At 38.6% G+C, this 50,821-nt stretch overlaps 1 protein-coding gene across 5 annotated transcripts; it reads left to right on the forward strand.

Moving 5' to 3' along the window:
- Positions 1-4,746: 4,746 nt before the first annotated feature.
- HERC4 (HECT and RLD domain containing E3 ubiquitin protein ligase 4) lies at positions 4,747-50,015 on the forward strand. 5 transcript variants are annotated; one of them, XR_011600539.1, is made up of 26 exons: positions 4,747-4,844; positions 8,112-8,203; positions 10,792-11,077; positions 14,674-14,833; positions 18,362-18,438; positions 19,018-19,239; positions 19,646-19,737; positions 22,077-22,207; positions 23,721-23,881; positions 24,464-24,540; positions 26,735-26,868; positions 27,514-27,573; positions 27,676-27,787; positions 28,734-28,923; positions 30,162-30,334; positions 31,741-31,860; positions 35,302-35,400; positions 40,669-40,836; positions 41,159-41,302; positions 43,077-43,243; positions 44,339-44,405; positions 45,224-45,306; positions 45,799-45,982; positions 46,870-46,972; positions 47,197-47,295; positions 48,722-48,802. XR_011600539.1 is itself a non-coding variant. In XM_070946522.1 (25 exons), exons 3-25 carry the CDS (start codon positions 10,852-10,854, stop codon positions 48,928-48,930), a joined length of 3,159 nt encoding a protein of 1,052 aa, XP_070802623.1. In that variant the 5' UTR covers positions 4,747-4,844; positions 8,112-8,203; positions 10,792-10,851; the 3' UTR covers positions 48,931-50,015. The 5 variants fall into 5 exon arrangements, 4 of the variants coding, with proteins under 4 accessions (XP_070802623.1, XP_070802625.1, XP_070802624.1 ...); XM_070946522.1 differs by lacking the exon at positions 47,197-47,295 and having other exon boundaries at positions 48,722-50,015; XM_070946524.1 differs by lacking the exon at positions 47,197-47,295 and having other exon boundaries at positions 8,112-8,200; positions 48,722-50,015.
- Positions 50,016-50,821: the final 806 nt, after the last annotated feature.

The following is a 50,821-nucleotide window of genomic DNA, read 5'->3' on the forward strand; positions in this document are numbered from 1 at the left end:
GCTGACAAACAAATGCTCTAATATTAAAGAAACTAATTACTCTAAACTATTGGCTGATACAGTAGAGGACCTAGATAGATGGAAGAATATACAGCTTTCACTTTTGGGCAGGGTTGCCGCAATTAAAGCCCATATACTCCCACGGTGGATTTTTCTATTCCAAACAGCTCCTGTAAATTTGGATAAATTTTTTTTTAGGAAATTGGATCAGATAATAAGCAAATTTATTTGGCAAGGGAAAAAAACACGAATTAAAAGAAAAATGCTACAGGAGCACAAAACGAGGGGGGGCTTGGGGCTCCCAAATTGGGAGTTATATTACAAGCCTCGTCCCTTCTTTGGATAAGAGACTGGGTATCCCTTTTGAGAAAATGCATATTAACGGTTGAAGGATTTGATCTTCACCAAGGCTGGCACTTAGCTTTGTGGGCACAAGGGAAACAATCTAAATATTTTAATAACCATTAGAAGAATTTTAATAAAAGTATGGGAAAAGGTGAAGAAACAAACTTATACCCAAGTTCCTAAATGGATTGTCCCATTGGAGATGGCAACCTACCCGACTCTTTATAATATAAAAAGAAATTGGACCTACAATATCCTGATGGATGGAGGAGGGAATTTAATATCAAGAACTTCAATTAAAAGGAATAGACATAGACTGGTGGTCATACGCTCAAATTCAAGCTAGATTCTGTAAAGACAAACAAGAATATGGTATTTACCAAACGACACAACTGTTGGATAGACTTCTTCTGGGTGTTGAAACAAAATTCATATCTAAGACCTATAATCTTTTACTATCAAGGTATTTAGCCGAGGAGATAGTGAAAGATACGATGATTGCCTGGGGGAAAAACTTAGGAAGACTGATGCAACTTGAGGAATGGCAGGGAATATGGAATAGATCAATGAAATTGACATTATCAGCGGCATTTAAAGAGAACTTTTACAAAATGATTTATAGGTGGTACCTCCCACCAGCTAGGATAGCTAAAATGTTCCCTGGATCATCGAACAAATGTTGGAAGTGTAATTTGGCCAGGGGTACTTTTTTCCACCAGTGGTGGACCTGCCCTCAGATTAGGAAGTTTTGGGAAAAGATTCAAAATGGTTGAACGAGATAACAGGTGCAAGCTTCCCTCTAATTCCAGATTCTTACTTACTTGGAATTAAACTAAAAGACGTGGGCAAACAAGATTGGCACTTATTCATCCATATTACAACAGCAGCAAGGATGGCACTTGCCCAGCAATGGAAAAATGCAAATACACAATCAGATCAATTTATAATAAATAAGATATTGAATTGTGCCGAATTGGACAAACTAACATATATTCTAAGAGAGAAAAAAGAATCCATATACTACAGTAACTGGGAACCCTGGTATATATGGCTAAAGAAAAGGACAAATATAAAGTAAACAATACAGTATTAAATATATATTTGTTTATAATTAGATAGCGTTTGGTATTTAAAACAGTCAATATTATCTGAACAAAAAGATTTACTGGGATGTAACTATGAATAGATATCTGGGGGATCGTTATGATTCACTGTTAGTCCTTCCTTGTAGTTGTCTTTATGTGTTGTGTTGTCTATACATATATAACTTATATTGATTTGATAATTATAGTATATGTTTTTTAATTTTTAAATAACTAATAAAGATTAAAAAAAAAATTTTTTTTTGCCATTTGTTGCAAGTCTTACTTCATTTTGAGCCTGACTTCATCTTTGCAGATTTGGGCTGTATGCTGGCTATATTTGGGCTTCAACAAAACTTATTTAAAAATAAGAATATATAACATTTTACTACATGTAATCCTTGATTTACAACAGTTCATTTAGTGATGGTTCAAAGTTACAATGACACTGAAAAAAGTGCCATGATCATTTTTCACTTAAAATCATTGTAGCATCCCTATGGTCACATGAACAAAATTCAGACGCTTGGCAACTGATTCATATTTATGACAGTTGCAGTGTCTTGGAGCCATGTGATCATTTTTCTTCTGATGAGAAAAGTCAATGGGGAAGTCAGATTCACTTAACAACCATGTTACTAACTTAAGAACTGCAGTGATTCGCTTAACAACTGTGGAGAGAAAAGTTATAAAATGGGGCACAATTCACTTAAAAAATGTCTTGCTTAGCAACAGAAATTTTGGGCTCAATTGTAGTTGTTAAGTCGAGGTCTACCTCTACAACTATCTATCAACACATTATCGTGCCAAGGGTGTAAGCAGATTTCTCTTAGCCTATATTAAGTCAGGGAAAGAACTCAATTGGCAAATGTATAAAGTGCACTGACTGTTACCCGAATATGTTTCCCTGATGCACACTTAAGAGAGAGAAGCCTTTAGGGTGCTTTATGCTAGTCCAAATGATTCCCACTCAGTTTAAGACATCTGAAGATTAGTTATACTTCAGTGAGAAGCAGTTGTTCTTATTATTATGATGCCCTGTGGTGAGCTCCCATATCCAATACACAGGAGTAGGATTACCAATAGATAGGTTGATTATTGGAAGGGAACATCTCTTCAAAATCATGTTTCTAGCTTACAACTTATGTTTGTGTAGCGCTCCCCCAAAAAGGCCACTGGAGTCCGGGTTCTCCTAGCCCTTTTTGGTATGGCCACCAGTCCACACTGGTCCCTCGCTCAGGCACCTCTACCGGCCTGGGTCATGTAGGGTCATGGTGGTCAGTCTCCTCTCAGCAGGCAGGTGGTGGGATGATGGTCAGTCTTTTCCCAGCCAGCGGGTCACGTGATGAGAGGGTATTCATGTGGCTGGTCAGTCCTTCTTCCTTTGTCTCTGTCCTCTCTCCCTCTCCTGAATTGCCTGCTGAGCTCTCCTTCCACCACTTCTGCTTCTTTGTGGATTCCTCTGCTTGCCCCAGAGGCCTCTCCTATCCTGTCCCCTTTTCTCCCTCAGGCTTGCCATACAGAAGCCTCTCCTATCCTATCCCCCTTTCTCCCTCAGGCTTGCCCCACAGAAGCCTCTCCTCTCTTATCCCCCTTTCTCCCTCAGGCTTGTCCCATAGAAGCCTCTCCTCTCCTATCCCCCTTTCTCCCTCAGGCTTGCCCCCCAGAAGCCTCTCCTATCCCCCTTTCTCCCTCAGGCTTGCCCCCCAGAAGCCTCTCCTCTCCCCCTTTCCCCCTCAGGCTTGCCCCACAGAAGCCTCTCCTCTCCTGTCCCCTTTTCTCCCTCAGGCTTGTCCCACAGAAGCCTCTCCTCTCCTATCCCCCTTTCTCCCTCAGGCTTGCCCCACAGAAGCCTCTCCTATCCCCCTTTCTCCCTCAGGCTTGCCCCACAGAAGCCTCTCCTCTCCTGTCCCCTTCTCCCTCAGGCTTGCCACACAGAAGCCTCTCCTCTCCTGTTCCCCTTTCTCCCTTAGGCTTGCCCCACAGAAGCCTCCCTTATCCTATCCCCCTCTTTTCTCCCTCAGGCTTGCCCCACAGAAGCCTCTCCTCTCCTCTCCCCCTTTCTCCCTCAGGCGTGCCCCCCAGAAGCCTCCCTTATCCTCTCCCCCTTTTCTCCCTCAGGCTTGCCCCCCAGAAGCCTCTCCTATCCCCCTTTCTCCCTCAGGCTTGCCCCACAGAAGCCTCTCCTCTCCTCTCCCCCTCAGGCTTGCCCCACAGAAGCCTCTCCTCTCCTGTCCCCTTTTCTCCCTCAGGTTTGCCCCACAGATGCCTCCCTTATTCTATCTCCCTATCTCCCTCAGGCTTGCCACAAAGAAGCCTCCCCTATCCCTCACCTTCCTTTTTCCCCTTTTTTCTAGGCAAGCCCCTGCCAATCCTTCCTTGCACCCCCTCTATCTCCTTCCCTTCCTCCCAAACTTTCCTTTAATTCCCCACCCCCCACCCTTGCAAGATACCGTTTCCATCTAATGCAAACCTTTCTGAAACTTGGCCACCTTATTAAGTTGGCTGTCTGGAGAATTCCGGGAGTTGAAATTCACACAGCTTAGATGGCCAAGTTTGAGAAACAACTTTTAACACCTTGTTATGTAGAGATGTTTATTGCTTGCTTGCAGTAACCCTGGAATCAACCATATCTCCTTCAAAATGGTAAGATTGAGGTTGACTTCCAAATGAACTTTTAATCCTAAATGAGACACCACCATCACCGGTTGACTTTCGTGTGGCAAAATATCTCCTGGGGGAATTCCCTCACGTTCAACTCCAGTGGGAAACTCGGGAGTGGCAGACCAACTTTGCTCAGCCGTCCAAGGCCACATAATCTCTTGGAGGCCCCCACAGGCTTCCCTCCACAAGTCACCTCCGGAGTGAGCGGGCCGAGACCAGCGGACCGCATTACAGTTCGTTACCCACTGGGATAATCCGGTAAAATCCGGCGCATGGCCACGAACCGGATAAACACTAGGGGGCAGCGAAGAGCCACCTGCCTGCTTCTCTGGCCTGGCATCGGGGGATTCGCAGGGCAACCCGGTTGGGCAAAAACTGGGTTCCCGCAGCCCTCGCCTGCCCCGCAACAGAGCCAGGCTGGCTTGGGGTTGCCCCGGCCCTCAGCAGAACCCGAGATCCGTGCCGAGCGAACCCCGCCGAGGATTGCCCCAGCAGAAGCGGGAAGAGACGGTGCCCCGTACCGTTCTCCGCCGCCTCTCCCTCGGGCGAGCTAGGAAGGGCGGCCTGCCCCGTGCAGCGCCTCCCGTCCTATCGGGGCCCTCTGCGAACGGGAAGGGCGCTTGCGCGTTACACGCGCCGAGCCGGCGCTTCTGGGCCTATTTGCCACCCGCCCTGCCGCATTGGTAAGCCCGGCCGGAAAGGAAGCCTCGCCTCGGTCACTCCCGAGAAAGGGAGGGACGCGTAGCGGCCACGGTGAGTCCAACCCGGGCTGCGGATGCTTCCCGGCGCGGAGAGGAGAGGAGGCCGCGTGGTGGCGAGGGAAGGCGCGGGTGGAGCCGTGGCTGGCCTGAGAGACGGTTTGGGTAGGACGGCTCGGCGGGGCGTTTCTCCTTCTAAGGGGCTCGGCGGGGCAGTCCGGGGAAAGAGCTCAACGCCGGCTGCTCCCCTGCTTTCCACCCCGGCGGGGAAGCCTTCTGGGCAGAAGGCAGGCCGAGCCAGGACTTGAGGCAGCTCGGCTCCTTTCTCCCCCCACCCCTTTTATTTCAGAGGGGAAGGAAAAATTCCTAAAATTTTGCAGGCCCCGCTGGACCCGCAGACCGCGGAGATGGCAAGGCTGTGGGCGAAGAAGGGAGCCAGAAAAGGTTAAAACTTGGCTCTCCCCCCTCCCTCCAGTTAAAATTGGGCTGTGGGGAGCTCCTAGCCATGTTGTAAGGTCACCCCAAATTCAAAACCAGCAGCCTCCAGTGGCTGGAGGAAGGCGAGGGGCGCGTATGCTCATCGCGTTTACCTTCGACATGTTTTCCTCCCCACAGGCTTCTGTTTGGCTATTGGGAGAAACGAAGGTTTTGGGGTGGACGGGGGCCCTTCCCTTTCATTGAAAACTGTCCTCCTCGTGAGGGTTTCTCCTCCCCAATGGGCCAAAAATCCAGGCTGCCTTGTTTATGGGCAAATGATCCTTGCATGCTTTTTGTGTTCCTTCCACACGTAAAATGGCTGCAAGAGGGTTGTTTTGGGGAGTGAAAAGTGAAAGCTGAAGAAAAAAGTGTAAAATATCATTGAGGGGGCGGTATCCCATAATGATGTGAAAACCTGCTGTTTGATAAATTGTGTAGACCAACTTTTTTAAATTTAGAAGTAGGTCACATTGCTTTTAGCAAAGCTTGCTTTTAAGTAAGGGAACATTGGATTGCAGTTCAATCTTCGCTTCTCTTGTATTTCATCAGTCTCTGCTAACATTACCTGAAACTTTTGCTTGGGACCTGGGTTGTTGTGAAAGATATGAAAGCTGCTGTCTAATATTTCTTCTTGCACTGGCATTCTTCCAAATTATAAAAAACTGTTTTGTATATCATATTACTAATTCCCATTCCCAAATCCCATTATGCTTGAAAACATACCTCCACAAAAGTGTGTAGTTGTATAATCTCAGACCTCACTAATCTAATGCTCTTTTTATGATAGAGCTTTCCATTGATATATAATAATTGAAATCATAGAAATATCCCATCAAAGTATTTCTCCTTTTTCTTTCTATGCAGGTGTTTAATATACTAAATATTAATATATTGTTCAGAGTGGCTTTGTAATTCTCAGCTACCAACATTAAGTTAAAACAGAAATAAGTTTGGTATAGGGTTAGGGCCTGTAAATTGAGATAGGAAAATCAAATGTGCTCTAGGTCTTAACTGTTCTTGGTATTACTATTCACTGTTTGATTACAGAGTGTAGATAATTCAAAAGAAACTGCAGAAATGATATAGTCCTTGCAAAAGTAATGGCGAGAACATATCTTTTATGTATGTGCCTATGTTAGGAACATGAAAACATATATTCATGTTGGCTCCATAGTCATGTCAGAAAATGCTGACTAAAATATTTTTCTGATTCTGTGGAAATGAAACCCAAAGCTGCTACCATTAAATCTATGTCTGCAGTTGCACCTAATAGTCACATCAACACTCCCAGAGATCTGTTTTCTTCAGAAGATACTCCTATTTTTCTGTGACAAGAACACTAATATATGATATCACCCATATTTATATGGATGATGAGTTATATAGCACAATGACACATTTACACAAGTAATGAGAACTATTCATATAAGGGCAGTGTTAATTGATGAAATATGCAGAGCTAAGACTTGGAATGTTGAACTGAAGCTGAGGGATATTTGAGGCAAATGAGAGAAAGATTTTGGAACAAAGAGCAGTAATTTTAAAATAAACGACATTGTGACTTAAAGTAGACATTTCAGAATCTGTCTCTTTGCTGGTTTTATCCCAAAGCTGGCAGTTAATTATTTGTTGACTCTTTTACCAACACTTTTGCTCCCCAAATTGCCTCTAAATTACCAAGATTATATTAATGCTTTAAAAAAGAAAGAAAATGTGTAAATTTTTAAAGTAATAATAAACTTAAAATATCAATACATATCTTTTTAAAAGGTGATAGAATAAAGGCGATTTCATTTTAATTTTGATCTTGCATAATGAATGGGGATTATAGTATTCATCTTGAATAAAGTGATGTTGCAATAATGATTCATCATAAACAGGTATACTTCTGGAAAGCTCTGGGTTTATGCAGAAGAGATTTTCAGAATTCTTAGGTGCATGAATAAAATAAATCTGTAATCCCAGGAAATGGAATAGAACTGTTATCAGATTTATTCTACCTATTATTCTTTTTGTTAAGAGATTTTTGTAAATGTTTCGCAAAGGCAAACAAATATTTACAGTGCATTTATAGAGGTTAATTCAGTGAGGGCCCTTGTTTTCAGCATTTTATGCTGCATATCCTAAGGGAGTTTAACTGTTCAAATCTTCTTAAGAAGGCATATTCTCTCTGGCACACAGATATGTATTCTACACTACGCTATATTATAACCCTTTCTTAATCTGTAAGGGACCAGTGATATTGATATAAATTTTTAGAAAATTTTTGTAAGATATTTAAAAGTATAGGAATAAATTTTTATAGACATTATGACATGTAGAATTTTAAATAATTTTATGTAAACCCAAGTTACCTAAAACTTCTCTTTTTCAAGAATCCATATAATATTTTTTAACAGGACTATCTATATCTTGTCACTTTTCTTGTTTTTACATTCGTTTGCTATTGCTTCTTAAATGAACTTTGCACTGTATCTAGTCACCGTATTGCAAAATTACTCCTTACTAAGTAGTTTGAGAGTGATGAGTTTTTAAAAATAATACACATGCTACAAGTTGCAAACTAGATTTTTTACTATATTGGATTTTTATTTTCCTGGAGCTGTGGCATAGAAGTATTACAGGGAGGGAGAAACTTTGTCCACTGCTTGTTTTTTTAAATTAGTATTTTATCTTCTAATAAATTTCTTGCTAATTAAATGGATGTCTTAAATTTAACATTTCTTTTCATTGAGAAAATATTTTTAAAAATTCTCTGTTAATCAAAAAGTTAATTTGTAGATTATTTACTTAGGGTTCAACAAATTTGGATTCCATTAATGTGTATTTGTTTGTTTTCTTGCAGCAGATTAAAATTGCACGTGAAGTTGACATGAATGCATAAATACTGCTATGCACTCCTCAAGGCAACATCATTTTAAATGTCTCCTAAATGTGGTAGGATTGAATTAAATACTTCCTGTGTTTTAGTCTGAAGCAATATTTGAATCATGTTTAGCTAGGAATAAATATATAAGATTCTATGTTTGAGCAGAAAGTCATATTTGGAATTGGCTCAAATAGGAAAAATACATATGAGTTGTAGGATAGGATAATATTTCCATGGCTCCAAAATATTTTGTTATTTCTGGCATGTTCGTATACCCATTTCTGATTCTAAACTGCTAACTCTAGTCCTTTTTCTATTAGCCTGTGCAATATGCAGCATTTCAGATTTAAAATGTAAAAAACAAAATCGATGAAGTTTTTTGAATTATAATCTGTTTGAGAGATGAGAAACTCTTGGAAGATTTTTAGGTGAGAATATCCCATGAACTACAGTTAGACCATAGTTGCTACAATCTCTTCTGATTCAGGCTTTATTTTTAATTTTGAAAGTGCCTAAACAATCACTGCAGCAGAATTTCTTCCAATTTCTTCCGTTTTAAATTTAGGGAAACTAGTCCATAGCACCAGTGTGCCCAGGGTATGTCCAGGAACACTTCAAAAGTTGTACTGTCTTTCCCAAATACTGCTTAGCAGTTAGGTGGACTCCTTTGTGAATGTCCAGTTGTGTATATAATTAATAAGTTAAGGGGAAAAAGCTTTTATGAAAGTTTAATATTATAAATGTATTTGATTTGTATTTTTCCTTTCTGTCTGAAAGAACATTAAAGGCAACTTGTAGTTAAAACAACGCAAACGAATACATCCATGTGTATGTGAGGTGTGTGTTATCACATATACATGCATAAACATTAAATCATAAAACAATTGCCATTTAAAGACCAGCTGTTCCTAAAGAAGATTGAATGTCAAACATAGCTTCTGAGAAAAGTACATTTCCCAGATTGGGATCAGTGCAGAAAGGGTTTTCTTGACCATGCTAGATAAGCTTTGGAATAGAGGAACTTTAGAAGGCTTCACATGGAGATTAGTGCCCAAGCGGTTTCATTATGGCAGAGGTGATCCCTCTTATAATCAACCCTAAGCTGTTTATGGCTTTAAAAGTTAATAATGGAAAACATTTGGCTATTCGGAACAATCTTCCAGTATAGGCATTTTCCTATGCAATTATTTTCAGAGCTTTAACACCAGTCCCCCCAAATTGGATTACATAATTTGAAAATCATTGAACAGCATTATTCAAGATCTGCTTTAAGCTTGAATTGTGATGACTGCCCTATATTTTTATGTTACATTCTTTTTGGGTTCCAAGAGGTTGCCTAGATATTTTAATAGTTAATATATGTATATGGGGACGCGGTTGCTCAGTGGCTAAAACGCTGAGCTTGTCGATCAAAAGGTCCGCAGTTCAGCGGTTCGAATCCCTAGTGCCACATAACGGAGTGAGCTCCCATTACTTGTCCCAGCTTCTGCCAACCTAGCAGTTTGAAAGCACGTAAAAACGCAAGTAGAAAAATAGGGACCACCTTTGGTGAGAAGGTAACAGCGTTCCATGTGCCTTTGGCGTTTAGTCATGCCAGCCACATGACCATGGAGATGTCTTTGGACAGCGCTGGCTGTTCGGCTTTGAAACGGAGATGAGCACCGCCCCCTAGAGTCAGGAACAACTATCACACATGTGCGAGGGGAATCTTTACCTTTACTATATGTATATAATTAGAAGTTGTAGAATCTAACTTCATGAGTTATTAAACTGGTTTAGGCTCAGTATCAAATATCTTAATTGATATTTTGTTTGTGGTTTCCTATAATACTTTTGAATTCTCTGGGTCTTTTTTTTTTAAGCAGAACAATTGATGCTCTAGAATGTTCTAGAATGATATTTAGTACATGCATAACATTTTTGGAAACTGCTTTGAAAAAGGCCTTTAGAAAAGTATTGCATCACTTCCAAATAGCAATTATTTGAAAGCAGAAATAACCCTTTACCACAAAGATGCAACTCGGGTGGCTACTTCATCTCTCTGAAAGGACAAGTTGTGGTCTTTGGAACGTCTAAAAGTTATTTTTACTTTTTAATGCGATACAATGAGAAATCATTATATATGTGAGGAGCAGTCATATTAAATGTATTCAGTTTGTGAAAGGTAAAATGCAGTTAAACAAATTACCTTGATCATGATCATGCCTAAGTTTTCTGACATATCCTCTAAAAAACTAGCAATAAAATAGCAACCACACAGGTAGGATAGTTGTAAGAACAAAAAAATTCAAATCACATAATTATTTGAGATAGTTAAATAACTTTTTTTTTTTGGCTCCTTCAAGTCATTGTTGACTCTTGGCCGCTGTCCTTGTAGTGATTGGCCCAAGGCACCCAGCTGGCTTTGTATTTAAGGCGGGACTAGAACTCTCATTCTACCTTCTAGCCAGATGCCTTAACCACAACACTAAACTGCTCTCTATTAGATACATACACCAGTCATATTTAAAGTTACATGTTTTTCTATCACTCTGAAGATATAAATTCAAAAATTCTCACAGTTTTTATTTGGGTCAGTCGTAAAAATTGCGGTGTGAAAATAGTGTACCTTGATATAAATGCTAACCTTGTTGGCTAACCTTTTCTTTTGTGACAGTAATGCTGGTGGAACGCTTTTGCAGATTGAAATTGGCAGACCATTGAAAGGACTTGCAACATGTTATGTTGGGGAAATGCATCTTTTGGACAACTTGGATTGGGCGGTATTGATGACGAGATTGTCCTGGAACCCAGAAGATGCAGCTTCTTTGTAAACAAAAAAGTTCAAGATGTCGGCTGTGGACTGAGGCATACTGTGTTTGTATTGGATGATGGGACTGTGTATACCTGTGGATGTAATGATTTAGGACAGTTAGGCCATGAAAAATCTAGAAAACGACCAGGTAAGATAAAAATAATGTTAGTTGGATCCTGCACGGTTTTGATTCTAAATTTTGGTACAGATTTGCACACATGAAGGCATCTAATTAATTTATAACATCAAACATTCATATTTAAAGAGCTTTACCACAATTTTTGAATGAATGGGATATTAAGATTTTGAAAATACTATATTTGAGGAACCTTATCTACAGCTAATCTTATGTTTAAATTTTTCATGGTGGTATTTTTTATCCTGGACATCATTTTGAAAATTGATTATTTGTACCAGGAAAGGTATATAATAATCTTAAAGTGAATGGGGCTGATACAGTTTCCTTTTATGAAATGCTTGATGTAAAAGATTCCTTTCTATGTGACTTTCTATTTATATATGTCCTTCCCAGTTCAGTATCCAGATGTGTTTTAAAAGAAAAAAAAAAACCCTATTTTTTGTTTATACTTGAATTAGATTCAGCAAATTTAAGTTTAGAGGCTGAAAATTTGATAAAACAGCAAGCACTTATGATTTGGAAGATCCAACATATCATTGGCAGTGATAAAATAAATTTTGCATGGTTTTACCCTATAAAAGTAATCCATCTGTTTCTATAGAATTATTTTCTTGGGAAGTATGGCACTTTAGTATGTCTAGAAAGGTTTTGGCTAATCTGCATAACTAATGAATCCTTAAGAAGGCAGGCAACTGAAGATTTTTTTAATCAATATATCACAGTCTCTTGAGTGAAATCTTTAGTATAATATTTGAGGAAAATGATAGAAATGACAAAATGCTTTATTATAGCTTGAAAAATTTTGGAAAGATGAATCTTCTATTCAGTTTTGCTTTATAGGGAGGGTAAGCAGGTATAGTTTTCATTCTTAAATCCTTATATGTATTTCAGGTAGTCTTTGACTTACAGTTGGTCATTTAACCAGTTACAAAGGCCTCAGAAAGGATGCTTTACAGCTGGTTACCAAGCACCCTGCAGTCATAATCACCATTTGCAATCTCCTTGCCAGTTTCCCAAGAAAGTCAGTGGGGAAGTGGCAAAGAAGTTTGCATGCTGCCGCCACTTCCTGAAAGGACTCTCTCTTGTCTTTGTGGCACTGGCTGAAAGGGCTGCCTGCTGGGATTTTCTGAATATTTTATTTCCAGTGTGAGGACCCGGAGCTGGGCATGAAAGCAACACAGCTAAAGTGAAGGCTTAACTCCCTTTTATTGCTCCAACTTCCCCCCCAAAGTTCCCACAGTTCACTAAGTCAAAAAGCAAAACTCCAAACACACACACACACACACACACACACACACCTCCCTCCACTAGTTCCTGGCTGCAGTGAGTCCACAGGAGCATCCAGTTCTGAGAGCATCCAGAGTTCAGGAAACTTGGTTCTAGGGAGACTTCATCACACGAAGGGGATGCTGGGGCTGCAGCACAACCTGAAGAAGAGCTGTGTCTCTGAGTACTTGCCCACGACCAGGCCAGGCAAAGCAAGGCAAGTCGAACCCTGGCAAAGCAAGGCTAAGCACAATAAGACAAGGTGGCAAGATGTCGACAACTGCAAGCGTGGCTGGAAAAAGCAGCAACGCTTGTTCCTGACAAGCGCTCCTCCCCACTGCATCTCTTTAAATCTTATTCTCCAGGTGAGTGGGGTGTCCCCCCTCCCCCCCTCCGAGCTGTCAGTTCACCCTGCGCTGATCCCGCCTCCTCTCCACCCTCCGCGCTCAAGAATCAGGCAGGGAGTCAATCACTCCTCTCCAGAGCTTCATTGCTTCACTACCTATTCTTTCTCTCTCCTCCTTCCTAGCTCAGTTGTCCTGTGCCCTCTCTCCATCACTGACCATCCCTCCAAGGCCCGAGGGACCCAGGACTGCCTCGTCCTGCTCCCCCGGTTGCTTCTCCAGGGTCAGAGAGGCTGTGCCATCCTCCGTCAGCCCTGGCTCCATCTTGTCCTCCTCCTTGGACCATGCTTCGATGGGGCCATGACATCCAGTCTTGGATGAAGGACACCCCCCCCCCCCCCGTGGATAGAAGGGAGGGGAAATCCTTTGTTGGGCTGCAGGACCAGAACTAAAATCTCCAGGATTTTAACACTGCTCCTGTAGATTAGGATTTCTTCCGTGTGGATGGGGAATGGGAGAAGAAGTCTTTTGTTGGGCTACAAGAATAGAACTAAAACCTTCAGGATTTGAACTGTGTTCCTACAGCCCAGTGAAGGATTCCACACATACCCCATGGACCCTCCTATGGCCTCCCCCTCCCCTCGGCATCTTGGGCTTCTTACCTGGAATACCATCTGCTTAACATGCAAGGAGATTGCTTAATGACCGCAACTAGGAGTGCTGGGATTGCACTCATTGGACAAAGCAGTTACATTAGTGTCTTGTTTAATTACCATTTCACGCAACAACTGAAATGCCAGTCCCAATTGTGATCGTTAAGTTGAATATGTCGGCAACAGTAGTGTGATATTTAGTGTTATGTTTTGTGATTTTATTAGCTATTTATGTCCAAGGTTTTAGTGCAGAAATTCAGAAATTATAGTCTCTAGAAACAACTCACACCTTGGCTTTTGACTGTATGAAAATCAGTTCCAGATATAGTTAGATGTGATGGCTTCCCCAGCTCAGACGATGAGGAAGAGCTGGCTTTAGGGACTCCGGAGGGGGATATGGATGAGTTCTGGGGACTGCGGAGGAGGGTGTGGAGGAGTGTTGGGAAGTTGCTGAGGTTGCTAGAGGGACAACCGGACGAATGGCCAGGCTGAAGAAGGAAAAGGAGAGGCGCAGCTGCAGTTGGCCAGTGAGGATGAGGAGGAATTGCCTCCACCACCTGATTCACAGATGCATAGGGCTGAGAGAAGGAGGCACAATGGAGGTTGGCAAGGCTACTTGAGAGGCCACAACCTCATCTCTCCTGATGAGCTACATAGGCAAGCACCTATTTAATTGGATGAATGGAGGTGGGGGTTGTTGGAAACAGCTGGCCATCTCTTGCTGTGTGCATGCTTCACACTCATGCTCTTGGTTTTCTCACCTCTGGATTGTGTTATGATTGACCATGTGTTTGGATCTTGGATTTGTTTGTGTATTTTGCATCTTTGCCTTGAATATCAGACTGGACTTGGACTGTGGACTGTGGACTTTGAATTTGCCTTTGCCCTTGGATTTGGTACCTTGATAAAGCAATGTTGGACTTCCTAGAACTTTATAGTGGATCCAAATGGGTTTTGGGGATTCACATTAGGAGCTTGGACTTTCAGTAAAGCTCTTAACACCTTTGTGCGTGTCATGCTTGTGGACTGAAACAGGACACTAGATAAATTCAAGAAGATCTGTGTTTAGGGTGTCTGTTTTTTTATTAGTAATAGCTTCAATGCTCTCCTAATTAATCCAAATTGCTGTTTCTAGCATGAATGAAAATATTTAGGGTTCTGAAACTTTTCCCTTGGGGATAAAAATTCCGACCTTGCTGGGTGCAATTATCAATAAGTAGGGTTCTCAGTCTGTGACATATCTTAGGCCAGAAATAGTATAGAATTGACTTGATTTGTTTGTGAAGATACATTTTTTTGCTATTTCCGCTGCTTAATAAAAGCCACTTTTTTATAATTACAGAGCAAGTTGGTGCCTTGGATGCTCAAAACATTGTCACTGTTTCTTGTGGAGAAGCCCACACGTTAGCATTAAATGACAAGGGTCAAGTCTATGCCTGGGGTTTTGCTGCGGATGGGCAGCTGGGCTTACCTGGCGCTGAGGAATATACCAGAGTCCCCAGGTAAAACAAAATAATCAAATAATGTTTCAAAAATTCCTTAGGAAAATGCTTACTTTGGGATTATTTTAATTGCTTCATCTATGTACGTTTGGGGCACAATGGCTCAGCAGTTAAAGACACTGAGCTTTAAGACCAGAGTGCCCTGCGACGGGATGAGCTCTTGTTACTTGCCCCAGCTCCTGCGCACCTAGCAGTTCAAAAGCCTGTTATACGTGAGTAGATAAATAGGCACTCCTTTGGTGGGAAGGGAACAGGGTTGGCATATAGTCATGCTGGCCACATGACCATGGAAGTGTCTTCAGACTATGCTGACTCCCTCTGCTAAGAAACAGCGTTAGCACTGCCCCCTGGAGTTGAAATGACTGAACAAGAGAATTTAACTTTATATACATTTAACTTTATATACATTTAGAATTTTTCAGATTCAGTTTTCTATAAAATAATTTGTATCAATATACTCTTGAAAGCTGCTGTACTGTACTGAAGCAACCACTAGAATTTCGTGAACATTTTCTTTTCAGTATTTCCTTAGCTATATACTCGGGGGTAGATGGCATACAATTTTTTGTAATACGTAAATACAATATTTATACTATTGATATTCTTTATGAATATGTATGTATGTATTTCTAATTGGGAATTTAATGTAAGCTAAGTAGCATGATAATTTATTAGTGTATGTGGACAGGACCAAAATGCAATGCATATTTGATTTGATTTAAAAGTAAATGAAATGCTGATAATATTTTGTTTATTTAAAGATTTCCCTCCTTGGTCACATTCAGAGTTAGCCATGGCTTTTGGGAGGTTTCTATAAATCACATCCAAGACATATTGTACTTTTGCTAAAACTGGCTTGTTTTCATTATTGGTTGATGCACTTTTTTGAGTTAAGTATGAGAATGAGAATACTATAAAGTCAGTTTCGTTTTAGCAGTTGCAAAAAAAGCAAGTGGGTATTTCTGAGGTTTTAATGATTTTTTAGAACATTTGGAAATTCATCTTGATTTATTAAGGTGCCATCCTTAAATTGTATAAGCAGCATATTTTTCAACACATAGCCTTAACACTCATGCAGTATTTTAATTCTGAATATTGTAGATTTGCTATGGAACTTAACATTTCATTTATTTAAAAATATTTATATGCCCTTATATCAAAAATTATTTTTAATTGAATAATTTGAACCCCAATGTAAGAGCTGCATGCTTAGAACAATTGTAGTGTATTTGCATTAATGGTTAGGTTTGGTTTAGGTTTATTTGATTTGTATACCGCCCTACTCCCGAAGGACTCAGGGCGGTGAACAGCCAACAATAAAATACATAAATACAAAAAATTTAAAAACCAGATAAAATCAAATTAAATCATTTTGGCCCAGACAGATTAAAACACCCCAATAATTTAAAAACAGATTAAAATTTACGTATTTAAAAAGGGAAGAAATTAGGCCAAGCCCGCCTGATGGAATAAAAAGGTCTTCACAGCACGGCGGAAGGAGCGCAGATCCGGGATCCTCCGTATCTCCGGGGGGAGCTCATTCCAGATGGTAGGTGCCCCCACAGAGAAGGCTCTCCCCCTAGAGGCCGCCAGTCGACACTGTTTGGCTGACGGCACCCGGAGGAGTCCCTCTCTATGAGAGCGTACTGGCCGGTGGGAGGCTATTGGTGGTAGTAGGCGGTCCCGTAAATAACCAGGTCCTAAGCCATGGAGCGCTTTAAAGGTGGTAACCAAAACCTTGAAGCGCACCCGGAAGACCACCGGGAGCCAGTGCAGCTCGCGCAGGAGAGGTGTTACATGGGAGCGCCATGTCGCTCCCATTACCACCCGCGCGGCCGCACTCTGCGCCAGTTGGAGCCTCCGGGTGCTCCTCAAGGGGAGCCCCATGTAGAGAGCATTACAATAGTCCAGGCGGGAGGTGAGGGCATGAGTGACCGTGCGTAACGAGTCCCGATCCAGAAAGGGACGCAACTGGCGAATCAGGCGAACCTGATAAAAAATCCTCCCGGTCACGGCCGTCAAGTGCTCTTGTAAAGACAGCCGTGAGTCCAGGAGGACGACCAAGTTGCGAGCCCTCTCCGTGGGGGCCAATGATTCGCCCCCAATAGTCAGTGATGGCGTCAACTGACTATATTGGGACGTCGGAAACCACAGCCACTCGGTCTTGGATGGGTTGAGCCTGAGCCTGTTCCTCCCCATCCAGATCCGTACGGCCTCCAGGCACCGGGACATCACTTCAAGGGCATCGTTGGGGTGATCCAGGGTGGAGATGTACAGCTGGGTGTCATCAGCGTACTGATGGTACTCCACCCCGAAACCACGGATGATCTCGCCCAGCGGCTTCACATAAATGTTGAACAGGAGAGGTGAGAGGACCGACCCTTGTGGCACCCCACATATGAGGGGCCTCGGGGTCGACCTCTGTCCCCCTGTCAACACAGACTGTGACTAGTCAGAGAGAAAGGAGGAGAACCACCGCAACACAGTGCCTCCCACCCCTAACTCTTCCAACCGGTGCAGCATGATACCATGGTCGATGGTATCAAAAGCCGCTGAGAGATCTAACAGGACCAGGACAGAGGAGCACCCCCTGTCCCGAGCCCTCCAGAGATCATCAACCAATGCGACCAATGCCGTTTCCATGCTGTACCCGGGCCTGAAGCCCGACTGGAACGGATCCAGATACGTCGTTTCATCCAGGTGCTGGGGGAGCTGTTGCGCAACCACACTCTCAACAACCTTCGCCACAAAACGAAGGTTGGAGACCGGACGATAATTTACCAACATTGCCGGGTCCAGGGAAGGCTTCTTGAGGAGAGGCCTCACCACCGCCTCTTTCAAGGCGGCAGGAAAGACACCCTCACCCAACGAAGCATTTATAATCTCCTGGAACCAGCCTCGTGTCACCTCCCGAGAAGCCAGCACTAACCAGGAGGGACACGGGTCCAATAAACAAGTGGTCGTGTTCAGTCTACCCAGAATCCTGTCCACGTCCTCAGGGGTCACAGGATCAAACTCATCCCAGATAACATTCTCAAGACCTGCCCCAGTCCCTCCCCCTGAGACTACCCAGTCGGAGTCCAGATCTTCCCGAATCTGAGTGATTTTGTCTGGAATAGCTGTTTTGAATGCAAAGGGGAAAAAATGCATCTTGAGCCTGTATCAAACACCCACCATGGCCACGCCCACTCCTCCAGCCACGCCCCCACCCCAGGCCTTCGGAGGTCCAACAGAACCCTGATGCGGCCTTCAATGAAATCTAGTTTGACACCCCTGTTCTATTTTCTTCTCTAACCTGAACAAACTTTGGCTGTTCAAATTGGGGTATTGTAGGAATAGGAAATGTTAATTTACAGTAGCTTCAGAACTGGAAATTTGTCATACCTCTTATTTATATATCGAGAAATCATGTTCTGTGGTTGCTCTTTTTGAGCATTTAATTATACTTTTACAATTTTCTTAAAGTATTTTTAATTTTTCTGTGTTTTTTAAATGCTATTCATTTAATATTTTCTTATTTTCTTGAAGGAACATTAAAAGCTTATCAGATATTCAAATTGTACAAGTGGCCTGTGGCTACTGCCATTCCCTTGCACTTTCTAAAGGTAAACCATGCTCTTAGCTGCATTTATATCTGTCTGTTTAATTTCAAAATACTTTTCACTGCCACTAAGATCATAGAAAAGTTTTTTGTATAATAAGATCTGATCATTTGCTAGGGAAGGGTTTCTCGACCTCAGCAACTTTAACTTTAATGGGAATTCTGGGAGTTGGAGTCCATACAGCTTAAGGTTGCTGGGGTTGAGAAATACTGTGTTAGGGAAAAGAAATATATTAACGGGCATTTATTTACTATGCTCAAGTGGACTTACTGTCTTTCATGCCTCTTTTACCCCCTAAAGTATCACTTCCAGTCTATATATTATTGGCCAGTTTAATATTCCATACTTCAGATTTAAAAATAAGTTCTTTGAACTATGATCTGTTTGAGAAGGGGCTTGTGGAAGTGGCCCAATCTATTTTGATTTCAGTCTTCTTTTTTTATATAATTTTGAATGGGCTTCTCTTTCTACTGAATCCTCTCTGTTTTGTTTGAATTTTGCACTGAAAGAAATAATCTGATTCTTTAACTTGAATCTTACAGTGATTTTTAACTACTGTTTATCTTCGTTTCTTTTCAACAGGAAGTGAAGTTTTTTCCTGGGGTCAGAACAAGTATGGACAATTAGGATTAGGTTATGAATATAAAAAACAAACATCTCCACAAATAATCAAATCTTTATTAGGCATCCCTTTTGCCCAAATAACAGCAGGTGGTGCCCATAGCTTTGTACTTACTCTTTCTGGAGCAGTCTTTGGATGGGGCAGGAACAAATTTGGACAACTTGGTCTTAATGATGAAAATGGTAAGTTCTAAAATGCAGATTTTAAAATGAACTTTTATGATAAAAATGATTCTGTTTGCTCAATGCTCAAATTAATTGTGTTATAGGCTGGAGCTCTCTGAATTACAAAACCTTGCTGAAATTGGTTGTGGCTCTTATTAAACTACATGACTTGGCAATGCTCTGCATTAATTGTTAGAACAATAGCACTTTCAAAACAATGGATGAATTGTGTTAAATATCATTCTGAAATGTTGCCTCCTGATGCCCTGCACTGTTGCTTGATGGCAATACATTCTTTGAAATTATGAACTTTTAAGTTGTGTCAAAGGTTCCTACAGGAGACAGTGATCTGTCAAATTTCTGTATTTTTGTGCATGTGTAATTTGCCACAATTTATAATTTACCAAATTATTACAATTTTTAGATAGATACGTCCCCAATCTTCTGAAGTCACTAAGATCCCAAAAAATTGTTTATATCTCCTGTGGAGAAGATCATACTGCAGCTCTTACAAAGGTGTGTTCAATATGTCTTTGATTTCAGATTTGATTTGGGATGTGATGTAAAAGACTTAATAGTTCTTGGTGGCCTTATCCCATATGCATTGATAATGTAGCCAGAAATACAGTGTCTGCCCCGTGAAATCTATTAAGCCTATTCCTGGTACTCTGATGCTAGAAAATTGTTACCTTTTAATTACCATGGGAATTATGCTTAAGGCACTGTGCTACAAGAGTTCTGCATTTTCTAATTTCATAGCCAGGGCAGAGGATAGAGTCATGAGCACCCCTTCTTTCTCTCCTTCTTCCACATTTCAACTCTGATCATAGGGTCAATTCGTATACTAAAGTTGTAGTACTCTTTTTGAACCACACATACACACACATAATAAACTCACCAACTTGGGCAATGTACATAAATTTCCAGAATCTTTCCAAGGTACAATTTAAAATCTAGACAATAATTTGACTGTTTATTATTAGTTTAACTTGCTGCAAAGCAGAATTTGATATACAGATAGTTCACACTCAGTGACTGTTAACAATTATGACATTTCTGAAAAATAACTTTACATTTATGCAGTGTCCCTCAATCATGGGATTGCCATTACAATCAGTATGTATTGTCCTTTTCTTGACCTATTTTTTTCCCCTTTGTTTTGCCTCCCCTTGCAAAGCAGAGAGATTGGAGAAGAGGGTTTGCAAGAGAGCAAGCTGCTAGCTCTTTTGCCCATTGAAAGCAATGTGATTGCACCAGCAGCAGGCTGGGAACCACAGGTATCCAATGCAAACCGCTTATAGTACCCTCTTGAAATCTCCTCTCAGTCCCTCCACTCTGCATAGGAGTCTGGGAGAGAGAGAGAAAAGCAAGTGGTTTCTGTAGGCAATTTTTCCTTTGCCTGACTATTCCCCCCTCCCCCCTTGCAGAGCAGAGAGTATGGAGAGGGATTTCCAAAGAGCAAGTATACTGTGCTTCTATACATTGAGAAGAAATCAATTGCATAGGCAGCAGCAAAGGGGCAAGCAAAGGAGAAACTGCATACATAAATTGCTTGCTTTTTTCCTCCTTTACCCCATGCAGAGCAGAGCGATTGGAGAGGAAAAGATTTCAAAAGATTAGTGTATAAGCTATTAGTGTAGTGCACTTGCAACTTCAGGCCTGGACTGCTGGCATGATCACACAGCTCTTGATGTGTAAAAGGGCAAATAGCTTACCATCTTGAAATCATTTTCTCTCCAATCTCCCTGCTTTGAGGTTGGGTCCCTTTTGTCTGAATATAAATAAATTGTAATAAAATGATCTTCCTGTCTTCATTTGACTCATTGGAAAATATACATGCCGAGGCACAAGCCTAAAAAGGGCCATATTTGGCCTTCCAGGAGGAAGTAATCAATTTTTGTAGACAGTTTCTCCTTTGGCCTGCCCCAAAGGAGATTTCAAGAGAATAAGCTGATTGTTATTCTACACATTGAAAGCAGTGTGAACAGTGGCAGTGGGAAAGGATCAAGCAAAGAAGAGCTTGACTAGAGAAATCATTTGCTCCTGCCAACCCCTTTGCAGTGCAGAGTTTGAAGATAAAGGAATTTCAAGAGAGTAAGCTGTTTACATTGTGTGCCTATGTCTCCCATCTCCAGGGCTGCGGTACAATCACATTGCTTTTGATGTGTACAAGACAGTAAGTGGGCACTTCATAATTCCAAAGGGTGGGGGAGTGATTATGAGGCAAACAAATGCAGAAGGTGTAAAATTGAATACAATAGTCATCTCTTTCAAGCCGGAAAGCATAGCCTTGATCATATGATTTCCTACTTGGTGACTGCTTAGCGGTGGAGTCACCTATCCCAATTAGGGTCATTAAGCAAGAACTACCTATGTAATTAGCTCTGGGGACAATGCAGTCTCTATGTTGGGAATTGATAGTGAAGAACTCTGCTTAAACTGCATTTTTACAGTTTACACCTTTGATTTATATTTGATCAGAAGTGTTTGATTTGCAAATTACTCAGAATCTTTAAAGTTTAAAGTAGGGGTGTCAAACTCTGCCGTCACAGCAGCGTCACGTGATGTATCAGGACTCCCCCCTCGCTAAACCGGGAGTGGGTGTGGCCACTCGTGACGCATCCAGCCCATGGGCCGGGAGTTTGACAGCCCTGGTTCAAAGCAATGCAACCATTTTATTCCTTTTTAATTTATATTATATGCCTCAATTGTTTAGAATCTGAGATATATATTTATGATTATAATCTATTTTAGGCAGTTTTATTGTTCCTTTATACATCTTAGGCAGGTATTTGTATATATAAAAAATAGTGAAGACATTGACAGATTACGTTCCAATTTGAAATATGTTTTAGGAAGGTGGAGTATTTACTTTTGGAGCTGGAGGCTATGGACAATTAGGTCATAACTCTACTGCGCATGAGATAAACCCCAGAAAAGTTTTTGAACTTATGGGGAACATTGTCGCACAAATTGCCTGTGGAAGGTAAGTGTGATGTTAGAATGGAACTGTTTTTTAACTACTTTTTTTTTCAAAGTGAGCTGCTCTGGCCCAGCTGAAGTCTTAATTACTTCAGGACCTTTTAAAAAAGCTTTAATATTCAACTTTGTTTTTGAAAAGCAGTCAGAGGTGAAGTGAGCATCCTGTTCCAAGTTCAAGTCCATAAAGAAAGACATTACTAATTTTTCCTTGTTTGTTTAATAAAGGATTTATTTTATAGTCATTTGAAATTGGTTTAAGTTTACTTTAAACATTTTAATTAGAATGTGCAGTTATTTATTCAGTATGTTTACTGTGATTCTGATCATAATTCAGAATTAAGGTCATTTGGCAATTGCATCTGTTATCCATCGACAGCCATGAAGTGAATATAGCTACAGAGATTAGACTATATTAGGCAAGAATGCTCTGCCCAGGACATTCTACATTGTTGGTTCTCATCTCTCTGTGCCTTTATAAGGTGGTGTCCATCAAGCACTGGGAGGTTACAAAACAAAGATGTAGGATTGTTAGAACTATTAAGATGGCTTCAAACTGACTTAGCGGAAAATACAATGTAACATGTCCAAATTATAGCCCCGAAAGATATTTTTAAGAGGGATGGTTACAACTTTTGTTTGAAATAAATTAAATGATGTCAGATTAAGCTGACTTCTAAAGGATCGAGATATGCTTTTTGAAGCACTCTTCTAACAGGCATAATAAATTAACAACCACTTGCTCTTATTGGGAAGTCTTGTTGGAGGTTCCAGCGATGTGCTGTTGCAGAGAAAAGGCTGCTATGATTTAGACAATACAATAATTCATAAGACCTAAGGGATGAATTAATTGCCTTGGCACAATATTGTTCCATAGGCATAATAAGCTTCTGTTCACTGGATTGCAAGCTTTGTCCTTTTTTGGGCATCTTTATTTTCCTAGCCAAGGTGGAGCAGCTGAATCCAAATATTTAGTGTTCAAGTATACATTACAGGTAGTTCTTGACTTACAACTGTTCGTTTAGTGACCATTTGAGGTTACAATGGCATTGAAAAAAAGTAACTTAAGATCATTTTTCACGCTTATGACCATTGCAGCATCCCCAGGGTCATGTGATAAAAATTCAGATGCTTGGCAACTGACTCACATTTATGATGGTTGCCGTGTCTCATGGTAATATGATAACCTTTTGTATCTTCTGACAAGCAATGGGGAAATTAGATTCGCTTAACAACCACGTTACTGATTTAACAACTGCAATGATTCACTTAACAAATGTGGCAAGAAAAGTCGCAAAATGAATCAAACTCACTTAACAAATGTCTCACTTAGCAACAGAAATGTTGAGCTCAGTTGAGATTGTAAGTCGAGGACTACTTTGTAGTACCTGAAATTGGAGAGACTTGGGTTAGCTAAACTGCAATAAATAAATAAATTATATTTTGAATGTCCTTTTAGAAAAGAGTCTGGAATTTCCTCCTTTCTTACTTCCTAGATGGTTCTTTCCTCTTTGTTGCAGGCAACACACATCTGCATTTGTTCCCTCAACTGGAAGAATTTACTCTTTTGGTCTTGGAGGAAATGGACAGTTAGGCATGGGAACAACCAGTAATAGGAAAAGTCCCTTTCCAGTAAAAGGAAATTGGCTTCCATACAGTGGCCAAATTCCACTGAATTTAGGTGATTATATCTATTCTTTATTTGCTTGAAGTGTTATTGGACTGAGGTACTATTGGAGATACTGGCTGGGTTCACACATTATTCTACAGTATCATGTGATTTATTTCTTGGTTTAACTTTTTGCATTTACTATAAGCCATGGTTTATGCTTTACATGTTGTGCTCACTCAGTTGCAGTTTAGTGCACAGACTTTGACTAGACCATGACTTGGTGGTACATTCAAGATATGCCATTGTGATAAATTTAGTTCTTGGTACTTATGTCTCGTGAAAAAAATCTTGATTAAGCATATAGTAGTAACAATACATTGCAACACAAGTTTTAAATCATTTCTATAGAAGGAAAATCCAGTCTTTAGGAAACTGCCAGCACCAATTTATTCTATAAGATTATAAAAAATAATTGTAAATATAATGCAGAATAGAAACTTCTTCTTGTTAAACCCTGGAATAAAACATGTTAACTGAAGTATCTGTTAAGTTAGCAAATGTGTTAGAATTACAGTAGTTACATTTCTTAAATTAATTTCTCTTATAACTAAAGTAGCTAGTCCCTTGAAGATATTCTTATTTTAATTATAGATGATGAAGATTATTATTGTGTAAAGAGGATTTTTTCTGGTGGAGACCAAAGCTTTTCACATTATGTTACTCCACAGGTACGTTATTTATTTTGATTGAGAAGCTTGCTTCTGTTTCACTAATCATAATGACTAAGTTTGATAGTAGAAACATATGCTAGTGGGTTTTTCCCCATTTCAGGAGCCTGATTGATGTATCTGTTGTACAGTATATCACAGAAGTGAGTACACCCCCTCATATTTTGTAAATATTTAAGTATATCTTTTCATGTGACAACCCTGAAGAAATGACATTTGGCTACAATGTAAAGTAGTGAGTATAGAGCTTGTATAACAGTGTAAATGTGCTGTCCCTTCAAAATAATGCAACACACAGCCACTAATGTCTAAACTGCTAGCAACAAAAGTGAGTACAGCCTTAAGTGATAATGTCCAAATGGGGCCCAAAGTGTCAATATTTTGTGTGGCCACCATTATTTTCCAGCACTGTCTTAACCCTCTTTGGCATAGGGTTCACCAGAGCTTTTCAGGTTGCCACTGGAGTCCTTTCCACTCCTCCATGATGATGATGATGATGATGATGATGATGATAATAATAATTTTATTTCTATACCGCCCTTCTCCCGAAGGACTCAGGGCAGTGTACAGCCAATTTAAAAACACAAGACACAACAATAATTAAAAATTAAAATAATTAAATAGATTTGGCCGATTTAAAACCCTAAAAATTAAAATACCCCAATTTAAAATTATTATATTGACAGCCCTGCCTGGCGGAACAACAGGGTCTTCAGTGCGCAGAGGAACACCCGGAGGTCGGAGATCTTACGTATTTCCGGGGGCAGTTCATTCCACAGGGCTGGGGCTCCCACAGAGAAGGCCCTCCCCCTGGGTGTCGCCAGCCGACATAACTTGGCTGATGGCACCCTGAGGAGACCCTCTCTGTGGGAACGGACTGGTCGGTGGGAGGCTATTGGTGGCAGAAGACGGTCTCAAAGGTACTCGGGTCCTATGCCATGGGTCCTATGATGTCACGGAGCTGGTGAATGTTAGAGACCTTGCACACCTCCACCTTCCGTTTCAGGATGCCCCACAGATGCTCAATAGGTCTGGAGACATGCTTGGCCAGTCCATCACCTTTACCCTCAGCTTCTTTAGCAAGGGAGTGGTCGTTTTGGAGGTGTGTTTGGGGTTGTTATAATGTTGGAATACTGCCCTGTGGCCCAGTCTCCGAAGGGAGGGGATCATGCTCTGCTTCAGTATGTCACAGTACATGTTGGCATTCATGGTTCCCTCAATGAACTGTAGCTCCCCAGTGCCGGCAGCACTCATGCAACCCCAGACCATGACATTCCTACCACTATACTCACTACTTTACATTGAAGCCAAGTGTCATTTCTTCAGTGTTGTCACATGAAAAGATATACTTAAATATTTACAAAATGTGAGGGGGTGTACTCGCTTCTGTGATATACTGTATATTAGCTTGCTTAATCTTTTTTCCAAAAAGATTTTCCTAGAATTTAAATTATTAGATAATTGTATGATTTGTTGCTTAGTATCTGTGTAATTATTGATTATGTACCATCAAGCTGTTTTTGACTCCTGATGACCATAAAGATAGATTTTCATCCCAGTCTGGCCCTTCAGGTGCAACATTGCCACTCGTAACTGATTCCACCCGTGTTGCTGCTGGTCACCCTCCTCTTCTCTTTCCTTCCATCTTATCCAGCATTAGAGCTTTCTCTAGAGGGAGCGGTGGCATAACGTTTCCAATGTAAGATAATTTGAACTGGAATTATTGTTGCGTAATTATTACGTAACTTTTTGCTTTCAAACTTGATGGATTAATCCGACACCACCAGTTTCATGTTTGAACAAGTCAGCCTGCCTGAGTTGAACAGAAGCAGATAATAGTCTATATTTTACTTTTAAAACAATTTCAAAAAAAAAAAAAAATTCAGCAGATTTTACCTATGTTTTGTCCAATATGTGAACATATAAAAAGTAGCCAAGAATGAAGTGACTTAAAAATAAAAATAGGACAAGTTATAAAAGCTTTAAAAAGGGATTGTGCATGGTTTGATTGTTGTTCATTATTGTAAATTGTTTTCATGGTATTAATTATTTTATTATTTAATGCTGGGTTATAAAACATGGCTGGCTTTAATGCAGGTATAAATAAGAGAATGAATTTTTTTCAGCGCTCAGCCTAGGCATTTGAATTTATGAAACAATTTCTTGTGATACATCATTTACCACTTCAATGCAGGATTTGGTACCAGCAGATGACTTCAGATATCCGAATACTTCAAAACAAATCTGGACTGTGAACGAAGCTTTCATTCAGAAATTAATAAACTATTCATCTTCAGGTGCAGGGAGGCTCCCTGTGGAGATAGCAAAGTAAGAATTATTCCTACTTTTTGATAAATCTTATAAACCAGTCTTTCCCAACTTTGGCAACTTTAAGATGTGTGGACTAACTCCCAGAATTCCCCAGCCAATAATAAAGCTGTGTGCTTTATCTGATGTTACATAATCAGTTCTTACGTTGGAATAAAACTATCTTTCCTCATCATCTGAAGCCATAAAATAAAAAACTCTGGAAATGAACTCCTAAATGCAGTCCTCAAGGCAGTTTGAGTGTCACCAACCCAAGAGATGCAAAAATGTCATTGGTGATTTCATTGTTTCGAGAGAAAACGGGGGTATTAATGCCACAAATCATGTAACTGAGGAGAAGGCGGGACCATCTGAACATTGAATATGGGACATAAGTACCCCCTAGATCGGTCCCTCAGAACTTTGAATTGCTAAGCAATTGATCATAAGTTAAGGACTACCTGTGATAATTTATTAAATGTAGAAGCTGACTAAATGGCTTTTTACAAATTGTTAAACACATTTAAAAACTAAACACAAAGGAACTAAAATGGCAGATACAACAAACCTAGATGGGAACACAAAAAGAAGAAGAAATGGGTGTGTCAGCCATACTCACTAATGGACATGTATGTTTTTTCTTTTTTCTCTTGTTTTTTGTAATAGTGAAATAGATGGAATGTTTTCTTCTGCTGGCTGCCTAAATGGAAGCTTTTTAGCTGTCAGGTCAGTGGATAATGAACACATAATTGAATGAAATCCTTAACATTTGTTTATTTAAAATATAGAAAAATGTGTACAAAGTAACATTTATCTTTCTTTCTGTAGCAATGATGATCACTACAGAACGAGTGCCAGGTTCTCAGGGGTGGATATGAATGCTGCCAGGCTTTTATTTCACAAACTTATACAGCCTGAACACCCACACATATCTCAGCAGGTTGGCCTTAAAAATCTTTTCAAGTTCATTTCAATTCCATTGCATGCTATTCTGTGTTAACGTCTGTACCATGTTCTTTTTGTTATGTCATGGAGGGGGAAATTTGAATTGTGAATATATTTTAATTTAATATTTTATTTCCAAATTGTCAAAACATATGAATGTCATTAAAGGTGCTTTACCCAGCAAGATGGAATGATAAATAATAGAGTAGAAGTCTGGTTTGTTTATACTTTTTATTCAGGCTTGTATAACAAACTATGACGAGTGTTCTTTGTCCCATTTTAACAAAGTGAAGACTTATGTGCTATTATTTGCTTTGCAAATAATATAATAGTAAAGAATTTGCAAAGCAGGGAGGTAAATAGAGAGCAGCAAACAAAAGATGAAGCAAAATGCAATTTTCTTCAAATATGTGGTTTTTAATTTTATATTTAGATGTAACAAATATATTTTTAGTAGCAGGGAAGTTCAAAGGGTATGATTAAAAAAGACAAGAAGGCCTCAACAAAGCAACACACAAAACCAGACAGAGCTTCGATTGCTCTGACAATGCTGGCTTGCCTTTTTATTATTTTTTATCCTGCCTTTATTATTTTTAAATAAGGCAGTGAAAATATCTAATATTCTTTCCTCCTCCTATTTTCCCCACAACAACAATCCTGTGAGGTGACTTGGGCTGAGTGACTGGCCCATCGTTTCTTTTTCATGCCTAAAGTGGGACTAAAATTTCCTGATTTCTAGCCCCGTTTAGTAATGTTTGTAACAGAAATAAATGACACAATTATGCTAACTTTATTTAAAAACATGTAATTTGCTTTTAAAAATGAGTTTTTAAAATTGCAAGAAGAATAACATGCATCTCTTTGTAGTATTCTTATTGGCTTATTCTCCCAGAACATGTTTTTAATTTAAAACTAGATTCTGTCTTACACAACATCCCCAGGTGGCAGCCAGCTTGGAGAAGAATCTTATTCCTAAACTGACCAGCTCCTTGCCTGATGTGGAAGCATTAAGACTATTTCTAACACTGCCAGAATGCCCCTTAATGAATGAAGCAAACAATTACATGACTTTGGCTATTCCATTTGCAACTGCTATCGTGAATCTAGAAAAAGCTCCATTGAAAGTACTTGGTACGGTTGGTTTGCTTCATGTCAATTGTAAATATGTAGGTGTTAACTCTGCTGCAAAGAATGAGTACATTGCAAAACTCAAGTAGGTGTGTATGTTCTGCAGTACCTGGAGCTTTTTTTTTTAATTCTTAAAACTATTGAAAAGTATTGTTATAAGATCACTTTCATATGTCACGTTCATATGATATATAAGTAGCAAAGCTGAGATGGTTATTGGTAATAAAATTATGTAAAATAGAATTTATTTTTGGTTTTCCCATATGAAGAGTTGGACCATATTGTTGAGGATAGTTGCTAGTGAAGGACATATGTTAAGAACTACATACGTAGATTTAGAAGAAGACTCTGATGCATTCTATCAATGACAGATTATACCCCTCCGACCACTACTGTGTCCTTTTTGTCCATTATAGGATTTTGAGCACTCTGTTACATTGGTGCTAGTTTGGTTGGTTGAGAACTCTTCAAGAGTTAATGCAGTGGTATTTTATTAGCTGTTGTGTTCCTAAGGATCAGTTTTATTCCATTTATTTTTAAGGATGATGTGGACAATATCTACCTTTCTATTTTTCAGTTAGTTCTCTACATAATGTTTAGACCTAATAGTAGATGTCATGTAGACTAACAACTTCTCTTAGATAAGATAGAATTATAGGAATCTAATAAGCCAATCTGGCAGTGGAAGTACAATTTGTTTCAGGTGACATTGTGCTTTGACCAAAGGCTAGGATCACATTTTGAAAGCACTTTCAGGATTTATTATTGCTTTTGGGAGATCCAAACTTTTCTGTCGCTGAAAGGTTGGGGACCGCTATTTTATGAGACTCCTCAGTTTTGCTGGTCCTGAAACCTTGACAGGAACTTTTTTCTAAGAAACTCAACTGAGAAATTTCTAGAGAGCGTCTATTGATTCTTTAGTTTTTGAAGCTGTCAGTTTCTACCTGCAATTTTATAAATTCTGATATTTCTGCTCACTGTTTTCAAATATGGGTTGTTTTAATTGGTTTAATATGTTTGCTTGCTTTATATCTCAGTACATCATAGAAACTTTTCATGAGTCAGAAGCACCTAAAAAGTTTTTAGTTAAAATAGTAAATATAGTAATATAGTAAATGGATGTTTTGTTTGATGTAGAGTTAAACATTGGGTGAAATGAGGTCATAGAGAATGTTAAATAAAAACTAATTCAACAAGCTGTAGAATGCTTCAGTAACTGTCACCTTCTTGCCTGTTTGTAGAAAACTGGTGGTCTATATTGGAACCTCCATTGTTCCTCAGAATAGTGGAACTTTACAAAGATGTTGTAGTCCACCTTCTGAAACTGTACAAGTTGGGTATCCCTGCTTCAGAGCAAAGAATATTTGCAAGCTGCCTACATGCTTCGCTCAAAGTTTTGGAAATATTACATAGGGTATGTCTTGAAAATCTGTATTCTTATTTGCAAGTTAAGGTTCAGATTATATCTATCTTCAGTGTAGTTGATACAAATATTAATTTATAGGTCTAGGTTCTTTTAGAGTGCTTTCTTATTTTGTACACAATGGGAATTTATTTGGCAACTATAGTTGTCATTGGAGGGAACATTTATCTTCTAGTGAAGAGAAATGCTTTAATAAAGCATCTGAACTGTAAATCTAAACAAAGGAACTAATATCAATTTCAGAAGTTCAATAGAAATTAATATTTAAACCAATTTTTTTTAAAAAAATAAACCTTATTTTGCTACAATATGCCAAGCCAAAGCTGAAGTGGTCAGGGTACAGTTCTAATCACATTTACAGACATTCAATTTTGATAATAATTCAAATGAGTGAATACCACTTTTTAAATCCACTGCAATGCCACTACTATTACAAAAATTCAAACAGAATTTTACCACAGTTGCATTCTATAACCAGTTTTCTGTGATTTAACAAAAAAAAAATATATATATCCCATAATTACAATGGTACTTCAGTACTCATCATTAATTGGTTCTAGGAGGCACAATGAGTACTAAAAACAATGAGTACCAAACAAATAATGTGACTTACCATGTGATCTTTGTTTCTGCCGGGAAGAACTTCCTCTGAACCTTTTCCTATGTCAGCGACCTGCCCAGCATGGCTGACTTCCTGTCCACCCTCTGTGGCTGTCCTCTTCCTTTTGCCACAACCATCCCAGCATAGCTGACTTTTTGTCCGTTCTCGGCAGCCATCTCCCTTTTCCTATCACCGTGCGTCAGCTACCAAACAAACAAGTACAGGGGTGTCAAACTCGGGGCTGGATGTGGCCCGTGGGGTGCTTAGATCTGGCTCGTGGGCTGCCTTGCAAACACCAAAGGACTGGCCCACGATGCCTCTGCCAGCGAAAACAGAGCTGAGGCCATTGACACGAGTGATGTCGATCTAGCCACGCCCACCCTGCACTCGTCCCCCCCATCCCCCAGGATCAAACACCACCCTGATGCGGCCCTCAATGAAATTGAGTTTGACACCCCTCCTGTACAGCAATCATTATGCTTCAGCTTCTAGTTATAATAAAGTTCTAAAAATTGTGATATTTTGCTATAGCTGCATACAGAAAATTAGCATCTTCTCAAGCATTCAATTTTTCTCGCCAATTGTTCAATCATTTTATTAGTCAGAAGTAGTTTTACATTGTTATACCATGGAAAAGGGACATTGTTTATATCTGAAAACAAATATTTTCTAGCTTTTCTGTTCTTATTTATAAAGATAGCTAACATTTCATCTAGAAACATACATTCCAGGTAGTTTAGAAGTGAAATATGAAATACTTTTAGTGATAGATTCTCTTATGTTTTTTTAAACTTAGGTGAACGAAAGAAGTGGGCAGATAATACAGTATGATAGATTCTACATACATGAAATACAGGATTTGATCGATATAAGAAATGACTACTTCAACTGGATCCAGCAGCAGGCATATGGAATGGTAAATGTCTAAATTTTTGCTCCCACTGTATCTTTAAACTATGTTACATGACCATGTAGATAGTGCAGTTCTTCATGTTTATTGCTTCCAACCATTAGGGAGCATGTTGCATGATTTTGGCCATACAAAATTGGGCTCTGGTGAGAAACGTGGGTCAGGTTTTTGGCTGTGTTTTCTTGTAGGGATTTTTTCCCCTGTGGCAAAGTATGTCTAAAAGAGATTTATGTTGGGATAAATCTATCTAGAATGGTTCTCAGTATTCCTGTTATTTATGTTATCTGATGGAATGTCTATGTGTCATATGTCTGTATGTCTTTATCAGCATTAGAGAAGCTGATGTATGCTTTTAAAGTAGTTACAGGTACTCCTGGTGGTAAAGCACATTGTCGTGTTACTCTGCCGACAGGAGTTCTAGCAGTCTCCGTTGCCATTGTTAAGCAAATCTCACACAGTCACAATATCCCGTGTTCATCACTTACAATCTTGGCTGGCTTTCTCATTGGTTTTGCTTGTTGGAAGTCGGCAATGAGGGTGGCAAATGGCAACCACGGGATACTGCAGTGTTGTATTTGGGAGCTGGTTGCCAAGCACCTGAATCGACAATTGGGATTATGAGGATGTTGCAACAGACACAACTATGAGACTGGTTGGAAGTCTCCTCTGTTCAATGCCATCCTAATTTCAAGCTGTCACTGAATAACTGGTCATTAAACGGGAATTCTCTGTATCAAATATGCGGTGCTGAGGTTAGGCAGAACAGTAGAGGAAGTGACATAAACTGCAGTTAGAAGAGAAAGATAAGATGCAAAACTTGAACTTGTTTGGTCACTTGTAATTGCAAAGTAAGATTGTATCCGGTGAGCCCCTTGGGCTATTTAAAGTGTTTGAGCTGCATTGCAGACGATAATAGCCAATTAAATTTTTAAAAGCCCATTTATTCTGGGTTTAAAAAGTTAAACATGTCCTTGAATTAAGCTATAATGAGGAAATTAGCAACAAGAGCAGCACAAAAATAGTTTGCATTCTTCTAGGACCGTAATGGCGAACCTATGGCACACGTGCCACATGTGGCACGCAGAGCCATATCTGTGGGCATGTGAGCGTTGCCCTAGCTCAGCTCCAGTGGGCATGTGCACACCGGCCAGCTGATTTTCGAGCCTTCCGGACCCACTGGAAGTCGGGAAACAGGCTGTTTCCTGCCTCTGGAGGGCCTTCGGGGGGTGGGGAAGGCCGTTTTCGCCCTCCCCAGGCTCCAAAAAAGCCTCTGGAGCCTGGAGAGGGCGAAAAAACGGGCCTACCTAACCCACCATGCCATCACATGCCAAAAGCAGGAGTTTGAGGGTGGGGGGTCGTGCACACATGCACGGGGGGTGGGACGCATTGAAATATGGGCGTGGGCACATGTGCACATGACCCCTCCGCGTTTCCCCCGCTTTTGGCACGCAATGGCAAAAAGATTAGCCATCACTGTTCTAGGATTTTCTTACACATTTCTGCTGTCCTAGAATTCCATGATAATTTTCCATTTGGTTACTAGTGAAATTCTGATTTTGTTGACACTGAACAGAGAACAGAATCTCCTGCAAGCTTCTGTAGAAAAATGATAAAGAACATTCCCTTTCCCCCCCTCCTACGTGGGGCAGGGAAGGAGAAAAATGTCATGTAGCTTTTTTAAAAGAGCGGCTGCCCTAATGTCAGACTAACAAAACAAATTTTGTTCAGGCATTTTCTTATCTTCACATTTCATATCTAATTTTGTTTTTTTGTATTAATAACATCTATCTTGCTGGTCCCTTAGAAAACTTGGCAGGTAATATTAGTGTTACATGCATATTGTATTAAAAATGTCAAGTACAAACCTGAATAGGAAGGTGCTTTTCATACTTTTTATAATATGGGAAAAAAGTGATACATCTATGTTGGAAATGTGACAGATTACCTGGGTTGTGAGTGTCTCTTGCTCAGAATTGTTTATCTCAAGTTTCTGGTGTGTTTATTGTTTTGAGCTATCAAGCATTAATTGAGATAATAGCCAAGGTCAGAACATTGTCTCTTAGTTTATACTGAAAGTTGTACTAAATCTGAGCTTCAAAGTAAATGTTTTGGAACTGCAAAACTTTTGCATCACTAAATGACTTTAATCAAAATGCTTAGGACCTTGCTAAGAAGCCTTCCTGCCCTCAAGTTTCTCCATCATCTACCCAGATATGTTGCACTGTGTAGGTAGGGTATCCTTGTTTGACTTCACAGTCTCAGTGAGGCATGACATCTGTTGTTTCTCCACTTCTTCAGTTCAGCGAAAGCAGGCTCTGAAATCACTACTGCCATCCCGCTATATATAATTGTATTTTTAGATCAGAAATGCCTCTTTCTCTTTTTTTTTGTATCTCAGGTCTGAAATATTTTTGGAATTGTTTTGGAGAGTAGCCAAGGGATAATTTAGAATAAATGGAATAGAAATATTGATTGAGATGTCTGCTTCTGCTGTTAATAACTCAAGAAATGGATAGTTTTCCCATTAAGAATGTGTTATTTTGTCAAAGCCTTTAATGATGATTGAAGAGAATACTGGGAATAATTGTTCTAAGTGGCTAATTCTGGAGATCCCTATTCTGCAGCAGCAAACTGATTTATTGGTTGACTTGATCTTGTTAGAACTTGCCCTTCTGTTTCTGCCTCATCCTTTCACTTAATGATTTTCTACATGCTCAGCACTTTCAGAGGTAAAAACACTAGAACTTTAGTATTAAGAGCCTGAAGTGGTCAAAGAAGCAAAGAACCATAAATAGGGCACAAGAAAGGACACCCCAACATAGCACTCCCACTAGCAATCTCACAGGGATAGCAATCCCATTGTCCTTGGGAGGTGGCATAGTGATATACTGGGGGTAGGGGGGTGGGCTGGCATGGAGGCGATATGCTTATCTTAGTTTTTGCTCCTTGTTGGCTCATTAGCTCCATTCCCTGTAAGCATAGAACAGTATGGGTATTTTAGAGAAACAAATTGACCAGAAGTACTTATTCTTGGGGTTTGGCACTGTAAGAAAGTGGAAATTCACATGCCCAAACTAACCGTACTTTTTCTTCTTAATTACTGCTGCCTTTTGTGCATTGTGAATAGGATATCAGCCATGAGGTAAGTGATGATCAGAATAACAGTTTAGGAACCAGACACAACAAAATTAATTTCTTGGGTTTATTCATAGACCTTGAGATTACACTGATAATACCCACTTGGAAACTGTCTGGTCAGATCTGGATTGTCAAAGAAGAAACTGCATATAATTAATGTATAAATAATAAAGATTGCTCAAACTGCATCTGTTGACTTGTACGTTTAAACTTAGCTTCTTGTTGTAGTCAACCTTTAGTTCATAAATTAAACAATGTTTTTTCAGTTTTTTTCAAGTAATCCCCACCCCCTTTTCCCCCTTCTTTTAGGTGTCAGATGGACCAGTTACAATTTGCACCTATCCCTTCGTATTTGATGCCCAGGCAAAGACAACACTCTTGCAAACAGATGCAGTCCTGCAGATGCAGGTAAATTAATAGACTTTACTATTTTTAAAATAATGTGCAAAGCAAGTATGATTATTCCTTGATTAATTTGACTAAAAAGTGTGTGCTTTGCCTTTTCAGAATAAGTAACTTTTCCTGCATCTTCATTATTTGAAAGATGCTTTATAATCTCATTTCTTATTAAAAGGGAAACTCTGGGCACTGCTTTTGGCTTGAGTAGCTTGCTGTGGCTATCACCTTTCAGAATGGGAAGAGATATTAGGGTTTTTTTAGTTTTTTTTTCATAACAAAGAAACACACACAAACAAACAAACAATACATTGTTTCTGAACAGAGTATTGGCCAAGTCAAAATTTGTGCAGCTTTTAGTTTTCTCCAACACAACTTATATATTTCACTTTTTGTCATAATATTCTTTCTCTCTATTTTTTTTATTTTATTTTCCTTATATTTCTTCTGATATATAACCAATATTACTATTCGCCCTAATCTCTAATCTTGGACAATTTTTCTCCCCCCTCCCCCAATTACTTTTTCCCAAATTGCAAACCTTTAATTTAAAGTCAGTCATTTTTCTAAAACCTAACCCTAACTCTAAATCATCTTATTAAAATATTTTCCCATTGCTCTCTTTTCACAACATTATATAGTTTCAAATATTTTCCCTAGATTCCATTATTCCAATTATAGATATTAGTATTCATACAATTTTACATATATAACCCATTTCCTTCCCTCTTTTCCATTTCTTTCCTTTATCAGCTTATCCAAATACTACAATCAAATATATTACTTCGATTTACTTAAGTATATAGTATTAAAGTCATTCATTTTTATTTCTCAATTCCAATTGTTTTTTAAAATAAACCCAATTTTCCATTGCTTTTTCAAATATATATACTATCTACACCTCTTCATAATAAACCATAATCATAATCAGTAACAGGGTGGAGAAAAATCAATGATTTTTTTTAAAAAAGTCAAAAAAATAGGATTTTTTTTATTTAAATCGGATTTTTTGATTTAAATCAGATTTTTTTGATTTTTATTGAATTTATTTTAAAAAAAACTTTTGGGGTAAAAATCTATCGTAAGATAGTTTTCTATTTAAGATACATAAATAATTTAGTTTATTCAGCATGAAATGGAGCTTAGTTAGGTAACACGAGGCTGTATATTCTGCAACACTGGGACTATCGGTGAGTCAACAGCGGGTCAAAGGAGTAGCAGAGATGACAGTTGCTCTTTAAAAATTATGATTTAAATCGAGTCTTTTTACTAGTGATTTAAATCATGATTTAAATCATGATTGAAATCGACTCGATTTAAATCAAATCCACCCTGATCAGTAATATTTCCCCCTCTTAACAGTTAATTTCAATTATTGCTCACAGTGTCTTAATCTCTTCATGTTATTTATTTATTTATTTATTTTATTATTGTGATTTATATGCCGCCATTCTCCCGAAGGACTCAGGGCGGCTTACATACAACAATCATCAATACAAATCACAGTATAGAAATGTTAAACAGTAAACTAAGTCAATTTTCATCTTTCCCTTTCCCTTCACCTCTTATTTAATAATCCATTAATCCCTTTTCACAATACAATATAATTTCAAATGCTTTAGCTGATTTCCATTATTACACTTAAAGACCTTCCAAGTATTACACACATATATTAAACTTACTACAATTCATTTATAATTATAGATCTTACTTCAATTCATTTATAGTTCTAAATATAAAACATATTTTCCCTTTTCCTTTCCATTAACTACTCCTTTCTCCCTTTCTCCCATTCTTTTATTTTCTTCTTTTTCCCTTTTTTCTTCCTAGTTTTAGATTCCCTTACTCTCCTAATTTGCCCTGTATTTCCATCTGCTCTCCTCCTTTTCCCCCTTTTCCCCTTTCTTATTTTCCCACTGTAATCATTTAATTTTTTTGTGTTTTGTCTCTTCCCCTCTTCTTTCTCTCCTTGTCTCTTTCCACCCTCTCTATTTTTGTCATTATTAATCCCAGTGTAATCTTTAAAGTTCACATTTGTTCCTAATCTTTTCCTCTTTCCTTTTCTAGAATGGGAAGAGATATTAGTGTAGTCAGAATCAAAGCTAAATATTATTTAATTCAATTGATGTAAGTACATGCGTACCAATCACATTGTTTCCTTTCTCGGGTAAGGAACATTATACCAAAAAAAGTAAGAAATTATAAGACAAAGAAATTAAGGCAAGAGATGGGGGGTAGGGGAAGAAATATTGATAACTTTAGTTTATACTGGCACTATATCTGTCCATGTCTTTCCATCCTTGCAACATCTTTATTTCTACAAAATCTAAATTGCTTTTACACTGCCTGTTTGTATAAACTTTTCACCACTCTTTCTGAGGATCTCATTAACTGCAGTCATGCTTTTTGGGCCTACTTAGCACATTCATTCCTACTTCATGCATTTCTTTACAGTTCATGCCTTATGGATTCCCTCTATCTGACCAAACCATCTGAAGTCCACATTAATTCATCATTCATTCATTCTTGATCCCATCTCTCTTTGTTCCTTAAAAAAATAATTTCTGCTGCATTCCACTTACTTTTATGTTTCCCTCAATATTCTGTTTTGTATAACAAAGCTATTTTATGTTTGACAGTTATTCTCTTCCTTACAGCAAATTAGGTACTATCCACTATTGTCTGAAATGGTATAGGGTCTCCTGCTTGAGCAGAGGGCTGGACTAGAAGATACAAAGGTCGCTTCCAGCTCCATTCTGATTCTGATTCACTACATTTTTATCAGCATTCATATGTTCTAGTTTGCAATTTGTAACTTTCAGTTGTTCAGTTCATTTTCCTGTCCAACACAACTATCTCTTTGATACATTAATTTTCAATTTAAATCACTAATTGCTATGCACAATCTCATATTCTTTAAATCATTAAGATTCTTAGCTACCCACATGGATCATCCGCATTAAAAGTATAGCTTGTTCAGATTCCCAGCAACACTTAATAGCTAATATTACTGTAAGCATGTAGAGTATGTTGAAGTAATCCATTCAGGAGGGGACTAAGGTATGAGTGACTAAAAGCAGTATGTCCCAGTCCATAAAGAGGCACAGCTGGTGCCCAAAGTTGTGCAAAAGCCCTCCTGGTTATGACTACCATCTGCTGTTTGAGTCCAGGAGGACCACAAGTTGCACATTAATTCCATTCATTGGATGGAAAATTCTTAGATCCAGGGAGTCCTAAAATTCACAGCCCACTCAGTTTTGCCAGCGTTGAACTGATAGCTGTTCTTTCTCATTGAGCCATCCATGGCATCCAGACACTGAGACAGAATCTCCAAAACATCACTTGGTTAGTCTGGAGTGGAAATGTAAAGCTAGGTATCAACACTTCTTGTTGATGTTAAATAGAATGGGGAGAGAGTTAAGACCTAAGAGACACTGTAGAAAAGGAACTGTGGGCTTGATCTCTCCCCCACCCCCATCAGCATCAACTGGAACCAACTCTGGCTAATTCCCCCCCCCCCCAAATTCATCTGATCTTGCGCTTCCATTATCACCATTTACCGTCCATTCACATATAAATTCCTAGATTTTTATGCATCCAGAGCAGCTTAAATGACACAAGTTTATACTTTCTGTTATACATTTTAAACATTTCAATCACAATTACATCCATTCATTTACATTCTATATGGATTTGTCAGATGAATTTCACAAGAACAGTCCATGTTCATGGCAAACTTTTATAGTCTTCTTTCTTTTAGTTTTACTTTGCTTGTTTATCTTAGTTTCACAAATACGTAGGTGTTTTATTTATTTCTTCATTCATTTTAATTTAGTTTCATTCCTTCTTTCATTCATTAGTTTATGCCCTTTACCATTTTACATTCCAATCATAATGTCCCATATCTTGTAAATTGCCAATAGATAGGCCCATAACACTGAGCTCCATTGCCCATCATGGCTTGAATCACTTGAGTTTCCATGTACTTTTTTTAGTAAGATATAAAAGGTGTATGTACACCAGGGTATCAGGATAACTCCAAACATTCTCTGGGTTTTTTTTTTTTTTTTGAATTTAGTTTTTTTATTTTTAAACATACATCAATATCATCAATATCATTGCATGGACAGTGTGGCATCTGAGTATCATTCATTTTGGTACAAAACCCATATTAATACAAATAAGAATTACTATATTAATCAAACAAACATAGTCTAGTGTAATGATATATATATTAATAGCGCATATTCTTTCATTTTTCAATTAATCAGTATTTACTACATCCTTGTTCTTGAGCATATCTAATATCATCCATTTTCAAAATCTAATCTTAAACACTAACATTCACTTTAAATAATAGTATCCCCCATAATTCTAATTTTTTAATCTATTCTAATTCTCAGTACAGCCAATCTTATTATTATTTTTATTTTTTAAGAAAAAAAATATTTTTTATCCATCATCTCTCACCCTTTTGGAATTTTCCTTCTTCTCTTTTTAACTTGCCTCCCATATTCCTTCCATGGGTCCTCGTCTACAACTTTCATTTTCAATCCAACCATTATTTCCATCTCCGCTATTTTTTGCTGCCAGTCCACAGATCTAACAAATCTTCTGTCTTTTTTCCAGAAATGTTTTCAATTTATTGACTTCCTTTTTTCTATCTTCCATTTTCTACCTAACCCTAACTCCTAACATTCTCAAGCTGTTCTGTGCAATCAGGGTCTTAAATGACAAGAGTATTTTGTAAATCAGGGTTGTTTGTTTCATGCCACCAGCTTGGAGAAACATAACAGTGTACTGAAACACATTCAATATAATGCAGTTTAAATTCATAAAACATAAGTTAATGAAATGTAGTCAGTATGGTTTTTCTCACAGTGTTCCTTTAGTCACACTGAACATTGCAGTTTAATGGGGGAAAAAATTGGGTGTCACGTTGATGGAGATTTGAGTCTTGGGCTTTTGGCTGAGTTCTCTGACATCCTGTGTTCCTGCAGTTGCCAAACAACCCCTGAAACATCATCATCATTATTGTTGAGCATTTATGAGGTCAGAGCAAGCTTTAGGCAGCAAGAAATTTCTTGGTTAGGAACAATATGCTTGTTCATCTGAGGGGGGGAAGAAGATGGAGAAAAACTTTGCTCTAAGGAGCAAATGCTGGAAATCACCATTAATATAATTTTACTAACTTAGTATGAATTTTCTGTAAACTCTGTCTTCGTCCCATGTTCACTACTAAAATTGCTGCTCCTAAGGCTTTTACTTGATTTTTCCCAGATGGCTGTTGACCAGGCTCACAGACAGAATTTCTCATCTATTTTTCTCCCAGTATTTGAATCTGTCAATCCATGTCTGATCTTAATTGTGCGCAGAGAAAATATTGTGGGGGATGCCATGGAAGTTCTAAGGAAAACAAAAAATCTAGATTACAAGAAACCTCTCAAGGTAGGTCATGTTGGCATATTTTAAATTTTTGATGCACACCTCAACAATTGTGAATCTCACTCCTTTGCTCTTTCCCTTTGCTGGCCCATAAAGGATTCTTCTAGTAGTCCCAGCCATTCAAAAATACTATCACTATTATTTATTTTTTTTAAAAAAACTGGCGCTTCATTAATGTATTTGAATATCAAAATTAGGAGCAATTTGAGATCCATGATGAATTTGCTTTTTTTAATATATATATATATTCTGTTATCCATGCAACAAATCTGTACTTCAGTGTAACAATTATAACTTAGTAGGCTAACTTCATTGCCAATGTTAGGTTATTTTTGTAGGTGAAGAAGCTGTTGATGCAGGTGGAGTCCGCAAAGAATTTTTCTTGCTTATTATGAGAGAACTGCTAGATCCCAAGTATGGAATGTTTAGATATAACGAAGATTCGAGACTGATCTGGTTCTCAGATAAGGTATGTAATCTGTATGATCGGGGTATTTTTGCTAGTGTGATGGCAGTGAATAGATTTTGGTTTGCCTTGCAAACTGACCCTAAGTGTGGTTAAAGAAAGATTTTATTCTAATTATACCAGTTCACATCAACTGTTCTCTTGTGGTTCATGATGGAATTTGTGCTTCAGCTTGGATGGGTTACTTTCTAGGTGGGCAGCTATATCTGGTTATGCGCTTTCTGGCTGAGGTCTGGTATTTGTCACTTGTTGGGGAGAAGAACATTTGCAGTGGGGGAGGGCAGGATCTATGCTTTGAACTTAGATATGGGACTTCTAAGCTGTGATTTATTTTATTCTAGGAAAACATATGTGATGTTTTTCCATTTGCAACATTAAAATTAACATAGAGTTAATAGCATTATATGAAAATCAATAGGATAAGCAAAAACAATTGTGGAACAAATAGACCTTTCAAAAAAAGCATCTAGAAAGATAATTTTGCAATGTAAAGGCAATGTGGAAAAGGGCCTTTCCCCAATCATGATCTGTCCTGCTTCCGAAAATGTTTAGAGTTGAAGAAGTGTCTGAGAGTATTATGTTGTCACTTAAGCCAGGTTGAGTGTGAAAGGGCATATAAACTTTTGTCTTAAGCAGCTTTAAAGATTGAAATATCTCAATTTGTGCTCAGAAGTGCACAAAGGAAGTTATGGTAGACTAGTGCATATGCAGCATTTCTTTTGCCCAGTTTTCTTTTGCAAATCAATAGTTCTTTGGGACACATACACATTGAACTGAAAGAACAGCTGCCTCATAGTCACCTAGTGAGTTTTTGTGGCTGACTATGGACTTGAGTCTTCCCAGTACTAACCCACTACACCAATGGATTGTATATGGCCTTTGAAAGCCATTTACATAGTCTACACAAGTCTTGCCTAGTCTCCACTTCTCCTACTCCCAGGTAGGCTGCAAGGGACCATCATGTAGAAAAAAAGAACTGAAATTCACTGTGTCCCTAAATTAAGAACTGTGTAGTATGTAGCGCTCTCTCTCCCTCTCCCCCCCTCCCTCGTCCCCTCTCTCTCAGAGACAGAGTGTGTTAATAAGCATATGTGCGCAGGCCCTTGTATATGTGCATGATGTATGTACAGGCATGACTCTTAAAACCTGTGCAGCAATTTCAGAGCCCAAGTGTTTCCTCAGCTCTGGATTGCAGTAACACTGGCAGGATGTTACTGGAGCCAGGGATGATGGCCGAAGTATTTCAGCATAGAAGTTGCAAGAGTTACCAGTGTAACTGATGAATTGTACACAGAGTTGTGTTGACTCTTAAGAATGCCAGATACAATGGGAGCCTTTAATTGCTAATTTGATTCTTCAGGGAGAAGGGAATCCCACTTACTCTTTGAAGTTAGCCTCTGATCTGGGGTATCAAAGCGCACTCTCCATCTTCTTCCTTCGACCAACCTCATGTTGTGCCAGGCAACATTTGACTCCTACCCATGTAATGTCCAGTATCCGTTTAATTGATATAACATGGGAGGATTGTTAAAGTAGACAATTGTTCTTTTTTCAGAGGGAAAGTAGCTGGTTAGAAAAATCTTTTAATAGTGTAGATTCCAATCTGAGACAGATGAGTTAATTTTCAGTGTTTTGGCTTTCTAAAAGATTAAAATTTTACTTGAGGTTTGACATTTATTGAACGTGCACATTACTTGTAAAACTTAGATATTGTGCAGTTCTTCATGGAACAATGTAGCTTAACATTATTTGCTTTGCTTTCTGTTTGTGTTCACAGACCTTTGAAGACAGTGACTTGTTTCATCTGATTGGTGTTGTTTGCGGACTGGCAATATATAATTTTACTATTGTAGAACTTCACTTTCCACTGGCTTTATATAAGAAGCTTCTGAACAAGAAACCTTCCCTGGAAGACCTCAAAGAGTTAATGCCTGACGTTGGCAGGTGAACACAATTGTGGTTGATATTATAATATAGAAATTAAATTATCTGTGCTTTGGCTTCTTTCATTAATGAAAAGAATTAAGTTCTGTATTGTCAATCAGAAGATGACATAAATGTTGCTTAATTTGCACTGCTTAGAGTGTTAATACACACATTTGTGATTTAATCAATTTTGATTTAATGTTCTTGATTAAAAATACAAATCTAATGATGATGAAAAGCATTTGGTGGCTGTTCTAAGAAATCAGTGCTATCAAATTTTGGTTTGAGACCATTTTTTCCCATAGGACTAGCCTGTTTTCTGGCTTCATATATTTTCTGAAATTTGGGTAGAAAAAAAGGAGGGCACTTGTAAAAGAAAGAGCAAACACTTTCTCCTCTGTTGTCAAGAACAGACTTTGTAAAACAGAATAAGGTGCTGAATGAACATACAAAATCTGCCTGGCATTTTCATTGCTTTTCTCTGGTTTGGAATTACAGTACAACTCAATTAAAATTAAAACATTTTAAAAATGAGAAATTTTATTTGTGCATATTTAAAAACACATCCTTTAAAACTTTGGGATGAAGGTTATCAAAATAAAAATAGGCAATGTAACAGGGTTTGCCTTAAGATGGTGCCATCAAGATGAATTTTTGTGTAGTTGAGAATTGTGCCATATGTTGGAATGTTAGAAAAAATGCCGGCACGTGCTATAAATTGGTGCCTGGGATTAGAATAGGTACTACTACTACTGTTGTAGTACTGTGAATGAAATATTTACATATGGAGTGATTTCAATCTAATTGTCAAAACAGCATGCACTTGTGGGGAACTATCTAAGTTTGCAAAAGGAGAAAATATTTAGGGAGGGGGGGGAAGCATGAAGGATGGGAGGAGACCAGAAAAGGTAGCATTAGAGCTAAAAATCCTCAAGGAAGAACAAATGCTGGATAACTGAACTGAGGGTGCTTCCATTCTGCATTGCAATGTTTTATGGATGTACCTCCTTGTTCACAGTTTTGGTAGAAAGATCGCAGAACCTTTCAAGTTTGCAGAGTCTAACTAAATTCTGCTGTTGCTGAAATGAAAGATTAGAATATTTGATTTTCCAGGAGTATGCAACAATTGCTAGATTATCCCGAAGATGATGTGGAAGATACCTTCTGCCTCAACTTTACAGTAAGCATTATCTGTTAGCACATATGTCAATTTATTTCAAAGTGGAATGAATATTAATCTACAAATAGAATACTTTATTGATCAAGTGTGATTAAACACAAGGAATTTGTCTCTGGTCCATAAGTTCTCAGTGTACATGCCAAAACAAAGTAATAATATTCATAATAACATAAAGGTAAAGGTTCCCCTCGCACATATGTGCTAGTCATTCCCGACTCTAGGGAGCAGTGCTCATCTCCATTTTAAAGCCAAAGAGTCAGCGCTGTCCGAAGACGTCTCCGTGGTCATGTGGCCAGCATGATTAAACGCCAAAGGCGCACGGAACACTGTTATCTTCCCACCAAAGGTGGTCCCTATTTTTCTACTTGCATTTTTTTAAACGTGCTTTTGAACTGCTAGGTTGGCAAAAGCTGGGACAAGTCACGGGAGCTCACCCCGTTATGCGGCACTAGGGATTCAAACTGCTGAACTGCCAACCTTTCGATCGAGAAGCTCAGCGTCTTAGCCACTGAGCCACTGCGTCCCTTACACACACACACACACACACACGAGATGCAGTGTATTAATTATAAATATAATTAATGTATATATAGTGTATTAATTATATAACAATATATAATTAAAACATAATTACAAAGGATAATCATAATGCTACCAATAGAGAAGGTAGTGGAATGGATGAGAAGGATAAAAGTAATATAGCCATACTACATGAGTATGTATGTTTCTGTCTTGAGTGAAAATTTGATATGATGCTCCTTACAAAACAATGTTGAAATCTTCTGCAAACAATAAGATACTTGTTCTCTCCTGGACAGATTACAGTTGAAAACTTTGGTGCCACAGAAGTTAAAGAGCTAATTCCAAATGGTGCTGATATCCCTGTTGTCAAACAGAATAGGTAGGTTTTAATAGTATACTTCGTTTAGCATTTCATGTTTCTACTTTTAATTCAAAATCAATCAATTCAGATCAAGGCATCAACACACTAATGATGATCAGATAGTCCTCTCTGATTTCATAAATTGTGGCTTATGAAGCTGGGAATGAGCACAGGCCCAAGTTTTCCTTCTGTTCTTAATTTTGGTGCTCCATCCTGTGATGTGCATGAAACCATTAAAGAAGCTAGTGCTATGTTTAGTTAACCTAATCTAAATCGGACATAGCAGGATGTTTGGGTTTAATGTATGCTATAAATGAAACTCCAGAGTCAGGAGGAGAAACAGCACTTCCATAACAGTATCTGTCCATGATTTAGCTGAATTAAGCCTTTGCCTGACTGAATATTTTGTTGAAGGAAGAAGACGTGTTCATAAGAAAAGAAAAACTGCCGTTGTTAAATGGATTGTGTACTGAGTCTTTCTAAAGGGCTTTTCTTTTAATCCGATTTTAGGCAAGAGTTTGTGGATGCCTATGTGGACTACATCTTCAATAAATCTGTGGCTTCTCTCTATGATGCATTCCATGAAGGCTTTCACAAAGTGTGTGGCGGTAAAGTTCTTCAGCTGTTTGAACCTAACGAACTGCAAGCAATGGTGATTGGGAACACAAACTATGATTGGAAAGAACTAGAGAAGGTGTGTGGCTCTGCCAGAAATTAGCTGCTGCTCAAGAATTAAGCCTTCTGTTTGCCAAGATTATTTTCCAATATTTCTTGTCCTCTCCTATGCCCTTTGGTAACAGAGAACGTTGTTATGAAAAGAAAAAAAACCCGATACCTCTAAACTCACTATAGACATTGGACCTTTATTAAACTAAATAATAATATGTTTGGTAGTAAACATACAAATAATGGGTTAGAACAGGGGTGTCAAACTCAAGGCCCGGGGGCCGGATCCAGCCCATGGGGTGCTTAGATCTGGCCCATGGGGCCACCCTGGAAACAGTGAAGGATCGGCCCGTGGTGCCTCTGCCATTAAAAATGGAGCTCACGAGGGCCACCTCCAGGCGGCCCTCCGGAGCTCCATTTTTGCTGGTAGAGGGTTGCAGGAGGCTGTTGCAGCCGAAAACGGAGCTTCGGAGCCTGTTTTCACTGGCAGACAGCTCAGGCCACCACAGGCCCCCCGACATGAGTGACGTCGAGCTGGCCACACCCATCCTGGACACGTCCACCCCGGCCCCCCAAGGTCAAACACAACCCTGATGCAGCCCTCAATGAGGGCTGAATTCGAGTTTGACACCCCTGGGTTAGAAAATGAAAATGTATGTATGCTGTAGTCCTTTGCACGCTTCCCCAGACATCCCATGATAAATATCACTTAACTTTATAGAAGATTATAGCTAAAGTTTTTAAATAGCTTATTTAAGCATGCATATTGCACAGTTCCTTACAGTGTCCTTGCCTGCAGTTCAATATCTGTTTGATGGACAACATTTAGTCTACCATTTGCAGGGGAGAAGGAAGGAAGAATCCCAGAGATAATGTTCTTCAATAATGTGATTTTGATTTTTTTTTCCTCCTTAGAATACTCAATACAAAGGAGAATATTGGGCAGAACATCCAACAATTAAATTGTTCTGGGAAGTTTTTCATGAGTTATCACTGGAAAAGAAGAAACAGTTTTTGTGTAAGTATCTTCATAAAATGAATACATCTTGACACTTGTTAGCTGGGGTCCTATTTTGCATATAATTTTAAATCTATCCTTCTTCTTTCCAATGTAAGCAAAAGCCACCCAGAGTTATTCAGTTCTACTTTTAAACTGTCCAGAAGGCAGGTGTCTTGCTTACTTTGCTTTTTAACAGTTTTTAATTATTGGTTGATTTTTTTTTTCTTAATTGTGTATGCCAGGGGTGTCAAACGGCCTGAGCGTGGCCAGCGTGTGACGCATCCGGGCTGTGGGCCGCAAGTTTGACAGCCCTGGTGTAGGCTGTCCAAAATCACATGCAAGTAAGATGGCAGCTGTATAAATTGAATGAATGGAGTTGATTTTTTTTTTTTTTTTGAATGAAAACCATTTCTGCTGTTCGAATAGGAAAATCTCTTTTCCCCTGAGCGGTCCCTGGTGCAAGATATGTAGAAGTAAAGAGTGGGTAATCTTACTGTAGAATTGGATGTCTGGTTATGTATTTTTGAGATCTATCTTATGTTTTATTCAAAGAAGCCTGGATCAGTGATCAGAGTTTATTATCAAACTATAGTTCAAATAAACCAGAATTCCGGGAATTTTGGAGATAACTTTGGATAGAAAGGGATTTTTCTTACCTCTTCACACTAGAGGAGAAGAGAACATACCAGCCTGAAGCTTACAGCAATATTGTGCTGGTAGAACCTATGGGACTGCCTTACAATGTTTCCTATAAAATGTAGAATGTATTATGGGAAGCATAAGTACCATATTTTTCAGAGTATAACCTTAGTTTTGGGGGAGGAAAATAAGAAAAAAGCTGATTGGCGGGATCTGCCAGAATACCCCCAATCAGCTGTTCCCAGTGAATTTTAGCAACAGGTTCCTTGGTTGTGACTCTGTGCCTTTTTTTTTTTTTTTTTTGCTTTTTTTCCTGCCTCTAAAACTTCTGAAACTCAGTTTCATAAAAAAAAAAGGTTTTTTTCTGTCTCTGAAAGCCTCTGAAACAGCTTCAGAAAAAAAGCCTCTGAAGCTCTATCTGGGGGCTTCTTTTCTGAAGCTTCGTTTCTGATGCTTTTTTCAGCCTCTGAAAGTTCCATTTGAGAAGCTGGGCAGGGCTACGTTCGGAGTATAAGACACACCCAGATTTTCACCCTCTTTTTTGGGGGAAAAAGGTGCGTCTTATACTCTGAAAAATACGGTAAATATATTTTTAAAAAGCTGAGAAGGGGAAAAATACAAGATGAATATTTCAAACAAATACTATAGGCTATTTTAAGTTTTCTAGGAATCCTTAGTATTCTCTCATTTTATTAAACATAACTTTGTTAAAACATTCCTTTTAATTGACAAACAATGCAACATTCTTTTTTATTCTTAGGAAAAGTCAAAACATTTTTCCTCCCGAATGGAGGGATGTATTTCTTTAGCTTATTTTAGATCTAACACTGAGTTCTGGTGTGCAAGTGTTGGGGTAATGGATGGCAGCACCACGCTAATAAAATCTTCCCTGTGGTTAACCCGATTCACTCCCTGAACACTAAATTCTTGAAGGTTTAAATAGCTTGTCTGCCCATTTCCTGATTAATATAGACTCCACAAAAGTAAATAATTCTGTGCTTAGCCAAAAGTACTTTAACACACTATGTTAACAAAAACACTCTATATTGTAATCCTGTATATCATATACTGGTACTGTGATAAACTTTTGATATCTGACTTAGATTATTCCATTTTCTTCCTTTTTAGTGTTTTTGACAGGGAGTGATCGTATTCCTATACTTGGAATGAAGAGCCTTAGTCTTATTATCCAACCAACTGGAGGTGGAGATGGATATCTTCCAGTATCTCATACTTGTTTTAATCTCCTTGATCTTCCAAAATATACCAACAAGGAAATACTCAGATCGAAGTTGATCCACGCAATCGATCACTGTGAAGGCTTCAATTTAGTATAATGTAAAAACTCAGCACCATCCAATCATTTAATTGGGAACATTAAGCCAATGCTTAGATCTGCTTTGCAGTGTAAATGAGTGATACCCAAGTGGTGATGATTATAAGAAGCTTGTTCATAAACTATGTTCAGTGATCTGATTCTTTCACAGGAGCCAAAAATCCTTATATTAATGATTGTCTTGATGCGAACTGTGGAATTGCATTTTGCCATCTTAATAAATGCAATGTTGGAATAAACACAAGTTTCATAACTAAATTTTGGTATTTCACATATTGCAAAAATGTTGCTGTGTGTGTGAAAGATGTGCTTTTCTTTTCAAATCACTGAAAGTCAAATTAGATTTTCATTTTGTTAAAAGTTTTTTTTTTTTTTAAAAAAATGCTCTAGCAGCAGTAGAGTATCTATTGTTTTATGGAATTGGGGCTGTTTTGTTAAAATAAAGTTACAATAAATAGAGAAAACAAGTGCAACATATTTATCCACATTTGGAGATGGGCTTGGTGAAGAGAGAGTGATTTAACATAACGAGGAAAGTTTATATAGCAACCATTTCATCTTGCAACTAATTCATCTTCTTTTACAATGAAAGCAATCAAGAGGATGTCAAGGCTGTTTTCATTGGCAGTTCCTTCACATGTCCATGGAGTTGTCATTTGTTAATTAAAACTATGAAAGAAAAATCCCTTTCTTAAATTTTGAGATTTCATTCATGGTAATCCAAATAAAACTCAGATGTTTGGCATGAGTCCAGAATTATCAGCATTTTTTTTTCTCTTGGGCAGAACTAAGATTTTATCTTTCTTACCCTCAACGATTGGAATAGTTTTAAAATTTTGGTTAAATTGTTTACTTTTTTTCAGTTTTTTAAGGACTTTGGTTATTGGAAGCGATACTTTGAACCAAGCCGATAAATGGGGGGGGGGGGAGGGGAGGTGTCAAGTTCCTGAATGTTTCCATGTTATTAATAGTACGTGACTTTCAGCTGTGAAATAAATATTTATTTTTTTTAGATTTATAAACTGCAGTGAAACAATTCAAGCATAAAATAAAAATATTTGAATGAAAATGTTGGATAATGTATACATGTAAAAGTCTCATTTTTTAAAACATTATGGAGAAAATTTGCTTAAATCATGTGTCTAAATTATTTTCAGATGGACATGTGTTTAAACTTCATTTGAATCTTGTCAGATATATTCAATTAAACATTCAGGTCTGCTGAAATAATGTGTAAAGGTATACCTATTTTGAAATGCCTAACAGTTAATAACTGTTAATAACTAAATAACAGTAATTTCAGACAACTGGTTGCCCAATCTCTTCTTAAAAACTTCCAGAGCATCCACAACTTCTGGAGGCAACTCATTCCACTGATCGATTGTTCTGTCAGGAAATTTCTCCTTAGTTCTAGGTTGCTTCTCTCCTTGATTAGTTTCCACCCATTGCTTCTTGTCCTGCCCTCAGGTGCTTTGGAGAATAGCTTGACTCCCTCTTCTTTGTGGCAGCCCCTTAGAAATTGGAACACTGCTGTCACCCTTAGTCCTTTTCATAAAACTAGACATACCCAGTTCCTGCAACCAATAAATATGCATGCTTGTTTTATTCTTTGCCTTCCTGCTTTACAAAAGAAGAACCCCAAACAAGATAGCCTGGTATGTGACAAAACCAGGTTTGACTATGGCTAAATTTCTTGTAGTGTTTTAAAATGTTGCTGTTATAGGACCCAAAAGATAAATGTGGTTTCATTACTAACAGTGTAGCATATGTAGACAAAAGAAGGGTGTTCTCTCATTTAATCAGAGAACTAATAAATTGTGGAAAATTAAAGCATTTAACAATAACTCAACAGATAGTATAAAATTGTTTATCTTTGGAGAGGATCATAAACG

This window comes from Pituophis catenifer, unplaced genomic scaffold, assembly GCF_029215685.1.
Source record: "Pituophis catenifer annectens isolate HBS135680 unplaced genomic scaffold, rPitCat1.0.hap2 SCAF_6, whole genome shotgun sequence".
In the NCBI taxonomy this organism is placed as follows: Eukaryota; Metazoa; Chordata; class Lepidosauria; order Squamata; family Colubridae; genus Pituophis; species Pituophis catenifer.

Excerpts from the sequence above, each read along its gene's own strand:
- HERC4 (XM_070946522.1), top strand. The coding sequence starts at position 10,852 with ATGTTATGTTGGGGAAATGCATCTTTTGGACAACTTGGATTGGGCGGT. Across the intron at positions 18,439-19,017 it reads TTCCCTTGCACTTTCTAAAG|GAAGTGAAGTTTTTTCCTGG; the intron begins GTAAACCATGCT and ends TCTTTTCAACAG. Across the intron at positions 35,401-40,668 it reads ATGCAGTCCTGCAGATGCAG|ATGGCTGTTGACCAGGCTCA; the intron begins GTAAATTAATAG and ends GATTTTTCCCAG.